The following is a 72,089-nucleotide window of genomic DNA, read 5'->3' on the forward strand; positions in this document are numbered from 1 at the left end:
AATATCAGTACTCAACATGTATGCACCAAATGGCATAACATCCAAATTTCTAAAGGAAAAATTAGTGGACCTCAAGGATGAAATAGAGAGAAAAACTATACTAGTGGGAGACCTGAACCTTCCTCTATCCAAACTAGATAAATTAAACCAAAAAATAAATAAGAAAGAGGTAAGAGAAGTGAATAAAATCTTAGAAAAATTATAGTTAGTAGATATGTGGAGGAAAATAGAGATAAAAAGGAATACAGACACCTTCTTTTCAGCAGCACATGGTACATTCACAAAGATTGACCATGTAATAGGGCATAAAAACATTGGAAACAAGTGCAAAAAAGTAGAAATATTAAATGCAACTTTCTCATATCACAATGTAATGAAAATGGTAATTAGTAAGGGTACATGGAGAGGCAAATCAAAATTTAATTGGAAATTAAACTATATGATTCTCCAGAATCGGTTAGTTAAAGAACAAATCATAGAAACAATTACTAATTCCATTGAAGAAAATGACAATGATGAAACATCCTTCCAAAACCTATGGGATGCAGCCAATGCAGTACTCAGGGGGAAATTTATATCCTTGAGTTCATATATCAACAAATTAGAGAGGGCAGAGGGCAGTAAATTAAGCAAATTAAAAAATTAATTATTAATTTAAATTAATTAAATTTAATTTTAAAAATTTGCCCTGATATTCTAGAACAAGAGGGAAAAGTAGAGAATGAAAGAAATTAAAAATTAAATTAAATTTAAAAATTAAATTAAAAAAACTAGAAAGTGAACAAATTAAAAACCCTTAGATGAAGATAAAATTAGAGATCATAAAAATCAAAGGAGAAATTAATAAAATTGAAAGTCAAAGAACTATTCATTTAATAAATAAGACTAGAAGTTGGTACTTTGAAAAAACAAATAAAATAGACAAAGTACTGGTCAATCTAATTATAAAAAGGAAAGAATTAAACCAAATTGACAGTATCCAAGATGAAAAGGGAAACCTCTCCTCTAATGAAGAGGAAATTAAGGCAATCATTAAAAACTATTATGCCCAATTATATGGCAATAAATATGGCAATCTAAGTGATATGGATGAATATTTAAAAATATATAAATTGCATAGACTAACAGAGGAAGAAATTGACTACCTAAAAACCCCATATCAGAAAAAGAAATGGAACAAGCCATCAAAGAACTCCCTAAAAAAATCCCCAGGTCCAGATGGATTCACAAATGAATTCTATCAAATATTCAAAGAACAACTAATCACAGTATTATACAAACCATTTAACAAAATAAGCAAAGAAGGAGTTCTACCAAATTCCTCTTATGACACAAATAGGGTACCAATTCCAAAGCCAGGCAGGTCAAAAACAGAGAAAGAAAACTACAGACCAATCTCCTTAATGAATATAGATACAAAAATATTAAATAAGATACTAGTAAAAAGACTCCATCAAGTCATCACAAGGGTTATTCACTATGATCAAGTGGGATTGATGGTTCAATATTAGGAAAATCATCCACAAAATTGACCATATCAACAAGCAAACTAACAAAAATCACATGATTATCTCAAGAAACACAGAAAAAAAAAACCTTTGACAAAATACAACAATAATTCTTACTGAAAATACTAGAAAGTATAGGAATAGGAGGGTCTTTCCTAAAAATAATAAACAGTATTTATCGAAAACCATCATCAAGCATCATCTGCAATGGGGATAAACTAGATGCATTCCCAATTAGATCAGGAGTGAAACAAGGATGCCCATTATCACCACTATTATTTAACATTGTACTAGAAACACTAGCAATAGCAATTAGAGAAGAAAAAGAAAATGAGGGTATTAAAATTGGCAATGAGGAGACCAAGCTATCACTCTTTGTGGATGATATGATGGTCTACTTAAAGAATCTTAGAGAATCAACTAAAAAGCTAATGCAAATAAACAACAACTTTAGCATAGTTACAGGATACAAAATAAACCCACATAAGTCATCAGCATTTCTATATATCTCCAACACATCTCAACAGTAAGAATTAGAAAAGGAAATTCCATTTAAAATCACCCTAGACAATATAAAATAAGTCTTAAGAATCTATCTGCTGAGACAAACACAGGAACTATATGAACACAACTACAAAACACTCTCCTCGCAATTAAAAATATATCTAAACTATTGGAAAAACATCGATTGCTCATGGGTAGGATGAGCTAACATAATAAAAATGACAATTCTACCAAAATTAATTTACTTATTTAGTTCCATACCCATTGAACTACCAAAAGCTTTTTTACTGAGTTATAAAAAAAACATAACGAAGTTCATTTGGAAAAACAAAAGATCAATGATATCCAGGGAAATCATGAAAAAAAAAAATACAAAGGAAGGAGGACTTGCAGTCCCAGATCTCAAACTATACTATAAAGCAGTGGTCATCAAAACAATATTGTACTGGCTAAGAGACAGAAAGGAGGTTCAGTGGAACAGACTAGGGGGTAAGTGACCCCAGTGAGACAGTCTATGATAAGCCCAACAATCCCAGCTTTTGGGGGACCAAATTCCAAAATCCACTATTTGATAAAAACTGCTGGGAAAATTGGAATGGGAGAGATTGGGTTTGGATCAACATCTCACAGCCTACACCAAGATAAACTCAGAATGGGTGAATGACTTGAATATAAAGAAGGAAACTATGAGTAAATTAGGTGAACACAGAATAGTATACATGTCAAATCTTTGGGAAAGGAAAGATTTTAAAACCAAGCAAGAGCTAGAAAAAAAATCACAAAATGTAAAATAAATAATTTTGACTACATCAAATTAAAAAGGTTTTGTACAAACAAAACCAATGCAACCAAAATGAGAAGGAAAGCAACAAATTGAGAAACAAACTTCTGACAATGGTCTAATTACTCACATTTATAAAGAGCTAAATCAATTGTACAAAAAATAAAGCCATTCTCCAATTGATAAATGGGCAAGGGACATTAATAGGTAATTTTCAGTCAAAGAAATCAAAACTATTAATAAGCACATGAAAAAGTGTTCTAAATTTCTTATAATTGGAGAGATGCCAATCAAAACAACTCTGAGATATCACTTCACACCTAGCAGATTGGTTAACATGACAGCAAAGGAAAGTAATGAATGCTGGAGGGAATATGACAAAGTTGGGACATTAATGCACTGCTGGTGGAATTATGAATTGATCCAACCATTTTGGAGGGCAATTTGGAACTATGCCCAAAGGGTGCCAAAAGGCTGTCTGCCCTTTGATCCAGCCATAGCACTCCTGTATTTGAATCCCAAAGAGATAATTTGGAAAAAGACTTGTATAAGATTATTCATAGCTGCTCTTTGTGGTGGCAAAATTGGAAAATGAGGGGATGCCCTTCGATTGGGGAATGGCTGAACAAATTAAGGTATATGTTGTTGATGGAATACTATTGTGCTCAAAAGAATAATAAAGTGGAGGAATTCAATGGGAACTGGAACAACCTCCAGGAAGTGATGCAGAGTGAAAGGAGCAGAACCAGGAGAACATTGTACACAGGGACTGATACACTGTGGTACAATCAAATGCAATGGACTTCTCCATTAGTGGCAATGCAGTCATCATGAACAACTGGAGGGATCTATAGGAAAGAACACTATCCACATTCAGAGGAAAAACTGTGGGAGTTGTAATATTTATAGGGAAAGATGGGGAATTGAAAAAAACGGGGAATACGGAAGGTTTGTAGCAGGGAATGGAGGAGCTGAAGGGTGAGAGGGAATAGGACTGCTGGTGAGGCAAAGGAGAGAGATGCCCCCTGCCGAGAGGTTATATTTTAACAAATCAGGGTGTTCAAGAAATGAGCCACTTATGATAGCCTGTGGGGATGTCTTCTTGCTAGATTGTTGCCAAAGTTGCCTCAGAACAAGTAAACACAGTCCATCCTGAGGGACCAGACTTTCCCCAAAATTTGGTCACCCAGCAGTGATCCGATAAGGAATTTTTGTAATTGGATGACTGAACTGAGATTCAGCTCCTTCTATGACCCAGAAAAGATAGCCCACTTATCGGACTGCGATATTCAAATAAGGTAAATTTTAATAACCAGTTCGGATTGGAGAGGTATCAGGGAAAAGGGAAGAGGTAGGTCCCTATATAAGATTGGAGTCTTTCTCTGCTTTGGAGCTGAGGCCAGTCCTCACAGGCTGGTGGAGGGTTTCTCTTATTCCTGTCTATACTATATCTGTGCTTTTTTCTTAATTTCAAAATCATAGCAGTAGACAGCAGGCAACAAGAAAAGTTCTGACCTTAAGAGCTGGTTGGGCCTCTCTTTTCAGGCTGAAGAAAATAAAAGCGTTCTCTCCAGACTGGGAAGGACAAGCTCTTCCCCCTTACCCCACCAAGAAGGAAGTGCTAGTCACAAGACCCACTGCCACTCCCAATTACCCCTTCCCCCACCAACTGTCAGTCTTGTCACTTTTTTCTCTCTCTAATATCCCCACTGTTGCTTGTTCCAACACAGTGGCAGAAAGTCCAGAGCTTGTGTTTGCTTCCTTTCCACAGAGTAGCAACAAAGAAGAAAAACAACTGCTTGATTACATGGATGGAGGGGATATGATTGGGGATGAAGACTCTAAATTAACATCCTAATGCAAACACCAACAACATGGAAATAGGTTTTGATCAAGGACACATGTAATACCCGGTGGACTTGCGCATCAGCTACAGGAAGGGCAGGGGGAGGGAAGGGAGGGAAAGAATATGATTTTTGTAACGAAGGAATAATGTTCCAAATTAACTAAATAAATAACTTACAATGAAAAAAATTTAAGAAATAAAAAAGAAGTGCAGCAAAGAGGTGCTGGGCATGGGTGGAGAGGCAGGCTGGGAAGCTTTGGCTGTTGACTGGACATATGGTCGAATGAGCCAATCAGGGATCCAGCTAGGTGAGTCCAAATCCTGTCAAAAAACACAAGCAAAGTCTTGTCCACTCATTATTAGCAGATCTGGATCTTTCCACACATCTGATAATACATCTTTCCATTTTACTAAAGGTTTTGGAGAGATTTTATCCGAATTCCAATGACTATCCATTGGAGGCAATCCTTCACTGTTGAGGTTTAAATGATTAATTACAAACATGTCCTGAGTTCGAAGGTGGTGGAGAGAGAAATGTGAGAAATAATCGTCCTGTAATTTAGCAATTTGTGCCTTGAGTGTTTGGTGTGCCCTTTCTATGATCACCTGTCCCTGTGGGCTGTAGGGGATTCCTGTGGAGTGAGAAATTTGAAAAGTGGTACAAAGTTTTGCAAAGGCTTTGGAGGTGTATGCAGGTCCATTGTATGTTTTTATTGCTTTTGGCATACTGAGATATGAGAAGCATGTAAATAAATGCTGAGACACATCCTTAAAAAAAAAAAAGCAGTGGCGGTTAACAGTCTCTATCTAGGAGCTGAGTAAAATATTGAAAACAAACTAGATGGGCTAATATATGGGAGTTTATGCATGCTGAAAGGAGTTGAACAGAAAGCCATTTTGTGCCTTAAGGGAACTTCAGCAGAACCCCCTAAAGTAAATAAAAAGACTTTCAGGAACAAGACCTATGCATTACTCTGTTGTCAAATGCACTTTATAAACTGGAACACACTTTCCCTCTGGACATTGTCCACACTTGTAGAAGAGTATAACTAGTTTATTTCTTTGTTAGTTTGTTCATTTAGCTGGGAGAAGCATTATTTATACCAGCTCTTCTTAGTATACCACTGTAATAAATACCTATTTCTATCAGGCACACAGTAAACATTTATTAAGCAACTATTAATTACCATGTATTATACAAAATCAAGCTATATATATATATATGAAACAACTAAATGAAGGAAGATGCTAGATTTGGAGAGATGGATAAGAAAGGCTTCCTGTAAAAGATAGGATTTTAGTTGAGACTTAAACCCAGTAAGTAGTTAATTCATCTTAGTCTAATTATCAGCTGATAATCAATGAAAAGCACACTGGTGGGGGCTCAGGAACTATAGTACTGGAGAAACCACCCTGCAACCCTTCAGATTTACCCCAACTATCCTGAAGGGATAAAGTCAAGCTCTGGGGACATGGCCTGCTAGTATAAGAGGTATTGATTGGGAGATTGAAACCAGAGCCTTTACCATATTTGCATAGATATTATCATAAAACTTATAAAACATTTTATATTTCCACACTATAAATAAATACTAGTTTGGGTTTGTTTGTTTATTTTTACAGATAGAGAAACTGAGGCTTTAATTAGAAGATTTGATAGTCAAATAGATAATGTGTTAGAGCCATAATTCATACCTGTATCAAGTCTCCAAGGTGTAAAAATAATAAGCAATGAATTGATTACGGATATAAACAGATAAGATACTCTGCTTGCTGGACTTACAAAGTATCTTCAGTTTATGTAAGTGAAGTGAAGCTCATAAGTGAACTTCTCTCCAGGGCCAGCCACAAGGAACTACGGAGACTCTTCTATACAGAAATAAACTATTTATTGAGAATATAAGGATATAAAAAGGACAAGAAAGGATTTCTAACTCTAAGGGATTCTACCTCCACCCAAATAAACTCCCTGGTTCCACAAGGAACCACTTCTGTTTCCATAGTCTACACTGATCCTTCCTCATCTGACTAACCCAAATTTTTTCCTCTTCTACAATAAACTAATATTATTATCCTTAAAAGAAATTCATAATTCTTAACTTTTTCTCCAAGTTTTAAAAATAACAAAGTCCACACAGCTGAGTCCCAGCAAGAACCAAATTAGGGCTCTGAGCCTTAGCAGATTCAAAGTCCAAACCAAAGACTGGGTCTTTCTTTGGTCTTCTCAGAGATAAAACAATTTCTGAAACAGCACTAGACAGTCACTAGTGTTTCCCAGATTGGAAAAGGCAATCACTTAGCTCCTTCAGGTTTTTCCCTCCTTTCCTTCTACCTCAGACATTAAGGAGAGAGAAAAGAAGATGTCACCTGCTCCCAGCATTCTGAGAGAGTCCAACTGTCATCCCATCAGAGCAACAGCCATACCCAGAGAGTGAAACTGCCAAAGAAAAACTGTTACACCTCCCACACACACTGTCAACATTTGAAACCAATACCCTGTCTCAGATCTGTTTCGAATTCCCATTCTTTTTCAAGCCAGCTTCTCCTCTTCTTACCTCTAAACTAATGTCATAAGACTTAATTTCTAATATCATCTTTATAAAGGTCAACATTGTTTCCACTATACCATAGTGATTAAGTCTAAGATTAAAAAAAAAACTTTAATACAATTGGTTGTTTAATAATAATATGGTGGGGGTAAGGGGGGACAGCTGGGTGGCTCAGTGGATTGAGAGCCAGGTCTAGAAACAGGAGGTCCTAGGTTCAAATCTGTCTTCAAACACTTCCTAGTTGCGTGTCCCTGGGCAAGTCATTTAACCCACAATGCCTAGCCTTAGAACCAATACACAGGATTAATTCAAAGGTTTAAAAATAAAAATAATATTAAAATAATAACATGCTTGAAGACAGTCATGTGAGGAATAGCAAAACTTTTGTTAATGCATGGGTACTATCAAATCTTTGACTTGACCCACTTTTCTAGACTTAGGTATTAATGTACTCTGGAATCTGTATCAATTTCCAAAAGGAAATCCTTAAACATGCTGAAACATGGCAAGAGAAATGTAACTTCCAAATGTTTTGATCTAGTCTCAGAAATACTAATACATTCTTTCTACTAAGTCCAATTAAATCATAGTTCTTTTTGAGCATTTAATTGTCAAGATTTTAAAAGCCTAGTATCTTATTTCATCATTCAAAATGTACATTATGCAGGCTACTTCTGTTGCCTCTAATATTATTTTGCTCCTAAATAATTATTATTGTTAATTATCTCATTCCTTTTACATTTTTGCTGGTTTCAAGGTAGAAATAACCTTGGTAAGCTGCTATCCTACTATTATTATTTTATATGTAATTTTTTTTATTTTTTTGTAATATTGCACATATGGATGCAGAACTATATTTTGTACTTGTATTAGTACCATAAGGACATAAGTTGTATTAACTTCAGAAGGACAAAGAGAAAACATGTACTTCATTTTCTTCTCTTTGATCTTCTATGACAGTTCTCTAAATTTTAAAGCTTTTATTTCCATTTAATTTTTTTACATATTATTGCATATTATGAGTACTTGACACCTATTTAAAATGTTTTGTTTTTTAGTCATTTCATTCATTTTTTTATTTTATTTATTTATTTATTTGTTTGTTTGTTTATTTTTTTTTTAGTTATTTCAGTCATGCCTGACTTTCATTACCTCATTTGAGATTTTCTGAGTTGGAGTCAAGATGGCAGCATAGAGGCAGCAAAAGTTCAGACTTCTGAAAACCCTTCCTCACCAATTAAAAACCAAATGCTCCTAGGGGACTGAAAATCAAATCTAACAACAGAACAGAGCTAAGGAACCCTCCTGCTGGACTCAATTAAAAGGTATGCCACCCCAAAAGCCTGAATTTGATAACACTCAGGTTTAAAGGGAAGGAAAAAGGAAGGTCCCAGGACCCTTCCACCACCTACAGTACTGAGCCTCCAGCAATGGCTAGAATCTCTGGGCAGGCAAGGGCGCTAGTCTGGGGGGAGTACCTTGCTGGCAAAGCTGTGCCAGGCTCAGGGCTTTGAACACAGGTGGTGGTGAGGCAGCTGGAGGAGAACCTCAGAGAAGGCAGCTCAATTGCAGCTGAGACACTCCATATTGACCCCTCCCCTTCCTGAGGTTTTGGCCTCAGGGCACATCCAGCTCTGCAAAAACAGCTCCTCCCTGACTTAATCTTATTAAGCCTTCAGAGGGCAGGGAAGCTCAAGCTCCAACACCCCTCCCCCACCGACTTCTCTGAGAGTCTTGCTGATCAAGCTCCAAGAGTGAAGACTGAAACCACTGCAGAACACCTTAATAACAAGGTGGGAAGCCCAGCTCCTTTTCAGCTTCTGCTGACAGCTGGGGAAGATCTGACATCAGGGCTTAACCTGACCAATCAGAAAAGCAAAGAAGTCCCTTCAGGACAGAAAAGTCCAAACCCACAAACCAGGCACATAATGAGAGAAGCAAGACTTTAGGCAACTACAAGGAGGAAAGAAGGAGCAAATATGAGCAAACAACAGAAAAAGAAAAAAGAAATTACAATTGACAACTTCTATACAGGCAATGAACAAAAGGTAAATGAAACAGAAGAGGATCAAGGAACACCAAGCAAAAGCACAGAAACTCCAGTGTATTGTACACAAGCTTTGGACAAACTCAAAATAAAATTCAAAACACAATTAAGAGAGGCTGGAGACAACTGGAAAAAGAACTTAAAAAGCAAGATAAGTCATCTGGAAACAGAGGCACTTGAACTAAAAAAAAAAAAAGAGAGAGATTTTCTTGGCAAAGATATTGAAATGGTTTGCTATTTCCTTCTCCAGATCATTTCACAGATGAGGAAACTGAGGCACTTAACAGGATTAAGTGACTTGCCCAGGGTCACAAAACTAGTAAATGTCTAGCTTCAGATTTTGACTCATGAAGGTTGATTGTCCTTATTTCGGAACCAGCACTCTATTCACTGGACCACCTAGATACCTCTTTTAAAATGTTAAATTTTAATTATTACTGATTTTATTTTAAAATATGTATCATTAACTACATCATAGTTATCTCATTATTATTTACATTAAATGTTCTGCAGACTATTACGTAGATGAATAAAATAACTGCTTTTTGTAATTGAATAAAGGAACTTAGATGTAAGATCATCTTCTTGTAATCTCACCAAAAGTATTCTCAGAACAACTCTAGCAGCAGACAAATAAGTAGTCAGAGATGGCATGTCCTCCATCTTTTTCCTTCATTATTCTCATTTTTTTCTTGCTAATTCTATATTTTGAAATCTTTTTGTTCCATTAAATTTGGAAATTGCAGTGTTTTGCATTACAACATCTATTAAAAATGTTGTTCTTAAATATTTTTATATCAATGTTATATCCAGGTGGATACAGAAAATGGTTTTAGTATGTAATTATATTATAGCTCCAGAATAGTTTACTTGTTAGTTAAGTTTTCAAAAATATTTTGGAGTTAATTTTTGTAATATAAGCATTTGTGAAGTCAAGTGGGCCTCATGAAACACTTCAAACAATAAGGCTAGTGGAGGTGAGAGAATTCCAAAGGAACTATTTAAAATCCTAAATGACAATGTTGTTAAAATGTTGCTGTCAATATGCAAGCAAATTTGGAAAACTCAGCAGTGGCCACTGCATTAGAAAACTCAGTTTATTTCCCAATCCTAAAGAACATCAATGCCAAAAAATTTTCAAATTACTGAACTAGCCTCATTTCACATACCAGCTAAGTACACTTAACATTCTACAAGATAGGCTTTAGCAATACATGAACTAAGAATTGCCAGAAGAGGAGGTTGGTTTTTCAAAGAGGCAGAGGAACTAGAGACCAAATTGCCAGCATTTGCTAGATTATGGAGAAAGCAAGGAAGCTCCAGAAAAATATCTACTTTTACTTCAACTACACTAAAGTCTTTGACTATGGGGATCACAATAAAATGTTGCAAGTCCTCAAAGACAAGAGAGTAACAGATTATCTTAACTACCTCCCAAGAATCCCATATGCCGGTCAAGAAGGAACAGTTAGAATTAAGTATAAACAATTGATTGTTTCAGGATTGAGAAAGTAATATGTCAAAGCTGTGTATTGTAATATTATTTCTTTAACTTATATGCTGAATGAATCATAAGAAATGCCAGGCTGGATGAATCAAAAGCCAGAATTAGGGTTGTGGGAGAAATATCAACAGTCTTAAATGTGAAAATGATATCATTTTGTTAGCAGAATGTGAAGAAGAATTAAGAATTCTCTTGATGATGGTGAAAGAAAAGAGTTCAAAAGCTGGCTTGAAGCTTAATATTAAAAAAAAAAAAAAACCTAAGTTCACAGCATCTCATCCCATTGCTTCCTGGCAAATAGAGGTAGAAGAAATGGAAGCAATGCTATATTTTATATTCTGGGGCTCAAAGATCACTGCCAACAGCAAGTGCAGCCATAACATTAAAGGAAATTTGCTTAATGGAAGGAAAGCTAGGACAAATCTGGACAGCATACTAAAAAGGAGAGATGTCATCTTGCTGTATAGTCAAAGCTATGTTTTTTCCAGTAGTAATGACTATGAGAGTTGGAGTATAAGGAAAGCTGAGTGCTACAGAATCTATGATTTCCAATTTTTGAGGCTGGAGACAAGTTTCTTGGACAGCAAGGGACCAAAACGATGCTGAAGCTAAAACTTAAATACTTTGAACACAGTGATAATTCAAGATTCATTGGAAAAGATTGAAGTTCTGAAATATGGAAGGAAGAAAGAGAAAGGGATACAGACAGATATGGTCATGGGAGCAGTGAACATCAGATTGGACAGACTTCAGTTAATAGTAGAGGAAAGAAGTGCTTGGCGTGCTCTGGTCTACAGAGTTATAAAGGATCTGACCTGACTAAACAACAGTATTTTATAAAAGATAAAGAATTTCTGGTATTCTAGTACTGGACTGTGTATCTCTCTCAGTATCCATCAGGTGCTAAATTTTATCAACATGTCAACATATCATACATTGCACAGTCTTCAACACTTGATTGCCTATTCTGAATTTATCAATAAGTCCAGGCCCCAGGGTCATCTTTCTGAAATTCTGGAGGCAATTACATGTTTCTATTCCTATAAACAAATCTGAATGACTTGACCATTCTTTGAAGGTATGGTGTTGTTTTTTTTTTTTAACACATTGTTGAGTTGACATGGCTGTCACCCATTTAGCACCTTTTGATTGCACTCTTGGATCTTTGATGTTGCATGGGGCTCAATCCAGAGGAGACAAATGCAGTGGCATAGACTTGTTGTCAGTCTTTACTATTTTTTGGTGGATCAAGGTTATTTTTTCCAAAATTTTGCTTTTAGAACATCATCTTAGAACATCTATCAATGATATTTTGCCTTTTTGGCAAAGAAGTGTTACTCTTTCTAAACCTGCCTTGTGATGGAATGATAAATACAATAACATTATATTGACACATATTTGAATGTCTTCTAAATCCAATCCTAGATACCAAAAGTACAAGTTAAGATTATTATTGGGTAAGTATTAATTTTTCTAAATGTTTCCTTCCTACTAAAATTTGTTTTCCTGATTTCAGTTAGTCTCAAAATACTCTACCTCAAATTTTCTATGGAATAACCCTATGCTCAGTATATTTTGTTAAAGAATACCAAAATATTTATAGAAATTGCCTTCATCAATTGATTTGATGTTACCACCAAATCTAAGCTAAGAGCTTTTTGTCTCTTCTTTTCCCTAGGGCACACTAAGTATTTTATAGTTATTCAGTCTGAAAGACATTTTATATCATTTGAGAAAGTTTCCACTAAATGAAGGAACTATTTAATGTGCTTTTCAGTGGAGCTATATAACTTGATGTCATTGAAATACATCAAGAGATTAGTATAATGTTTTGGTACAACTCTGCCTTTGTCTTAAAAGCTATGTTTATGTCCATTCAGAAGTAATGATAACAGATTTAATGCTGGATAGAGCCATGGTACGTTTATACTATGTCTCTGAAAGAGTCCATTAGAAAAATTAGAACACTATTAATTGTTCTTGATATTATTGTCAATAGTATATTTTAAATAGAGCCAATTTTTCATGTTATAGTAGGCTGAACTTGACTCAGAAGGGTCCCCTAATAATTTAGATCTAGTATTAGAATGAAATGAGATATTTATAGGTTACTCAGTAGTTAACAAAAGCAGGTTTATTTAGTAATAGCAAAGAGAATATTCAACTAGGATACAGCACTCATTTCAAGTAGATATGGGCCCTGAATGCAGCTATTCACAAAGACTCTCTCTTCTTCCCTATTGCTCATTTCATACTTTTCAGATGTTTTTTGCTGCTATTTCCTCTTTCACTCCAATCTCACATGAATAGGCAATCCTTCTCCTTTCCAAGACAATTCCTCTACATATACAAAGATCCCATTCCTTCATTCCTTTTCCAGCAGAATGCTCTTCTCAATCTCTTATTTATTTTCAATCTCTCTCTCTCTCTCTCTCTCTCTCTCTATATATATATATATATATATATATATATATATATATATATATAAGCTGCTTCTCTGCTGCCTACAAACACGCCAATTTTCTCTACCATCCTTAAAAAAAAATCCCTGCTAACTTTAGTCCCATATTTCTCCTCCCTTCCATGACTAAAATTCTTGATCAAACCATTTATATTTGAAGTCTCTACATCCTTTTTTTCATATTCTCTTTTTATCTATCCTCGGTCTGGCTTCATACTTCATCATTCAACAGAAATTACTCTCAAAAAAAGCTACCAACAGGGGCAGGCTGGGTGGCTGAAGGGATTGAGAGCCAGGCCCAGAGACAGGATGTTCAAATCTTGCTTCAAACACTTCCCAGCTGTGTGACCCTGGGCAAGTCACTTAACCCCCACTGCCTCATTTCATTTCAACAAGTACTTTTCATTAAAACATCATATCATCAGCAAATAGGGATAGTTTTACCTGGAAAAGTCACAAAAGGTACTAATTAAGACAATAATTTCTGCTAAGTTGAGGGCTACAAAGTAAACCCTCAAAAGTCAATAGCATTCTAGCTATGTGATCCTGGGCAAGTCACTTAACCCGAATTACCCAGACCTTACCACTCTTCTGCCTTGGAAATGATACCTAATGCCCATTCCAAGAGAGAGGGTAAAGGCTTTAAAAATCAATAGCATTTCCATGTAATAAAAAGGAAATCTGAGATACACTAATTAAATGGAAGTCCAGAAGCAGAGGTGAGGAGGGAAAGGCATGAGGAACAGTAATGAAAAGTACTTGGGGGAAAGCCCCAAGTTGTACGTGCTGTGACCCCTCATGTCTCCAGTGCACCAAGCTATTGTGGTCCTCACCCCCTTGATGTAGCTCTAAAAATCCAGGGCTGAGATTCTAGTGCCTGTCTCCTTTTGGGTATAAGGGAGGTGGTGATCAAGGTGGTGGTAGTGGTGGTGACTTAACTTACCTGACATGAACTTTTTCCCGCCCTTCCCTCAGGACATCTTGCTGCTTCAGCTAGGCTAGCCTGCCTTGCCCATTGGTGGTTGGTCAGCAATTGATGGTAATGAGTATAGTGGTTTCTGGAAGGGAACCCTTTCTTCACAGGATTTGCTCCTTCTGGATAATATCTGCTTTCTTCAGTAACAGCATGAATTATATACTGCAGTACTTCCAAGATTTATTATTTCACCTCTGTAGGTTCTCCCTTTACTTTAACCAACTCCTTGTCTTGGTATACGGTCTACATGAGATCCTGTGGCTAAAAAAATTCATCAGCTGATGACTGGTACTCTGGTGATGAACCTCATGTGAGCTTGTTCTTCAGAGGATCAATATTAAGGACAGGACTAATAAATCAGCATTCTGATTACTTAGGTTTAATGTTGAAATGAAATGAGGCATCGAATGAGATATTAGCAAGTCATTGAACTGTTAAAAAAAGGGAAATATACTTTTTTCTTACCCCAGCAAAGATATGCATCAAAGGTACATGGTACTTAGCTTCTCTAGAGGTGATCTCCTTCATCTGAACATGGAAATACGTCATATCAGAAAAGCAAGAAATGGTGAATTGAGTGGTCCTCGGCAAGCTACCAAATCTGAGAAGCCATGTAGAAATATGGTTGAGATTGCTTTATGTCCACTGGTAACCAGAAAATTGCATCAAGAGAGGCAAGGATAATCAAATCCCAGAGATAGCTTTATTGTCTTTGGGGGGAAACTAATCTTTGTTGTGGGGAAATGGAAAAACACAAGTCCTGTTACAAATATGCAGCCCATCATGAGATTCAGACTCAGAGCCATAGCTAGGGTAGGACAACCGACTTTTTCCATAATTCACCATAATTCAAAGGGTATAGAAATATAAACCACGTGAGTTCCTTTCATTCTATACTACAGCCACCGGGTTGTGATGTCCCTTGAAGACTAGAATCGCTTTTAAATCCAACTATTAAGTTCATGGGAAAAGACAAGATGAGAGATGGGATGGGTTTTCATAAATTTTGGCAGGTCACTGAAATGGGGCAGTCTAAGTACTAGAAAAGAGGAAAAGTTAAGGAGAAATTAGATTATGTTTAAATCTGGTAATAGAATTAAATCTGTGACATGCCAGAAGGTTAATTCAACAATTTTAACTATTCTGCCATTAAAAAAAAAAACCTTCCTTTTTGTCACACATCAATTATTTGCTTAATGATTTAAAGTTTCTCTGGCTAGTGAAAATAGGATAAGGTATTTTTCAGCTATAGTAATTCATGCAGTAAAAGTCCATCGCTAGAAGCACTGTTAGTATCTACAGATCTCTAAGTACACAGATGAAAGGCAGCATCCTAGCTATCCCCTTGTACTCCTAAAGGAATAGCCCACATTACAATAGCTGTTATAATCCAAAGTATTTCCTATTGTCCTAAAGAAAAAGACATTGGATTAGGAGTCAGAGCACCTAAATTGGATTCCCAACTCTGCCACTTACTCCCTCATCACTCCACTTGTTTTCTAATAAGTTGTTTTGCCTCTCCTTCACTTTTTAATCTAGAAAATGAAGGGTTTGGGCTCCATCTTTATGGTCTTTTCAATCTCTAAATCTAATGATCATAATGATGATGTTGTTGATGACAAATAAACATCAAAGTTGAAGATTTTTCAAAGCATTTCATATATAGTATCTCCCTTGATTTCCCCCCCCCAAAAAAAAATCCCTGGAAAAGAGGTGCTATTTTAACTTCATTTTACAGATGAGAAATCTGCAGCTGAGAGTAGCAAAGTGACTTGCCCCATTTCACACAGTTAATAAGTGTCTGCAGCAGGATTTGAACTCAAGTCTTTCTATTCCATTTCCAGTCCTCAATCTTTCTCTAGTCATGGTACCAGATTCTTTGTTTTGGACTCAGTCGGGCATGTTATGACTTCTTGTTGCACACTGAGATTATGAGTTAGAGGCAAGTTGCCAATTTATGTGAGCAGAGAGAACTTTCTCATCAATAGTGTCACAAGTCAAGACCAACCAGTCAATAAATATTTAATAAGTGAACACTACATTTCAGATTAAGTGTCAAGTGTTGGGCAGTACATAAACATAAATAAAATCCTTTACTAGGCGTTGAGCATACAAAGGATAAACAACAAAATAGACCTTGCCCAAAAAGTTTACATTTTACTGGGGATTGAATATACCGTTAGTCATGCCCAGCTCTCCATGACCCCACTTGGGATTTTCTTGGCAAAGACACTGGCGTGGACTGCCATGGCCTTCTCTAGCTCATTTTAGAGATGAGGCACCTGAGGCAAACAGGGTAAAGTAAGTATCTGAGGCCAGATCTGTACTCAAGAAGCTGAGTCTTCCTGAATCCAGGTCCAGTTGCCTATTCTGCCCCTATTGGATTGTGGGCATTGTGGGAGGAATAATTACAAAAGCTCTCTTATAGGAGCTAGCATGCAAATTTAATCTCAAAGACAACTAAAGAATCAAAGAGATGAAGAGAAAGAGAATTTTAGACATGGACGTCCTGTGCAAAAGCATAAGGCTGAAAAAATGGAAAGACATGGTCTGAGAATAATAAAGAGGTCATTTAGACTGGAATGGAAAGTGAGGAGGGATAATTGTTTTGTGATCAGCCTGGAAAGACAAGGTTGGAGCCAGAATGTGAAAAGGGAAGAATAATAGAGTTGAGTTGTTTTTTTTTATGCTAACAACATTAGGGGAACATTTAATGATGTCTCTCCTACTCATTTCCCATTTCCACCATTTAAAAAAGCAAAGAAAATACCCTTTTCCCTGGGATTAAATATCTATATAGAGAGATTTGAAAAGATTTTTTAAAACAGTTCTCTGCAACTGGTCTATGTCAAAAGCACTATTTTAATATTTTTTCCTTGTTCTAACCACCAAATAATGAAATAGTAACATAAACTCCATTTAAAGTTAAGATGACCCAATAGGAAAGTGTCTTAAATTAAGCAGGAATAGTTCCAAATGGAGCCAGCATGAAGAGATAAGAGTTTATACACCTCCATGGGAGGGTTCACTGAGAATAAAGCTCCTTTTGTTTATATCCCTCTTAAGAGTTCACAGCTGCTCCCTTTATGTCTCTCCATTTGAAATCATCCCCATTCTCCATGGCTCATTTGCTCATTCCCATGCAAGGCTATTACAGTTCCTTGGGAGAGGTCGAAGGTGAATGCTTTTGCTTACCAGGGCTAATCACAGAGAAAACAGACTTCATTAGTTTCTGCTACAATTCCAATTCCATGCCCAGTATCCACAATGGCCGTCATGGCCACCCTCTACATCCGCCTCCAAGCTATTTTCTGTTCTTTACCCCAAACACCAGGCAGTTTTCAATGGCTAATGTCCAGTTCAATGGTAGATAATGCTATAGGCCAAATTTACCCCTTCAGCAATTCTCTGGAGATAGGGAGCAAGCTCATAAAAATATAATTAAGAAGAATATTTTGTCTTTACAAAAAAATTCTTCCTCAAACCCAGGACAGTTACTAATAGTAATGAGATTGGTATTATTTAGGGTTTTTTTTCTGTTGATTACGTGCTTCTGCCTATAACCTCCTTGAAAGTAGGAACCACAATCCTTTCTTTGTATCCCCAGAACTTAGTACAATGCCCAGCACATAGCAGGAACTTAATGAGTATGTGTTAGCTGGTTGATGTATGGTAGCATGATAAATTGCAAAGGACACTGGATTGCAGTCAGAAGAACTTTCCTGACTGTAACTCTGGACCAAGTCTGAGGTTCACCACCCTCCATAAACCAAAACTGGTAACACGTATGACATCAACTCTGCCAAAGTGTTGGAAGGAAAACATGAACTCTGAAGTGCTGGAGAAATGGGAAATTCTCAGTTATTTAACTGTTCCAAAAATTCCAGGAGATCATCTCTGGGCAACTTTCTCTTTTCCAAACTGGACTACTTAAGCCTTTCTCCTCTCAATAGAAACTCTAGGTACAAAAAGAGATGTATGTTGGCAGACATGGCTAATGCATTCATTTGTTTTCTTCTCTACATCGTGGTTACTGCAGACACACAAATGAAGGTAGAGGTGTCAAAGAGTCAGAAGATCATAGATCTATTGCTGAGAAGGACTTTAAAGGCCAACTAGTTTAAATCCTTCATTTTAGAGAAGAAGAACCTAAATTCCAAATTGATCACATAAGTTGCCCAAACTTAGAGTAAGGGGATTTTTAAAAATATATTTTAAAATGAAGGAAAAATATCTCATCCTAAATAAACATTCTATTGATTAAAAGTAGGCTCATGTTCTGAGTCATTCATCCATCTACCATAAAATAAGTCTTATTTGTGCATCATTATCCTCATTGCTCCACTATTTTCAGGAAGTTAAATGAGAGGAAAACCTAGAAACGTGGGAGCTATTTAAAATTTTATTTTGGAAGGAATAAGGAGAAAATACTACTTTTCTCAAGGAATATATGATATTGAGAAAATAAGCAACGTATGGTCTAGGCAATAAAAAGGTCACTGAGGGAAGAAAGGAGTTGCAATGTGAATTCTAATTTTGACAGAAAGTCAAAATTATCCGGCTGCATGTGCACATCAGAGTATTTTAACTTGGTGTATCAAACAGCTGCTGGGATCAGTCCATGCTTGGAGAATTTGGAATTCATTTGGGATCTCGTTGGCCTTCTCATTTGGAAGTTGTGAGATAATTCTATGTAACTGAAGAATTGTTTTTCATTCCAAAGTAGAACACAGGATGCATCAGTGAGTTAAAGCACAGGTTGAAGATTTACAAAACACTTCCATGACAACAGCCCTAAGAGACAGATAATCTATGGACATCTATCAACATTTTACAGATTGGGAAACAGAGGTTTACTCATTTACTCAGCATCTCAGAGCCAGTAAGTGTCAACCTTAAGTGTAACAGAATCACATATGCCCAGGGTTGGAAAGAATTTCAGAGATTATTCAGTCCACCCTGTATGTAAATTAAGTCTTCCTCTACTCATCCAAATTTGATTGAAGTCTTGAGTTGGGTAAAACCCACTGATTTTCAAGGCAGCCCATTCTACTTTTAAATAGCACCATGAGGAAAGTTTCTCATTAAAACAAGCCAGGCAATGAATAAAAAATGTATTAAGCCTCAACAATGTGCCAGACACTGCGCTAGGTGCTACAGTCCCTACTCCTAAGGAGCTCACAGCATACAAATAAATACGTACAAACAAAACTTAAAATAATTATTATTGGGAAAGTATATTCAGATAAGATTCCCCTCTGCCATTTCCACTCATTTAACGTAATTCTACTATCTGGAACCTAGTTTTTGTTGTTCAATCATTTTCAATTGCTCTTGACTCTTGACTGGAGTGTTTTGCCATTTCCTTCTTCAATTCATTTTAGACATTTGGAAACTGAAGTAAATAAGGTTAAGTGATTCGTCCAGGGTCACACCACTAGTATAGATCTGAGGCCAGATTTGAACTCGGGAAGGTGAGTCTTCCTGACTCCCAGCCCCACACTCTCTCCACTGACACTTAGTCACCCTCTGGGGCTCCCATGAACAATTCTAATCTGTCTTTCATTATTATGGAATCATTAATCATCCAATCCCCTCTGTCTTTCCTAGATCTATTTTTCTCTACATTAAACATCTCCGGTTGCTTCCTACTATCATATCTAATCCTTTCACCATCCTGGACACCTTCCACTAGATGCTCTCCAGGCCAGAACCGAAACTGCGTCATCCATACAGAAGAGTGTATAGGATAGAGCACTGGAGTGGGAACCTAGGACACTTGGGTTCAAATCTCACCCCATTCACTCCTTAGTAACTTTGTATCTAAGAGACTGACAAATGCTTTACTGCTTCCCCCTCCCAATTAGTTTAAACTTCCTTTTTTATACTTTCTATTTCCTTATCTGTGCATGTGTTCCCTCCTTTAACAGAACGTTAGTTTCTCAAAGTAACCAAATGTTGTATTTGATTTTTTTCCCTAGTCATTTACTGGCGGGAAATATGCTTCTGACAATGTATGAAATTAAAGGTGTTGGTCGGAATAGAACTACTCACTCCTTTTCTCCTTCTTAAGTTCAAATTTGGCCTCAGATACTTACTAGCTGGGTACCAGTCACTTTACCCTGTTTGCCTCAATTTCCCCATCTGTAAAATGTGCTGGAGAAAGGAATGGCAACCCATTCCAATATATTTGCAATGAAAACCCCAAGTAAATTCACAAAGAGTCCAAAACTACAGAAAATGCTGGAATAACAACAAAATACTATGTTTAATATAAAATCTCTACAGTTCATGTAAGCCTGTAGCCAAGCTTCCTAACAATTTAAAAAGGTTTCTGCCAGGTTTTCTACATAACTAACCATAAGTTCCCTTTCAGCTACCTCTGAGCCAATGAGGGAGTACATACGGATACAAAGAACACTTTGGGCTTACAGATACTAAGTGAAAAGTGACGTAAATAGAAACATTACGGAAACAGAAATAAGTTCTGGACGGATTCTGTCTCACTCTTCCTGGGCGCAAGAGAAGACACAGTGTGACAAACACAAGCAGCTACCGTCAATCCTGCATCAGCAACATATACCCTGAAAGTTACACCGTCACTTTGTCATGGTAGCAGGGGGATGGCAGCTAGGAAGCAGCAATAATAGCAGTGTTGGCCCCTAGGGCCCCTGCCCATCCACTAGAATGAGGCTTCTTTAGTTTGTCTGTCGTTACTCAAGCTTGCTGTTTCATTTTCAACTTTCATGGGATTTCAGGTTTTATAGCTCCCTGGCATATATCTCATATCGAAAGAGGTTTTAAAAAACCCTAGCTTTCTTTGCGAAACATTGTAGTCTCACAATTCCCACAGTCAGGAAATTAGGATCTTCCATCGAACCTCAAACCTTATCCACAAAATAGAGAACAGAGAGAACAACAGACCCATGAAGCGCCTGAGGATACAGACAAAATAATGATCCAGCAAAGGAGACTGGGAACAGTCAGAAGAAAGAGAAGAAACCCAAGGGAGACATGACATTAAACTCAGGGAGGGCAGTCTGCCCAAGAGAAGGGGCTGGTCAATATTATCAAATTTTACAGAAGGAAAAAAAAAAGGAATATTATGGAGCTATGTTGTTTACCACATATCTATGAGCAAAGCTTTATAACTTGTATCTTTAAGTATAAATTTATACTAAAATGGATAAATTTCATTTCAAAGTGCCAAGAGACTTCTATTCTATCGTTATCACCCAGGACTTATATTTGAGCCATGAGGAAGTTTAGTCCAAGATTGTCCAGTTCTAGAAATGTCTTGGTAAATTATTCTAGATCTGCCTAGGAACTGTCAAATGGATATTCCTCAGACATCCCAAACTTGTTTCAAAATAAAACTCGTTTCATTTCCCAACCCTGCCCTCTTCCATATAAGCTAATCTCTATTGAGGACACCAATATATTTCCAGTCACCACACCACTTTTGTCAGTTTTTTTCCTCCAAGACATTTCTTGCATCTCTCATCCAGTCAAGAAGCATTCATTAAACACTTATCCTTTATCGGAGATTATGCTAAAAGCCAAAAATATATAGGACAGCAAAAATATAGTCTCTTGCCTCAGATAACTCATCTCCTAATGGGAAGACTCTATAGAAGCAGCTATATACATGCAAGAGTTATCCAGAATTGATAGGTGTAAACTTTAGAGGAGACAGTGGGAAATAGAGGAGAAAGGTATCTGGGAACTGCCGCTTGTAGAAGTTAGGGTTTGAATGGAAGCTAGTAGATGAAAGTGAAGTAGGATAAAATGGGGGACAAAAGAAGCAGTAGGGGGATGAAGTGTCTATCTCAGGGATCTGTCCCCTCCCCTTATTTTACATGGCCACTACCCTAACTCAAGTTTGCACAGTGGTCACCTAGATTATAAAATTATTCTGTCTAGAATAACAGGTTTCCCTGTCTTCAGTTTCCTTTTCCAGTCCACCTTTCATATAGTCTCCAAGTAGATGTTGCTAAAAAAGCTGTCCAACCATGTCCTTCCCTAGTTGAAGAAGATCCTATTGCTCCTACAGTAATCAAGCAATTGAGTTCCAACTGACAGTTGGTGACAGTTGGTGACTAAAGCTTTTTTTTTTTAATGGGGTTCTGTGAATTCCTGAGGTTCCAGTTGTAGTGAATAAAATGTTTGGTCTTCCAGGATAGAGAGAAAGAAAGAGAGTGGAGACTTCCTTTCTCAAAGCGGGGTTCAGGGAAGACAGCAGATGTTTAGGGTTGGCTCAGAAAGAGCAGAGGGGATTTGAAGATTTTCCCCCTTCTGTCTTTCTTCCTTCCTTAACTATGGCTACTCTCCCATATTTGCTTTTGTCCTTCATGTCCCCTCTCCACTACTAGAGACCAAAAGGTTTCTTCTTTCTTCTCTTGATCCACTCACACTTGGTTCACAGCTTGGAAAAAGATAACTACTTTAATGTCAAATTGACTCAATCAGGATAATACAAAGGAATAACTGGCAGGGAAAAGAATGGAAAAGGAAAGTGGGGGAAAAGGGGGTCCCTTTCTCTATCTAAAACCCTTTTCCCTCCCTCCTTGAGTTTGGAGGGAACTCAGACTTTGGGAGCCTGAGCCCCCTGAGCAGATAGTCAGGTTGGCTGACCCTGGGTTTGGCCCCTTGGCCACAGTTCAGACCCAGGGCAACAGGAGCTGAGGTGAAGTCCAGACAGAGATTCAAAATGCCTTTTCTCGGGTTTTCTCTTTAGTGAGTCTTTTCAATTGGGAAATGTTGGGGGAAGGATATCCAGTCACAAGCAGGAAAAAGTGGGTAACCCTCAGGAGAAAGTCTTATTCAGCCTTCTCTCTTCAGCTTCTCCCGACTGAGAGACCAACTGCTCTTCAGAAGGAACCTTCTCCCTCTCCTCAAGATTCCAACCTCCTTGGGCACCTCCCCCATTGAAGTAATCAGATTCACACACTGCTCAGTCTGGCATTTTTCTTATGTCCAGCCTCTGTCACAGGGGTTGCCTAAAAGGGAAGCTAAGCAAATCACCTGATTTAAGAAGCTGATGGCTTAATCTGCCATTTGCCCAAATGTGGTAAGCAACAAAACCCAGGTTCTCTTGATTCCCAATTATATTGATTTTACCTCTATGTCACAATGTTTATGGATGTTGATTCCTGCTGAATGCCAAGAGAAAAGTGCAACTTCAAATTTGAAAAAGTCTTTAAGTTCTCAGTGAAGTGAGGGTGGGTGAAGAACATAGTAGTTGGTTCATAGATTCCTTGTTAAAACCGGAAGGCACCTTAACAATATTTTAGTCCATTCAAACTCTTGATTTTACATATGAAGGATCATTTGGAGGTCCCGAGAAGTTAAAAGCATGCTGTCCCATCACTTTCTGTTAAATTCCTACCACTTCTATATAGACCAGATTAAAATGCCCTCTGCCTCAGGAAGCTTCCTCAGATATAGTTAGTTATTGGAGCAGCTAGGTGGCACAGAGAATAGAGCACATCCTGAAGTCTGGAGGGCCTGGATTCAAATTTGGCTGGCCTCAGACACTTTTCCCAGCTGTGTGACTCTGGGCGAGTCACTTAACCCATTTGCCTAGCCCTTGCTCTTCTCTTAGAGTTGTTTCTAAAGCAAAAAGTAAGAGTTCAAAAAGAAGGTAGTTCAGCTAAGATCTATCTTTACTAGCTTTGAACCTCCTGTAGGATTTTGTGTTGTATTCTCTCAATCAGTTAACATAAGCAACTACAGCAGAACTGAGAGGCAGAGAGATCTCAGGGTGGATTTGAATCCTGCCTTTGACACAAACTTACTCTTTGACCCTAGGAAATTCAACTAACTTCTCAATCAATGCCCAAGAAATCTCTTTGAGATTCTATGTTGAATACAAATGGACAGTGGAATTTAATAAGGGATGATATTACAGAACTAATCAGTTTTCTGGCAGTTAACATACCTCTGTTTCTGTCATGTTCCTCCTACACTGTGACTTTTAAGGAGATAGGACTGTATCTTACCCAAAATCTGTATTTCATCTAGAATTTGTAAGAGGATACTGCATGCATTAGGCATTTATTAAATGTTTGTTAATTGTGGGTTTCAAAATTAATAATAACTAATATTATATTTTATAAAGTTTTATTAATAATAACTAAAACAAAAGAACTGCCTGACTTAAACCTGGTCACAGGTCCAAGAGAGAGAGAGGGAAGAGTTACAGCCACTTAAATACAATCACACAAAACATGGGGATGCAGGAAAATGGAATTTTGGGAAATACTAAGGGAATTCTGGGGGATGAAGTCCAAAGGCTCAAAATCTCCATTTATACATAATTAAATGAATGAATGAAGTGACCATAATCAACTATGAAGCTTAGGAGCATGTTAGAGCTAGGATCTAAGTCTCCAGACTCAGTCTACAGCTAATTCAATAAATGAGAAGCAACATGATGTCAGGGAGAACTGAGTTCAAATACTTTCTGTGACACATACTGGCAAAATAATCCTGCACAAGTCCCTTAATATGTTCATTCTCTGGGTAACTCTCTAATACTCTGAGATTATAAGGTGCAGGGAAGATTCAGAGATGCAGTAACAAAGGGAATTTCTCCCTCTGGAATTTCCTTTTACTAAGGAAATCATGAACCTATTACTTCCTGTCCCTATATATTTCTAATCAAGTATTCAGAAGAACTATCTATGAGAAGAAATGCCTGAATGAAGACAATCACAATTTAAATAGATATTTTATGGAAAAAATAAAAAAATACTCCTTGCAGGAAATGACTATCTACATCTTCAGCAATAGGACCAACCCATAACCATTCTGATGGATAACTTTTTTGTTCAAACCAATTATCCTTTGTGTTTTCATAGTGGAGAGATCAATAGCAATTTTAATGGGATTTCCAAATTTATCTACTGAGATCATCATACTATTCAATAGACAAGCATCTTGAAAATGGGCTGATTATAGGTATATTTTCCATTTTTTTTGGACTTGAGCTGTGATGGCATTGGTATATTGTTATAATTGTCATTGAGAAGATTTCCTTCATCGATTCATAGTAGTATTTTAGCCTAACAGAACACTTTAAGTCTAGGTCACTTACCAAGGATCATAAAATGAGTATGTACCAGAAGCAAGACTCAAATGTAGATCTTCCTGGCATGAAGCTATTCCATTTAAACAATGTTTAATGCCAATGTTCACTTGTACAAAAGATTAAATTTTGAAACTCTTGTATTATTTTTAAAAATTATTTAATTAATTTAATGCAAAAATAATTTTTAACATTGATTTCTTAAAAATTTGAGTTCCAGATTCTGGGAAGATGGCCGCTAAGATGCAGCAAAAGTCCAGACCTCTCTCAAAACCCTTCCATATCAATCAAAAACAAAGTGCTTCAAGGGGACAGAAAACCAAATCTAACAACAGGACAGAGCTAGAGGACCCTCCTACTGGATTCAACTTAAAAGGTATGCCAAAAAAAAAAAAAACTTAATTCTTGAACTCCTGGGTTCAAGGGAAAGGAAGAAGGAAGGTCCCAGGACCCCTCCCCTACCTACTGTGCTGAGTCTCCAGTGGTCCCTGTATTCTCTGGGCGGGCACTAGTCTAGAAGGAGTGCTTTGATGGCACAGCTGTGCCAGGCTCAGGGTGTTGAATACAGATGGAAGGGAGGCATCTGAAGGAGAAGAGCATAGAAAACAGCCTAGTTGAAGTCAAAACACTCCATCTTGGCACTTCCCCTTTCCTCAAGGTTGTGGCCTCAGAGCATAGGGGCTTAATCTTATCAATAAGGCAGATAAGAAGCCTACAGAGGCCAGGGAAGCTCAGTATCCAAAACCCTTCCCCCAAAGACTGCATTGAGAGCCTTGCTGATTAAGCTCTGAGGGTGAAAGCTGCAACCACTAGAGAATACCCTGATAACAGGGTAGGAAGCCCAACTCCCTTTAGCATCCATACCTTTACATGCACCTTTCAGCTTCTGCTGCCAGCTGGGGAAGATCTGACCTCTGGGTTCATTAATACCATCAGCCTAACCTAGTCAATCAGCATATCAGAGAAGAAGCCCCTTAAGGACAGATTAGCTCCAACCCACAGATCCAACAAATAATCAGAGGAACAAGATTACAATCAATTACAGGGGAGGAAAAAGGAAAAAATATGAGTTAACAATAGAAAAAGAAAAAAGAAATTACAATTGACAGCTTCTATCCAGATAATGAACAAAGACCAAATGGAACAGAGGAGGACCAAGGAACACCAAGCAAAAACACAAAAACTCCAGTGAATTGGACACAGACTTTGGAAGAACTCAAAACACACTTCAAAAAGAAAAAAATTAAGAGAGGCTGAAGACAACTGGGAAAAGAACTTACAAAGCAAAATAAGTCATCTGGAAACAGAAAATGATCTCTTGAAAGCCAGAATTGACCAGTTTGAAAATGAGCAAAGAAGGTGAAAGATGACCTACAAAGAAAATCAGAACAGAAGAAGGATGACCAAAAAGCCAGGGATGAAATTCAGTCTTGCAAAATTAAAATCCAAAAACTCAGCAGCAGGAGTTAGAGAAATTCCCTTTAAAATCAGCTTAAACAATATAAAATATTTAGGAATCTGTCTGCCAAGATAAACACAAGAACTATATGAACACAACTACAAAACACTGTCCACACAATTAAAACTAGGTCTATATAATTGGAAAAACATTAATTGCTCATAGGTAGGATGAGCCAACATAATAAAAATGATTAACCTACCCAAACTTATTTACTTATTTAATGCCATACCTATCAAACTACCAATAAACCTTCTTACTGAATTAGAAAAAAACAATAACAAAGTTCATTTGGAAGAACAAAAGATCAAGAATATCATGGGAAATAATGAAAAAAAAATGAAGGAAGGTAACCTAATAGTACTAGATCTTAAACTGTACTATAAAGCAGTGGTCGTCAAAACAATATTGTACTGGCTAAGAGGCAGAAAGGAGGATCAGTGGAATAGACTTGGGGTAAGGGACCTCAGCAAGATTGTCTATGATAAACCCAAAAATCCCAGCTCTGGGGACAAAAATCCACTATTTGACAAAAACTGCTGGGAAAATTGGAAAACAGTATGGAAGAGGTTAGATCTATATCAACATCTCACACTCTACACCAAGATAAACCCAGCATGGGTGAATGACCTGAACATAAAGAAGGAAACTATAAGTAAATTAGGTGAACACAGACTAGTATACATATCAGATCTTTGGGAAAGGAAAGACTTTAAGACCAAGCAAGAGTTAGAAAATATTACAAAATGTAAAATAAATAATTTTGATTACATTAAATTAAAAAGTGTTTGTACAAACAAAACCAATGCAACCAAAATTAGAAGGGAAGCAACAAATTGGGAAAAAATCTTTACAACAAAAAACTCTGACAAAGGTCTAATTACTCAAATTTATAAGGAGCTAAACCAATTGTACAAAAAATCAAGCCATTCCCAAATTGATAAAGGGCAAGTGACATGAATAGGCAATTTTCAGATAAAGAAATCAAAAACTATTAATAAGCACATGAAAAAGTGTTCTAAATCTCTTATAATGAAAGAAGTGCATTCAAAACAACTCTGAGGTACCACCTCACAAGCTAACATGACAAAAAAGGAAAGTAATAAATGTTGGAGGGGATGTGGCAAGGTTGGGACATTAATGCATTGTGGGTGGAGTTCTGAATTGATCCAAACATTCTGGAGGGCAATTTGGAACTATGCCCAAAGGGTGCTAAAAGATTGTCTGCCCTTTGATCTAGTCATAGCACTTCTGGGTTTGTACCCCAGAGAGATAATAAGAAAAAAGATATGTACGAGAATATTCATAGCTGTGTGGCAAAAAAATGGAAAATGAGGGGATGCCCTTCAATCGGGGAGTGGCTGAACAAATTGTGGCATATGTTGGTGATTGAATAGTATTGTTTTCTGTTTGTTCATTTGTTTTTTTAAACCCTTACCTTCCTTCTTCAGATCAATATTGTGTATTGGTTCCAAGGCAGAAGAGTGGTAAGGGCTAGGCAATGGGGGTTAAGTGACTTGCCCCAGATCACATAGCGAGGAAGTGTCTGAGGCCAGATTTGAACCTAGGACCTCTCGTCTCTAGGCCTGGCTCTCAATCCACTGAGCTACCCAGCTGCCCCCAATGGAATACTATTATGCTCAAAGGAATAATGAACTAGATTAATTCCATCTGAACTGGAATGACCTCCAGAAACTGATGCAGAGTGAGAGGAGCAGAACCAGGAGAACATTATACACAGAGACTGATACATTGTGGCACAATCTAATGTAATGGACTTCTCTACTAGCAGCAATACAATGATTCAGGACAATTCAGAGGGACTTATGAGAAAGAACACTATCCACATCTAGAGAAAGAACTGTGGGAATAGAAACACAGAAGAAAAACAACTGCTTAATCACATGGGTAGATGGGGATATGATTGGGGATATAGACTCTAAAATGATCACCCTAGTGCAAATATCAATAATATAGAAATAGTTCTTGATCAATGACACATGTAAAACCTGGTGGAATTGTGCATTGGCTATGGGAGGGGGTTGGGGAGAGGGAATAGAAAGAACATGAATCTTGTAATCATGGAAAAATATTCTAAATTAATTAATTAAATAAAAATTTCCAAATTAAAAAAAAACTTTGAGTTCCAAATTTTCTCCCTCCATCCATCTCCTTCCCCTCTTCATTGAGAAGGCAACCAAACTGATATGTTACACAACCCTTATGTAATTTTAGAAAACAAGAAAAAAATAAAAATATGAGTAGATTGAAAGCAAATACATGTCTTAACACAATAAATAATGTTTATAAACAAGCAATTCTTTTCAGAATCCAGTTTTCTAATAGAGAAGTGGAGTTAAGAAGAACATAAGAGTCAAAATCATTTCATGATACAAGAACAAAAAATACATTTTCCTACGTCAGGGCCATGAAGGAAAATGAACAGAAAATAACCACAAGACAATTGTTACTTAATTTCAAAACTTAGTAAGTTCAATGAAAAAGGAAATACTTGTTTGACATCATGAAGATATTTCACTTACCAAATTTCCTATTTTTCATTCAGACTCACCCCAAAACTGAAAATGAACTGGAAAAAGAAAAAAAAATGCCAAAGTGAAGGAAGAATAATTTCAGATTTTAACCAGTTGAGTAGTATTATTCTATAATAATGCCTTGTTTTGGCTAGTATTTATTTCTAGGTATTTTATATATACTTAAATTCAAAACCAGATAGTGGTGGCTCAGATGGGCTAGAGCACTCTGTTACACTCATGGCTCCCAATTCAGGGCTCATGAATAAATTATGTTCAAAAATGGAAGAGCCTTTTCTCTAAAATGAGGCATCCATTTTTTTTTCTGGTCATTTCTTATCTTTTTATTTCCTACTCTGGACTTCTGCAGAAAATCACTTATAATAAGGTTAGGGTTTGGTCATATCTATGATTTCCCCCAAAAAAGGTAGAAAATCACTCAGCATACAAGATAGATCAAGTATGATGAATGATTATTCCCTCTGTGCTCCCTACCTCCAAGTGCTTCAAACTCAGAAAAGGTAGTCTGTACTGACAAAGAATTTAAGCATGAAACAGAAATCTATAACTCCTTTTATACTACCCCAGAGGTTGATACATAAAACATCAATCACAGAATATTTATGGCTATACTGAACAGCCATTTCTGCCATTACCTTGGGTCTGAACAACTTTCTCAAATTTCAAATGTTTTGGCGAGTCAGTGAATGGTTAGGAATCACTTTCTTTGAGAAGGTTCTATTTGCCATAAATTCCTCCCACTGCCAGTAGATTCCAACTGGAAGAGAAGGAGCTCTTTCTTGTGTTCGAAAAGTTATGACATTGACTCCAAATCTGGAAACATTCCATCTCGTGATCACGGCTCAGTCACCTATGCTCAGGAGGAGAAGACCAAGAGAAAAGGTAGTCAGATCTATCTAAATCAGATGTTCTTAATCTGGATCTATGGATAGATTTTAGGGAATCTGTGATATTGGTTGGGGGGAAAATTACAACCTTATTTTCCCTTACCTCTAACTGAAATTGAACCTTTCCTTCTGTTATAAATGTAAGCAAAAAACATTCTGAGAAAAAGTTGATAGATTTCACCTGACTGCCTAATGGATCCATCACTGCAAAAAGGTTATAAAATTCTGGTTAGAGGGTTTCTGAAATAATTATTCTGTAATTAGATAGATGATTCATGAAGTCCCTTCTTGCTTTCATTAGAGCTTCTAAACCTTCTCTCTAACCTGAGATTCAAGATTTACATATACACTCATGTGTATATGTATGCATGCATATGTGCATGCATGTCGGCATTCTGTAAACACCAGGGATCATTATGGCAGCTCTTGCTCTTGAACATAAACTCTGGTTTTCTGTAGGTTATGTTCTGTTCTGGAACTATTTTCTCTTTAAACAAAATGTTATTCCAACCTAAGTCTCATCTCTAAGCCTGAATTTCTTTTGTTATATGTATGGAACGCCTTAAAAATAATAATAATAATAATAAGTGATTGTATAGGATGTAATTCTGTTGCTATGAGATTTCTTTAAAATTCTGGGTAGAGGGAGCAGCTGGGTAGGTCAGTGGATTGAGAGCCAGGCCTAGAGACGGGAGGTCCTGGGTTCAAATCTGATCTCAGACACTTCCCAGCTGTGTGACCCTGGGCAAGTCACTTGACCCCCATGGCCTAGCCCTGACCACTCTTCTGCCTTGGAGCCAATACACACCATTGATTCCAAGATGGAAGATAAGGGTCTGAAAATAAGTAAATAAATAAATAAAAATAAAAAATAAATAAAATTCTGGGTAGAAAAAACATGGCAATTTTCAGAAATAAAAGCCATAAAAATGGCAAAGCCTATTCTTGTTTTCAGATGTGAGAAAGAACTCATACCAGTGACTCATCAGTGGCCCTGCCCAGCCTGGCAGATGAATGCTCGTTCGGGGGACAACTGTGCCTAGTGCTTGGGCAGTGAATCCAGGGCCACACTATTGTGGAGATACAAAGCAGAAACTGTTCATCACACATAAGAAACAGAGATGACCTTGGTTTAGCTGAATTGAAACATAATCATGTGCAAATGTCAGTCACTTGACTGCTGGAGAGCAGGCTCCCTAACCTGAGATAGTCCTGACTAGTCTACATTGTACCAACATGGCTGTTCAAGTCTCGGAGCTCGTGCCTGCGTCATCAGAATGAGGTCATTAGGAGGCACTTCAGAAGCTTTTGTGGCATTCAAATCCCGCTGAGGTATCTTCAGTGCTTCAGTTTCCCAGTATCCCTATCATGCTTGTGGGCACTTACCTGTCCCCCAGTGCCAATACTAAGGCTCATCTCCTTTTGTAAAATTGAGATTTGAACTCTGGACTCCATTCCCCAGGAGTCCTTGCGAGCTCCCAGCATGCCCTCTACTCTCACGGAATTCTCGCCTGGGACGAGAACAAGATTTTATTTCAGGGTCTTCCCCATAGGCGGGGCTCTCTTGACTTCCTGTGTCCGCTGGCTGCGTCTCATGATGTGAGTGAAATGTTGGGTGGGCCTCCTGGCCCACCTGGCGCCTGCCTTTTCTTACTTGTATATTCTTAAATTCTCAACCTTTAATAAACCTCATAAAATAGAATACTCCTTGCAGAGAGAAACGGATTTCTACCTGCCCCCGTCTCCCCTAAATTTTCATCTTTACACTTTTAAAATTGAATGAAACTAGTTTTTAAACAACGCTTCCTGGAGCCTTATTTTGAAGGAAATGTAACAACTTTAAACTCCTCTATCAGGCAGTTAAAGCTTTTCCCAACCTGCCCTCTTCCACTTGTCCACCTTCTTCTGTGAGATTTGCCCTCATTCCCTCTTGGATGCAGTCATCTGGCCTGTTGGTTATTCCTCCATCATGCCCCTCCATCGCCCATCTCACCTGAACCTCTTAGAATCCCTCGATTCTTTCAAGACTGAGTTCAATCATAATCTTCCGCAGGAAGCCTTTTCTGGTCTCTCCAGCCACTAGAGGCTCCCCCCCCCCAAGGGAACTTCCCCCTATTTGTTTTCTATCTTCTGTCTGCATAATCAATATAAATATTTACATTGATTGTCTCCCCTATTAAAGCGGAAGCTCCTTGAGAGCAGAGACTGTTTTGGCTTTCTCCATGTCCCCAGGATTTGGCAGAATGCCTGGCACAGTAAATGTTTTCTGACTGATAGAAGCATTTCAGATAGGCAGGTTCTTCCAGGGCCTGCACTCAGCATGACCAGCCTTTGAAATCCCAGGGTCCTGCTTATAATTCACCTACGAGGCATCACTTTGATCTGTTTTCAGACTATCGTTCCACAAAGTGAAGAGAGTATCCTGTTCTCTCCTTTATTGAACCTCCTGTGGATTCAAACCACTTTGATAATATTGAGTAAAAGAATCACTACCCCAAATTGCCACTATCCAGTTTGGTCTGATTTCCCCCTGGCTGACTGATGTTTTCTTTTTAAAACACTCACCTTCCATCTTGGAATCAATACTGTGCCTTGGTTCCAAGGCAGAAGAGTGGTAAGGGCTAGACAATGGGGGTCGAGTGACTTGTCTAGGGTCACACAGCTGGGAAGTGTCTGAGGTCAGATTTGAACCTAGGACCTTCCATCTCTAGGCCTGACTCTCAGTCCACTGAGCCACATGGCTGGCCCCCTGGATGATTGGTATTGGGAGAAAATGATCCTGCTGTTTCAAAAGGCAGTGTGGGATAGTGGTAAGAGCCCTGAACTTGGAGTCAGTAGATATGAGTATAAATCCCTGGCTTCATGGACAGATTAGTCAAACTATCTGAACTTCAGATTGCTCACCTTCAAAATGGGGATAACAATATTTTCACTACCTACATCATAAAATTATTTCACCAGAATGAGTCGATAAATATCGCAACCTGATGAGGGGGAGAACGAGGGGGAAAAAACAATATTTACAAAAGCTACACACAGCATAAATAGGAAATAATCACTAGAGGGAAAGGGGCTAGAAGTGAATGGAATTGGGAAAGGCTTCCTACAAATGGTGGGATTTTAGCTGAGATGTGAAAGTTAGAGGAGCCAAGAAGCAGCTATGAGGAGGGAGAGCATTCCATTCTTGGGGAACAGCCAGTGACAATTGCCAGAGCTGGGAGATGGAGATGCAAGATGGTCACTAGATAGAGGGAAATGGTGGAAGAGGTCTAAAATGTAATCTTCTTCATTGAAGAGGAATGAAAATTGTGGAAGGCAGCCCAACCTCATGGCAGGGCATTTCAGTTGTACAATTATGACCGTGCTAGAGTGATGGCAATGTTAGAGAAGAAAATGTGAGGATGTTACAGAAATAAAATCAATAGACTGTCAATAGTTTGGCTATGGAATAGAGTGGGGCAGGAGGGATAAGGTAAGGAGTAAAGAAAGTCACATATATTTTGAGCCGAAGAGATTGGGAAGATGAACAGGAATAGAAAAGGAAACAGTTGGGAGGAAAGATGATAAGTCCAGTCGTATACATACGGGGCATCCCGGTAATGATACCAAAAAGGTAGATGGAGAGGTGAATCTGCAGCTCAACAGAGAGGTTCAAGTTGGATAAGTCATTCTGAGAATCGGCAACATAAAAATAATCAATGAATCCATGAGAGCTGATGAGATGACCAAGGGGAATAGTATAGAAAGAGGAAGGAAGAGGACCCAAGACAGAGCTTTGTGGCACACTCACATACCTGTACTGAATCCTTTTGAAACCTGAGCAATCATGTATTCAACAATATGTGGTGTAGGACGTTATATAGTCTCAGAAACAAAAGGACTGCCTACAGTACCGAGGAAAACAAATGGGATAGGGAGTTGCAGAGAAAATGTTGGGAGTCTGTAAAGAAATGCTTGGATCAGACTTGGTAGAGACCTTCCACCACTACTACTCAAAGAAATCATGACTTTGAATTCTAAGGAGGAGGTCTAAAAGGAGGGGTTAATGAATAATGAATAAATCTACTGATTTAAAGCAGGGAGGGAACCTTAATCTGCCCTCACTGTCACTGCATCCCCAAGATACAAATGAACTGTGGCACACTGCAATAAAAACATCAATTCTGTAAACACAGATTTAAACAATCTTTTTGAGGAAGTTAGAAGTAGCTTAATACCTTTGATACTTCGCGATACCATTCTTGTGGTGATTACCATGAAATAATCTGTCTGATCCATGCAGCTGTTTAAAAACCAAAGTAACTCAAGAATAATTGTGGAGCGTTAGCATATGTTCAACAATTACATTTAAATGCCATTGTCATAAATTTTGTTTTGTCATTAATTCTATTTAAAAAGTGAAATAATAGTCTTCCATGATGTATAAAACATGAGTTTGGGGGGAAATTCCACAGTAGCAACTGAAATGAACACAGGTAAAGCAAACAGTGACAATTTGAGTACTGACAAAATAGAAATAAAAAGTAAAAATCCCAAATCTAGAAAATATGTATTATCAGAGTTTTCTAGGTGTGGAAAAGAATGACTAATATTTGCCTTCTTTGAATGCTTTGCTGAAGAAAGAAATGTGAGGAAGAGTTCCTCCATCACCTCAGTCAATGTAAGATATTAAACTAAAGCAGCTAAGTGGCACAGGATCAAGTGCCTAGCTTGGAGTCAGGAAGACTCCTCTTCCGATTTCAAATCTAGCCTCAGACACTTACTACCGCTATGAACCTGGACAAGTCATCTAACCCTGTTTGTCCCAGTTCTTCATCTATAAAATGAGCAGGGGAAGGAAATATCAAATCATACCAGTATCTTTGCTGAGAAAAACCCAAATGGAATCATGAAAAGTGAGACACAACTGAGCAAACAAAAATAGTTTATTTGAACATGTTTGAAAAATTAAATTGGACAACGAGTAAACCCCGCAGCCTAGAATCAAGAGGATCTAAGTTCAAATCTGACCTCAGACATTTACTAACTGTGTGACTCTAAGCAAGTCACTTAATTCTGTTTATCTCAGTTTCCCTATCTGTAAAATTAAATGGAGAAGATGGCAGTCCATACCAGTATCTTTGCCAAGAAAATACTATACAGTGTAATAAAGAGTTAAATATGACTGAAGATGAATTAAAAAAAATAATTCTAAAAGATGGGTTTTTGTGACCTCAATACTTTATTATGTAAGGAAGGAAGTAGAGAAATGGTAAGAGAGAAGTTTGCTGGACCCAGCCTCATGCCAGGAACTGATGAAGCTGGATTCTGGAACACTGAGAGGGGATAAAGAGTAAACACCAACGGTGGCTCAGGGCTCTCATTTTTCCTGTCTCTTGGGCTATCTGGACCTGGAACTTTCTCTCTCTGAACCTGAGGAGATGTGGCTTCCTATCCTCTGGAGCTGAAGATCTTTACCTCTGTTGTTCCTGATTGGAGAAAATCCTTCCTTGCTTTAAAATCTTAAGTGTTCCTATATGCTGAAAGTTCCTGTCTGCTCAGAAGATATGACGGGCTAGCCTGTACAAACTGTCTGTGTGGGGAAGGCCAGAAGCCAATGTTGGCCTCACCCAACTAGGGTTGAACTCTGCCATGAAGGATTCACCCTGAAGATACTAGAAGACCTGTTTTATCCTACAAAATATTCTGGGAGGATTAAGTAGAGCCAGGTTAGCCAGTCAGCCCTGGGAATTTAGACACACAGGTTGGGGCCTAGGGAGTGTGGAAGAAAAAGAAGAAATCACCCTGAGGAGATTTTAGTAGGTGGAAGGTTAGTAAGAACTTCATTAGAGCTAGGGAATCCTATTCCTTATCCTCTCCTTCATATTACCTTATTTTCAAAAATAAATCCCTATCCTGTTTTTACAAACCTGTCTGAGAGACTGACAAGAGCACTGGTCCTAGTGAGGCAGATTCACAGGCCCATCTCATTGAGAAGTAGTGAGGACTCAAATCAAACTTGGTGTCTCTACATCATCAATACCATCCCTACTAGGATCAATATTTCAATTAGCAGTAAACAGCTCTCTGACTGAGTCAAGAAAGGAATAGCTTAAGTTATCTGAACAAACAAATTATCCATATCTTTGGATTAAAATTCATTATTTATCTTTAACACTTTTTTTACAAACATCAAGTTCCAAATTCCCTCCCTCCATTCCACCCCTCTCACATCCACTGAGAAGGCAAGTAATGTGATATCAATTATAGATATGAAATCATGTAAAGCATATTTTCATATTAGCCATATCTGGGGGGAAAGCAAGAAAAATTAAATGGGGCCATTATATTTCAAATTCAAATTACACGGAGTTTATCAGTTATCACTCTAGAGATAGCATTTTTTTCATTATTGTGAAAAAGAGAGAGCAGAAAAAAAATGTTTAAGCAAGTGCTATACCTTCCCTTCCTCCCTCTTCCAGTCTCCCTTCCTCCCCTCTTCTTCCCTTTCCCCTTCTTCTTCAGCCTCCTTCTAAGTCACTCAGGGTGAGCTATGATGCTTTAGAGGAAATCTCAAGTAAGGGTTTATTGGGGAAAACAGGAAAGATGGAGGATAAGGTAAGAGGGATAGGGTTTACCCTATTTTCTACAGTGAATTTTAGGTTGAAGGATATTGAGAGAAATGGCAATTCAGTCACTAGCATGAAACAGAGCCAGTCAGAGAGAGATATAGGGACTATTGCCTTTCTTCTTCTGCCTTTAAATCAGCCAGGTCACCTCCAACTTGATTATCCTAAGTCCCAGAGATAAACCCAGCTTCTTCCTTCAAATCATACAGAAAGCCCCAAAGGCTTCAAATCCAATCAAGCAGTTGGCTCTTGCCTCCATTTCCCAGTCACATTCCAAATGGAATTTTCCTTTGATTGACAGATGATCAATCTCCAGCTTCTTGTCTTGTTGCATTTTCTTATAATTTCTCTCTTCTCCACATTATGAGTCCTTTAGAATTGTCTTAGATAACTGAATTGATCAAAGTAGCAAGTCTTTCACAATTGACCATTACAATATTGCTATTGCAATTCACAATGATATCCTCTTCTTCTCACATCTCTTTGCAGTATAACATAAGGGTTTTGCATGCTTTTCTGCAACCGCACCATTATTTCTTATATCACAATAGTATTCTCTCACAATCATATGCCACAACCTGTCAGCCATTCCCCAAATAATAAGCATGTCTTTGATTTACAATTCTTTACTACCACAAATATAGCTCCTATAAATATTTTTGTAAATATAAGTCCTTTTCTTTTACTTTGATCTTTTTGGTATACAGAGCTAGTAGTTGTATTGCTGGGTTAAAAGATATGCATACTTTTATAGCCTTTTGAGCATATTTCCAAATTTGTTTTCCACAATGTTTGGACCAGTTCACTACTTCACCAGCATATTTATTTTCCCTTCATCTCCTTTATTGTTTGTCATTTATGAAAGGTGTAAGGTGGTAACCCAGAGTTATTTTAATTTGCTTTTCTGTGTGATTTAGAACATTATTTTTTCATATGACTATGGATTGCTTTAATTTCTACCAAAACTGCCTCTTTATCTTTTGATCATTTATAAATATAGGAATGGCTTAGTTTTTACAAATTTAACTCAGTTCTATAGTTAGTACGTATTTGAGAAATTTGGTCATTATCCTCAAAATATGCTATAACTTTTTTATATTATTTCATTGTCTGTGGTACCTTTTAACAAAATGTAGTTTCCTTGATTATGTTTTAATTATCGTTTTTGCTTTTGCTTTGTGAAAAATCATGACTACTACCCCTGCTTTTTTTTTAACCTGAGATGAACCATACATATTTGATTCTGCTTCAGTCCTCTATTTTTAATTCTATGTGTCTTTCTCCTTCAAGTATGTCTCTTGTATACAACATATTGTCGAAATCCTATTTCTAATCCCTTCTGCTATCTGCTTCTGTTTTATAGGAGAGTTCTTCCTCACATTCACATGCACAATAATGATTACTAACTGTATATTAATCATCATCTAATTTTCTTCTTTTTCCCTCTCTGCCCTTAAAAGTTTATTTTGCTATATTGCAAGTATAATATGTCCACATAGTAATATAAACTGTAAAAGTCCGAGTCCCTTATAGTCATAAACTCTTCCACACTTGCCTTTTTATGCTTTTCTTGAATCTTGTATTTAATGTCAATTTTTTTTTTAAATTTAGCTCTGGTCTTTTCTTCAGGGATGCTTGAAAGTCCTTTTTTCATTAGATATTCATTTTCCCTTAGAAGAAGTATATTGTTTCATAGGTTAGATTATTCTTGCTTGTAATGAATATCAAATTCCAAGCTCTTCAATCCAACAGGAACTTCTCAATCTCATATGATCCTGGCTGTAGCTCCATGATATTTTAATTGTTTTTTTTTTTCTTGCTGTTTGAAGTATCTTCTCTTTGACCTGGAGAACTTCTGAAATTTAGTTATAATATTCCTGGGAATTTTCATTTTGGGATATGTTTCAGGAGATGTTAGGTTGATTCTTCTGATTTCTATTTTACCATCTAGAACTAAGATATTGCAGTGGTTTTCCTTGATAATGTCTTTAAGTTATTTAGCACTCTTTCTTTGATCAGGGTCTTCAGCAAGTCCAATAAATCTTAAATTAGCTCTCTCCTCTTTATTTTCCATGTCTATTGTTTTTCTGATGAGTCATTTCATCTTTCCTTTTATTATTTTCATTCTTTTAAATGTATTTATCATCTCTTGATTTCCCAGAAAGTCATTAATTTCCACTTGCAAGCACTCCTGCTTTTTAATGAGTTATTTTCTTCAGTGAGATTTTGTGCCTCTTTTTCCATTTAGTCAACTCTGCTTTTTGAGGGTTTCTTTTCTTCAGTGAATATTTCTGACTCCTTTGCCATTAGGCAAATTCTGTTTTTTAAATTGTTATTTTCTTCAATGTTTTTGTGCCTTTTTAAATAAGCTGTTAATTTTCTTCTCATAATTTTCTTGAATAACTCTTTTTTCCCAATTTTTTTTCTCTATGTTTCCTTTACTCTTCTAGGAATTCTTGCTGGCTTGGTCCAATTAGAATTTTTCTTTGAGATTTTTTTGTAGCTGTTTTCATTCTATCGCCTTCTGAATTCATATGTTGGTCTTCCTTGCCACTATAATAGATTTTTATGATTAAATTCTTGGTTGTTGTTATTGCTTACTTGTTTTTTTAACTTATTTCTTGTGTTTGAACTATATGCAAAAATTGGAGTCTGCTCACCTGGGGGTTAGGAGGCAATGTCCCAAGCGTTAGGCAGTGTTTTCAGAGCTAATTCTAAGAGTCTGTAAAGTTTTGGTGCTTCCAAGCTAGTGTGATCCTAAGAGAGGTGTGGGTCACTGTTCTACTGGACCATACTCTGGCCTTTACCAAGGAAGGGCTCCTGGTTCCCTTGGTCCACACATAGTTGTTTTCCTCTCTGTTTTTGTACTTTGACTAGGGACCCTTCTCTCTTATCATTGACCACCTATGCTTGTATTTACCCTAGAACTTTGAGCCAGGACTTTGTATGAACAATAGGAATGACAGTCAGTGCCAGCTGTACCCAGTACTAGTCAAGAGTCCCCTATAATACCTTCTTGAGCATTTGTCCAACAACCTCATTATCTCTATGTTGAGAGCTCCTAAATTTGTTGATGCTTCTCCTGTGGCTATTGTTGCCACTACCTTGATGTTGTAGACTTTTCCTGCCTACCTTTTAAGTATTCTTAGTTTGGCAAATATCTCACCTCTGCTTTTTTTTTTTTAAATGTATTCACCTCTTCTTCTTGTTGGCTCTGCTGCTCCAAAATTTGGTTTGAGGCATTATTTTAAAGTTGTTTATAGGAGGAATGTTAAAAAGAGTTCAAGTGAGTAGCTGCCCCTAATCTGCCATCCTGCCTAAACCCCTACTCTAGATAAATTTTAGAGATCAATTTTAGGAGTTTAGTGGCATTGAAAAACAAATTCTTTTGGTGGGAGAGGAAGAGGGAAATTTTTTCTTCCTTATCCTCTACCTTCATTTTAGCTTTATAATTTGAAGAGAAGTTATTAGAACGATAAAAGACTTCATCATTTGGGTTGAAGGGGTTTATACTTTCTCATATATCCAATTTTTGTATCTCTGAGAGAGCAAACACCCAGTTTATGGATACATTCTTTATAAATAATATTTTTGTTATTACATTTGAATAAATTCCTTTGTTATAAACTAATTAAGTCTCATGGTTGATTTTTCATGGAAAACACACTAGCTTGGTTTCTTGAGCTACAGTCCTAGTCATCCATGTTGTTATCCCAAAAACTTGAGGTAGTAGCCACCATACGATGACTCCATTCACCAGTCAGAATACAAAGAGGGAGAACAGCATAAAGAAATTGTTATACATGAGATCTAATACATTAAAACATCTTGAAAATGCATAGAATACATTATTGGGAAGGTATTATTCCCAGAAAAAAAGTTTTTATGAAGATAAATTTTTTATAAAATGATATCTCACAAAAGCATAATACCTCACAAAAGTATAGAATTTTTTAGCGTTAGAAGGATATTCATTGGTCATCCAGAGAACTAATACCTAGAAGGAAGCCCCATTTCTGACATATGACACAAGAAAACATCTAGCCTCTATGCACACTAAGCTTTTCAAGTTGGTTGGAATTTCCAGTTGCAGTTGTTTTTGTTTTTCTTTAAACCCCTGGTTAAGAAATTAAACTGAAAACTCAAGCAGCTGGAAAAAAAAAAAAAGCTTCTACTGTTGGTTTTCACTTCTTAGTAACTTACTACCTCCATTTAACTTCCTTTCTTTAGACTCAAGAATATCTCCTCACTTCCCTTTTAGCCTTGACCCAAACTCCCAACCATTTCACCAATTTACCCACCAATTCACTCTACCAATTAGCTACACTCTAGGATTGTCTTAACTACCTATACTTATTCTTGCCTTGTCTTGTGAAGTACCTTCTTTTCCTCCTGGAGTCTTTCTCTTCTGACCACACTTCATTGTCTCCTTTATTCTCCTTAATCCTTGATCCTGTTTGTCTTCAACCCTCTCTCACAGAACCTACAAGTGCAGTGGAGCTTATTATTGAGTCGTAATTGAACCCACAAAAATCAAAGCTGATTGTTTCCTGTAGCATTTGCACATGTGTCAAGAATAGAAAATGTCCTACTCTGGTGGAATATGAAATCCAAATGAGAAAATATGTATATATCTCTCAACAATTGCTTTCACTTCTCAGGGAACTTTTCTTTATGGTCCAATAAAGGCATGTAAATACAATTCCAAGGGCAACTTTCAAAGGGCAATTGGTGAACTGACAATGCATCTGGAGGGGCCTGGAGTAGAAAAAAGGGCAACTTGGGAAAAGAAAGAAGCATGGTTATGCTTACTCAGTATATTAAGAATATATTGCTTTCTTTTATGGAACATCCATACACAAACAATGATGTAATATCTTTCCATATTTTAAATAGCCTGATACAAAATATATACAAGGAACAAAATGCTATTCGATCCTGAAAACAATTCAAGTTGTAAAGGTCAACACATATGGAGAAATTCAGAAGGTGGGGGTAAGATCATGAGTACTTTTTTTCAGACAAGTAGAATTTGAGGAACCTATATGATACCCTATTCCAAATTTCCAATAGATAAATGGTGATGAACAAGAGTTCTTCAAGGTTGTACCGGTATTCAGAAAAATATTTTTTAAGAAAATATTCAGAGGACATTTCTAAGATATGGCATGAATTCTCCATGAAGGAGAAGGACAGGAAAAAAGAATAGTTCAGAGCAGGAAGGCATAAATGAGTTGTAGCCTGCATCTACCCAAAATGGAAGGATTATCTACCTGATTAAGAATATGAATGCATGAAAGTACAAAAGCATAGAACTTCCAAAGAAGGGGAAAAATTAGTGTAATATTGAAATATTTACATCAGGGGCTTCTTTGGAAGAATTAAACTCTTAAGAAATAACCTATTTCGTTTCCTTTACCAAAAAGGAAAATTTTAATTATGGCAGATGAAATCAATCAGTTATCACTTTTTTCATATTCTGAGTCTGAAAACACAATTTAAGTCAAGAGCTTATGATACTTTACAATCTTCTTTTTCTCTTCTGTTTTGAAATGCTCTTGGAAAGACTTGAAAGAAAATGACAACATATGGTCCACTAGTTTAAGCAAGGGTCGATAATGGCTGGGGGTAGGGGGTTGAGGGATGAAAGAATAGGATAAATTATTAATGAAAATAATTTACATTTCCTTCTATATTTATCACCTGTTGCCTTGATGAATAATGGGCATGCTACAAAGTAAAATGAAGTTCAAGGCTAAAGGACAATGTGTGACAAAGGAATTACTTGGAAAGAAAAGGACACAAATTAGAACTGTACGGAGGTCCTTACTGTTCCTTTGAAATATGCTTCCCTGGGTAGCAAATCAGATGTATTCACTGACAGTAGGAGCACATTAAAATATATTAAAGTTCCACGCATACCCCCAGCCCTCTTTCTGTCTTTTTTAGTCAAAACACTCCATGGACTCCAGGTCATTCAAAATGGAAATCTGGAATTTCCAGGTCAAGACTTCTAGGAGATGAAGTCTTTTTGTCAGCAATATTGCTTATGTTTGTTTAACAGTTTTAAAGAGCCTTCACTTCCATACAGACACACATACATCATCATCATCATTAACATTTATATTGAGCTTTACAGCTTGTGAAGTGGTTTACAGATGTTCTCTTGTTGAAACTCCCAACAATCCTGGGAGGTAGTTGCTATTATTATCCACATTTTATAGAGGAGGAATCTGAGGCTCAGAGAATGACTCACCCAAGGACACATTGTTAATGAGTTTCAAAGGTGAAAACCAAACCTGGGTGGGCTTTCTCAGTTGCTATTCATCTTTGTAATCATTAAAATCATAACAGATATTAAGGGCAGCTAAGTGGTTCAATGGACTTGAAATCAGGAAGACCTGAATTCAAATCTGACCTCAGAAACTTACTAGCTGTGTCACCTCAGTTTGTTTCAGTATCCTCATCTCTAAAATGGGAGTTTTATAGCCCCTACTTCCCATGGCTATTAATCAAATGGAAGAATATCTGTATAGCACTTAGCACACTGATTGGCATTACATGAATGTTAGCTATTACTTTATTTTTCATTTTTATAGCTCTTTAAGATTTACAAAGAACTTTACATAGATTATCACGTGTGCTCCTCATAGCAACCTCTAAGGGAGAGGGAAGGTTCTATTGTTACCTTCATTTTATACATGTGGCTAACCTTGGGAGTGAGGGTCTGAGGCAGGATTTTAAGCCAGCCAGCCAGGGACCATGGTTTTGGCTTTGTTTTATCTCCAACATATAGCATAGTGCCTGGCACATAATTAACCCTTGATAAATGATTGCTAGTTGAATGATGAAATAAATGATGACTAAAAGACTGAGATCTCTTTCTTTCCAAGTCTAACCCACTCTCCACTGTGCCCATAGTTGACTTGATACTATCTCTGCTAGGGATTTCATCGACTCCCATAGATTCAGTTGTGATAGCTATGTAGATGTCTGCCATATTTAAATATCTGGGCCTCTCTTTCTTCTAAGGTCCATTTCTATATCAGCAACTGAAGAATGGATACATCAAACTGGATGATTCCCCCATAAACACCCTTGCCACCCCAAAACCCACATTTCTTCCAAATGTTTCTATTCCTCGGCAAGGGCATGACCATCCGCCTAGTTACTTAATCTCACAAAGAGCTTTCCCCAAGTCTTAAAATCACTCATCCACTTATCCAATCCATGGGAAAATACTGTCTGTTTTTATGACATTTCTTGAATATCCACACTTCTCGCTACTCCTATAGCTGCGACTCTAGTTCAGACTCTCATCACCTCATTACCTCATGCTGGACTATTGTAATAAGCTCCTAACTGATTTCCAGGATTCAAGTCTCTCCCTATTCCAGTGTATCTCACACTCAGCGGTCAGATCATATTAATTCCTCAAACAAGTTATCTCCAGTGACTACCTATCATCTTGAGGATCACGTATAAAGTCTTTGATTTGGTATATAAATAAAGTCTTCACAGTCTCACTCCATCCCACCTTTTTCACCTTCTTTCATTTTACTCCCTCCAGGCACTCAACCTTCTAGCTAAACTCTCCTATTTGCTCTCCCTCACACATAGCACTCCATTTTCCACCTCCTTATGCCCTCTAACCCTTTCCTCTAGAATGGTCTCTACCCTCACCTTTGCCTCTTGACTTCCTTGGCTCCTTTCAAGACTCCTTAAACACCTCCTTCTTCAACCCTGCCCTTGAGACTTTCTCTCTAAAGTTACCAGCCTTCCACTTTTTATCTATCATAAACATACTATTACATTTGAAATTAAGGTAAACTGAGGCACAAAATTCCAAGCACATTCAATATCTTAGTAAAGTATGAACTTACCCCTAAATAAGATTTCAGTTTCCCTAGCAAAGCTAAGTCTCCAAGGTGGGAAATGGATATTCTTTTTATGGTTTTTAGGGAAGTACAGAACAAAGAACAGGACTTTGTAGGTAGGGAACAAGTTGTAATTAATTAGAAATTGGGCTAGCCACAACCCCACCCCACTTTCCTTTGTGTGACTAAGAAATATTCACTGTTTGAGTCCACCTGCAAAGTTACAAATAGTGTACTAGACTTCTTCGGATAACAAAACAGATGTCCTTCAAGGCAACAGATTTCCTTGACATAAGAATAGAACAGTGATTAACAAGAGAACTGGATTTCTAAACTGAACTTATTACAAGCCAGCTGAATTTCTGAACTAAATTCAGAGACAAAGAGTCACAATTTAGGCAGTTACAGGACAAAATCAATTATAAAAAGGATCAATTTTAAAAGGCACAGAATCAATCTTATTATTTAAATATCGTTTATTAAAATTCTGCTTCTCCATCACTATGTAAGCTCAAGGACAATGACTGGGCAGTGGTTAATTGGATACCTTTACTCAATATCATTAAAAGAGAATCAAAAATCATAGGTCCTCAACCCATATGAAGTCCCCTGCCTCCCCCCCAAAAAAGTCACACAGCCTCTTATAAGCTACTTTGATAGAATGGAAGCACAATTCCCCATTCTATTCTCTGATGTGGACTGTTTCTGAAACCCCAATGACAGAGATTTGAGTGTCTATAAGACTTTTCTTACCTTAATTGCCCTCCCAGTCACTATTAACAATTAAAAATCAAAGGCATCCTCCAGTAGGACCTCTGGAATATACTCTTTTGTTAAATAGGATTCATCCTGTAGGAGCTTTAAAAGTATTTTCTCAAATAATTACCAGATTAATGAGAAAGGCAAAGCATCTCAACTTGCCAGAGAAGGTTTTTTACCTTCTTAGTATAACTGAACACTTCAAGAAGTACCATAGTCAGTACAAGGAAGACTTTGATAGTAACACATAACCTCTGTCCATGACCCAGTTAATCTGAACTGGAATTTAATTGGTCTGTCTACAGAACTACAAAAAAAATAAAAATAGTTGCTTCTTTTGCTCTGTAAAAAAAAAAAAAAATATATATATATATATATATATATATATATATATATATATATATACATATATATCTTATAGCTGGGAAAGAACATCTGGGTTGCTGTGAACAGCTGGCACCACAACAGAGCCTTGTCCTTGTTAAACCATAGAAAACCATCCCCCAACACTCCTTTCCAGCTTTGCAGTTAAGGGGACCTAGAGAAGCCAAAACTATAAAAGTAAACAAGAGAGTCTAATCTTGCAAAATCCCAAAGATATAAATCAGTTCCCCCTCCCAAACTCCCTCCTTGGTTAAATGTTACAAACCTATCAGCTTCTCTCAAGTGTCATGGAAGCATTGACCAAAATAACAGAATAAAGACATAGCAATGGGCCCAGTTTTTTTCTTGGCATGCAGATTTGAATTAGGATTGTTGTTTTTCCTTGATCATGAAGGACAAGTCTGTAGAAGTAAATGATCACGTGTCCTTTCAGAATTACTTGGTGATCTAGACATTAGAAGTAGGAAAGGTCCTATTCTTAAATATTGATAAATAAATACATGGCCAAATATATGTTCAGATTTTAGAATAAAATTAAGTGAGGGAAAATAAGCGAAGGACCCATTTTTATTTCAGTAATTTTGCAAAGTATTCTCTTCCCTATATTATAATCACTTCAGTAGTTCAACAGAATGTGTGGCCATCTGAATAAACAAGAAGCCATATCCATCAATGCAATGAATCTGTAAAGATATTGAGAATCCTAAAATGGAAGAGCAAAGGCAATGATTCTGTGAGTTAAGAAATTTGAAGATGAGGCTCTATGTCTGGCAAATACAAGCCAGACAATTATGGAGAATCCAGTAAAATTTCTGAATAGTAGAGGAGGAGGAGATCAGTATTTACAGAAGGAGTTTCTACTAGGAGATGTCACACTAATCAATTTTAATTTTTTAATTTTTGAAACATTTTTCCATGGTTACCTGACCCTGACACCTTGACTTCCATTTCAAATTGAAGTAATTTTCAAGAGAAGCTGAGACTCCTTGAGATTAGAGACTGTTTGGATTTTGTCTCAGCATCTCCAGTGTCTATCCAGTGTCTTCCTTTAATGGATGTTGACTAACAACAACAATGATAATAACTAGCATTTACATAGCTCTTTAAGGTTTGAGAAGCCCTTTACAACTCATTTTATTCTTACAACAACCCTGTGAAGTAGGTGCTAATCTTAATATCATTTTACACTTAAGGAAACCTAAGTAGGCAGAAGCAAAACGATTTGTCCAGGATCAAACAACTAGTCAGAGTCTGCAGTAAGACTTGAACTCAGGTTTTCCGGACTTTGGGACCAGGGACCAGTGTTCTGTGCACTTTGACATCCTCTAATACCCTCATGAGTTTGTTGAAGTGGGTCATACTTCAAGCTTATCCTTTGGTACCTTATAGTCTTAGATTTAGCTAGTGTCTATACTTCCTTGAGCAACAGAAATTTTGATGACTTAGTAGATGATGTTTCTGCATTGTTACATTTGAAAAATGATCACTATAGTAATGATGAAAATAACTCACACGTATATAGCTTTTGAAAGACTGCAAAACACTTTATACATAATCTCATTTGACCCACACAACAACCCTGTGCTACTATTAACCCCATTTCATAAGGAAACTTGGGCTGAGAGACATTTAAAGTAATCCACTAAGGGTTACACAGATACTTAATGTCTAAGGAAGAATTTGAACTCGGATCTGCCCATCTCCCTAGCTAGCCCTCTTTCTGTTATTCTATCTAGCTGCCATCAGATGATGAAGATAATGATGATGATGTGATACTGCTGTTTCTGCTGTAGTTGATGGTGGTGATGGGATGACAATGCAAGCCCAACTCATCTTTATTGGAGAGATAGAGGAATCCAATAGAATGATATTGAGAGTGATGTGCATTGGAGACTACATGTGATCTGAGACTCCCACATTAGATATAGATGTCTTGAAGAAACTCTACAATTCTGGACAATTAGGATCCAGAGATATAACTGATTAGTTTAGCACTCCAGGCAGTGTGATGAAGCTGTTGCTAAGAATTAAAAAAATAACTGACGTTTCAATGTTTTTGGTTGTCCCTACTTAAAACTATTCTGATGATTAGTCTGATTCTTAAGACAGCAGAGTAAAGCAGCCCTCCTTCATGGTTTGGTACTACCAGAAGGCAAGACATATTGGAAGAGAGCAGAAATACCAAATACCCTAAGAGACAGTATCAATACTTTCCAAGGATCCCCACCCCTTGCTATGTAGGGTTGGTTTGTTCTTTCCCTAAAAGGCAAGAAATTTATCTCTAATACTTGACTGACCCCAGAGGTTAGGGTTCAAGGCACTTCACAGTTGACAGGATTTCCTAAGGACTTCAGATCCTATTACAGTGGCTTCCTGGGGACCTAAAGGAACTTTAAAAATAGAAAGAAAGCGTTTCAGACTTCCCTGATGTCTCATGACTGCCTTAGTCATCACCATACCTGGCTGACCAGATGTATTTTAGGATGGAGACTGGAAGGGCCCAACTACTTCAGCTAAACAGGATATCCTTATTAAGCCTCCTTTCTATGCTATCCATAAGAAGATCTCTTCATATTAAATGTGTAATGGCCTACAAGTGTTTTATTTCATTGGATTCTCAGACCCAGACTAAGAAGGGTTCAATGACTGAGGCCCAGACCAAAAACCCCACCTATTAGAAAGGCATCACTGCAGGTATGACTGGCCACCAAAACAAGAAATACATATATGTGTAGGAAATGGGCTGAATATATGAATATTTTTAATATGTACACCTTGAAGTCATTGGAAATTGTTATAAAAGTTTATAAATTAATATAAACACTATAAATTATATCTAAGTATGAAATTAATGACAGCAATGGTTGTAGAAATAAGATGTATATCCTTAAGACTTTAGAGCTGCATATGTATAGTGTGAAGATAGGTTTAACTCTCCCCTTGTCTATTTTTAGCTAATCCAATAAAAAATTTAAAGCACCCCTACTTTCCATGAAGTATGAGAGTTCACAAGTCACTTAATAGAGTGATGCCTCTATTATCCCCTATTAAATTACCCCCCCTTGGGTAGTGATAAGCAAATTGAAAGACTGCCATTGGTTTCTGTGAAGAGGAGGAGTGACCGGAAGTAATACAAAAAAGAAGGATAAAAGAAGAGACCAGCATAGTCTAGAGGCATTCCTTTCCTGGCTTCTTTTTTTTTTTTTTTAATATATTTTATTTGATCATTTCCAAGCATTATTCGTTAAAGACATAGATCATTTTCTTTTCCTCCCCCCCACCCCCCATAGCCGACGCGTAAGTCCACTGGGCATTAGATGTTTTCTTGATTTGAACCCATTGCTTTGTTGATAGTATTTGCATTAGAGTGTTCATTTAGAGTCTATCCTCAGTCATGTCCCCTCAACCTCTGTATTCAGGCAGTTGCTTTTTCTCGGTGTTTCCACTCCCATAGTTTATCCTTTGCTTATGAATGGTGTTTTTTTTCTCCTGGATCCCTGAAAGTTGTTCAGGGACATTACACCGCCCCTAATGGAGAAGTCCATTACGTTCGATTATACCACAGTGTATTAGTCTCTGTGTACAATGTTCTCCTGGTTCTGCTCCTCTCGCTCTGCATCACTTCCTGGAGGTTGTTCCAGTCTCCATGGAACTTCTCCACTTTATTATTCCTTTGAGCACAATAGTATTCCATCACCAACATATACCACAGTTTGTTCAGCCATTCCCCAATTGATGGGCATCCCCTCGTTTTCCAGTTGTTGGCCACCACAAAGAGCGCAGCTATGAATATTTTTGTACAAGTCTTTGTGTCCATTATCTCTTTGGGGTACAGACCCAGCAGTGCTATGGCTGGGTCAAAGGGTAGATATTCTTTTGTCGCCCTTTGGGCATAGTTCCAAATTGCCCTCCAAAATGGTTGGATCAGTTCACAACTCCACCAGCAATGAATTAATGTCCCTACTTTGCCACATCCCCTCCAGCATTCATTACTTTCCTTTGCTGTTATGTTAGCCAATCTGCTAGGTGTGAGGTGATACCTCAGAGTTGTTTTGATTTGCATCTCTCTGATTATAAGAGATGTAGAACACTTCTTCATGTGCTTGTTAATAGTTTTGATTTCTTTATCTGAGAACTGCCTATCCATTTCCCTTGCCCATTTATCAATTGGAGAATGGCTTGATTTTTTGTACAATTGATTTAGCTCATTATAAATATGAGTAATTAAACCTTTGTCAGAGGTTTCTATGAAGATTTTTTCCCAATTTGTTGTTTCCCTTCTGATTTTAGTTATATTGGTTTTGTTTGTACAAAAGCTTTTTAGTTTGATGTAGTCAAAATTATTTATTTTACATTTTGTGATTCTTTCTATATCTTGCTTGGTTTTAAAGCCTTTCCCCTCCCAAAGGTCTGACATGTATACTATTCTGTGTTTACCCAATTTACTTATGGTTTCCATCTTTATGTTTAAGTCACTCACCCATTTTGAATTTATCTTGGTGTAGGGTGTGAGGTGTTGATCTATTCCTAGTCTCTCCCACACTGTCTTCCAATTTTCCCAGCAGTTTTTATCGAATAGTGGATTTTTGTCCCAAAAGCTGGGATCTTTGGGTTTATCGTATACTGTCTTGCTGAGGTCGTTTTCCCCCAGTCTATTCCACTGATCTTCCTTTCTGTTTCTTAGCCAGTACCAAATTGTTTTGATGACTGCTGCTTTGTAATATAGTTTTAGGTCAGGGACTGCAAGGCCCCCATCATATGTGTTTTTTTTCATTAATTCCCTGGATATCCTTGATCTTTTGTTCTTCCAAATGAACTTTGTTATGGTTTTTTCTAAATCAGTGAAGAAGTATTTTGGTAGTTCAATGGGTATGGCACTAAATAGATAAATAAGTTTGGGTAGGATGGTCATTTTTATTATATTGGCTCGTCCTATCCATGAGCAGTTAATGTTTTTCCAATTGTTCAAGTCTAGTTTTAGTTGTGTGGCGAGTGTTTTGTAGTTGTGTTCATATAGTTCCTGTGTTTGTCTTGGGAGATAGATTCCTAGGTATTTTATTTTGTCTAAGGTGATTTTGAATGGGATTTCTCTTTCTAGTTCTTGCTGCTGAGCTGTGTTGGAGATATATAGAAAAGCTGATGATTTATGTGGGTTTATTTTGTATCCTGCAACTTTGCTAAAGTTGTTGATTATTTCAATTAGCTTTTTGGTTGAATCTCTAGGATTCTTTAAGTAGACCATCATGTCATCCGCAAAGAGTGATAACTTGGTCTCCTCCTTGCCTATTCTGATACCTTCAATTTCTTTATCTTCTCTAATTGCTACTGCTAGTGTTTCTAGTACGATGTCAAATAATAGAGGTGATAATGGGCATCCTTGTTTCACTCCTGATCTTATTGGGAATGCATCTAGTTTATCCCCATTGCAAATGATATTAGCTGATGGTTTTAGATATATACTGTTTATTATTTTTAGGAATGACCCTTCTATTCCTATGCTTTCTAGTGTTTTTAATAGGAATGGGTGTTGTATTTTATCAAAGGCTTTTTCTGCATCTATTGAGATAATCATGTGGTTCTTGCTAGTTTGCTTGTTGATGTGGTCAATTATGTGGATGGTTTTCCTAATGTTGAACCAGCCCTGCATCCCTGGTATGAATCCTACTTGATCATGGTGAATGATCCTTCTGATCACTTGCTGGAGTCTTTTTGCTAGTATCCTATTTAAAATTTTTGCATCTATATTCATTAGGGAGATTGGTCTATAGTTTTCTTTCTCTGTTTTTGACCTGCCTGGTTTTGGAATCAGTACCATGTTTGTGTCGTAAAAGGAGTTTGGTAGAACTCCCTCTTTGCTTATTATGTCAAATAGTTTGTATAGTATTGGGGTCAACTGTTCTCTGAATGTTTGATAGAATTCACAGGTGAATCCATCAGGCCCTGGGGATTTTTTCTTAGGAAGTTCTTTGATGGCTTGATGGATTTCAGTTTCTGATATGGGATTATTTAAGAATTCTATTTCCTCTTCTGTTAGTCTAGGCAGTTTGTATTTTTGTATATATTCATCCATTTCTCCTAAATTGGTGTATTTATTGCCATATAATTGGGCAAAGTAATTTCTAATGATTGCCTTAATTTCCTCCTCATTGGAGGTGCTGTCCCCCTTTTCATCTTTAATGCTGTGAATTTGCTTTTCTTCCTTCCTTTTTTTAATTAGATTGACCAGTACTTTGTCTATTTTGTTTGTTTTTTCAAAGTACCAGCTTCTTGTCTTATTTATTAAATCAATAGTTCTATCACTTTCGATTTTATTAATTTCTCCCTTAATTTTTAGGATTTCTAATTTGGTTTTCTGCTGGGGGTTTTTAATTTGATCGCTTTCGAGTTTTTTCAATTGCATTTCCAATTGATTGATCTCTGCTCTCCCTTGTTTGTTAATATGAGCTTTCAGGGATATGAATTTGCCTCTGATTACCGCTTTGGCTGCATCCCAAAAGGTTTGAAAGGATGTTTCGCCATTGTCATTTTCCTTGATGAAATTATTAATTGTTTCTATGATTTCTTCTTTAGCTAAACGGTTTTGGAGTATCATATTGTTTAATTTCCAATTGGTTTTAGATTTGGTTTTCCATGTACCATTACTAATCATTATTTTTATTGCCTTGTGATCTGAGAAGGCTGCATTCATTATTTCTGCTTTTTTGCATTTGTGTGCTATGTTTCTGTGACCTAATGTATGGTCAATTTTTGTGAATGTGCCATGTGGTGCTGAGAAGAAGGTGTATTCCTTTTTATCCCTATTTATTTTTCTCCATATGTCTATTAATTCTAATTTTTCTAAGATTTCATTCACTTCTTTTACCTCTTTCTTATTTATTTTTTGATTTGATTTATCTAAATTTGATAATGGTTGGTTTAAGTCTCCCACTAGTATGGTTTTATTGTCTATTTCTTCCTTCAATTCTCCTAGTTTCTCCATTAGAAATTTGGGTGCTATATTATTTGGTGCATACATGTTGATTAATGATATTTCCTCATTGTCTAGAGTCCCTTTTAACAAAATATAATTACCTTCCCTATCCCTTTTGATCAGGTCTATTTTTGCATTGGCTTTATCAGATATCATGATTACCACTCCTGCCTTCTTTCTATCAGTTGAGGCCCAGAAGGTCTTACTCCATCCTTTAATTCTGACCTTGTGGGTGTCAACCCGCCTCATGTGTGTTTCTTGAAGACAACATATGGTAGGGTTTTGGATTCTAATCCATTCTGCTATTCGTCTACGTTTTATGGGTGAGTTCATCCCATTCACGTTCAAAGTTATGATTGTCATTTGTGGACTCCCTGGCATTTTGATTGCCTTCCCTAATTCTAACCTTTTCTTCTTCGGCTCTACCTTTTAGTCCAGTGATTTACTTTGAATCAGTCCCCCTTGTCCCCTCCCTTGATGTTTCCCTTTTTAGTCCCTCCCTTTTTGTTCCCTCCCCTTCCCCCCTCTCTTTCCCTCCCTTTTTGTTCTCCCTCTCCCCCTCCCCCCCTTGGTTTTCCCTTCTCCTTACCCTTGTTGGGTAAGATAGAATTCAAGATCCCAATGGATCTGGATGTTTTTCCCTCTCAGAGTTGATTTCCCTGAGATTGAGGTTTAAGTAAACCCCCCCCCCTCTTCCTCTCCTTCTTATAGGAGTTTTCTTCCCCTCCCCTTCCCCTGTGAATCTTTGTGTGAGAACCATTATTCTATTTGGTCTTTCTTTACCCCCTATTTATACATTACATTTTCCCCACATATTAGTATACATAGGTTGATATAAATGTAGTCCTTATAGAAGAGAGTTTGAGTAAAAGAAGATAACATTTTTCCCCTTTCCTTAATATTTACCTTTTCAGGTATTCCTTGCTCTTTGATTTTCGGTATCAAACTTTCCACAGAGCTCTGGTCTTTTCTTTGCAAAAAGTTGGAAGTCTTCTATTTTGTTGAATGCCCATACTTTCCCTTGGAAGTATATAGTCAGTTTTGCTGGGTAGCTGATTCTTGGTTGGAGACCCAGCTCTCTGGCCTTTCTGAAGATCATGTTCCATGCCTTACGATCATTCAGAGTAGAACTTGCAAGGTCTTGGGTGACCCTGATTGGCATTCCTTTATATCTAAATTGTCTTTTTCTGGCTTCCTGTAGGATTTTTTCTTTTGTTTGATAGCTTTGGAATTTGGCAATTACATTCCTGGGAGTTGTCTTTTGGGGGTTTAGTGTAGAAGGTGTTCTGTGAGCTCTGTCAGTGGATGTATTGCCCCCTTGTTCTAGAATCTCTGGGCAATTTTCTTTGATTATATCTTGTATCACCATGTCCAGTTTGGTGTTTATTTCTGGCTTATCTGGGAGTCCAATTATTCTTAAATTATCCCTTCTCCCCCTATTTTCCAGATCTATCACCTTGTCGGTGAGATATTTTATGTTCTCTTCTAATTTCTTGGTATTTTGGCTTTGCTTTATTGATTCTTGCTCTTTTACACGATCATTGTCTTCCAGCTGCCTGATTCTGGCCTTTAAAGCCTGGTTTTCTTTTACAGTTTGGTCAAACTGGTTTTGTAGATGCGTGAATTTCTTTTGCATTATTTCCAACTTTTCCTCCCAGAAGGCTTCCATCTTTTTGGTCATTTCTGATTCAAATTCTTCATAGGTTTGTGGAGAGTTTCCATTTCCTTTGGAAGGTTTTGGAGCATTTTCTTTTATATTATCTTCTGTCTGCTCTGTATTTTGTATTTTGGCTCCATAGAATGTGTCCAAAGTCGCCCCTTTCTTCTTATTTTTCTTGGTATTTTGGGGCTTCTGTGGTTCTGTGGAGTTTGCCATTTCTGAATGTGGAGGATTAGTTTTTCTTGTCTCTTTCTGGTGTTCAGGGGCTTTAGTCCTGGGCAGATAGTTCTATGAGCTTTCCCTGGGTTAAACTGAATATGCCTCACTGGAACTGGAATGGAAGGGTCGGACCACGAGGCCACACTCTCCCCCTGGCTCGATTTCCGGAAGTTGCCTTCAGAATCGCTGGCCGTGAGGCTGTTTCGTCGGCCTGCGGGGGGATGGGCTGCCGCTTCCCCAAGCTCCGAGAGCACAGACTTTCACTGAGACTTGGATAGCAGGATCCAGCCCGTGAGGCTGTCTTGCCCGCCCTGAGGGTTGCTGTTGTTTTGACCAGCTCTCTGCAGTGGAGGCCCCAGGCAGTAACTTTCCCCCGGACCAAAGGGCTCTCTGCAGCGGAAGCCCCAGGCAGTAACTTTCACCCGGACTGGGACTTGGGTAGAAGACCCTGAGGGTTGTTGTTCCTCAGACCCTGCTCTCTGAGCCCGGCGCGGCTGCCGCTTCCGGGAGCCTTGGACTCTGCGCTCCTACCCCTGAGGTCCGAGTGATCTCGGGTTCTGGCTTTTAAGGGGAGCCGTACCTTTTGAACCGGGTCCAGGTCCAGGAGGAGGGTTCCCAGGGTCTGTGCTGTTGATCGTTTTGAATTTCGGCGCCTTAGGAGCTTCTAGTTTGAGATCGGTCGGGAAGGGTTTTCTGGAGATCTGAACTTCAGCTTTCTCTAAGCCGCCATCTTAACCGCCCTTTCCTGGCTTCTGGAAAGATTAGAAGATTGGTTCCAGATATTCCTGGCATTTGGAGTAAGTGGCTAAGATAAATTGTATATCTGTAAATAAATCTCTACTATCAGAGGATGTATATAAATAACATATGTCATATGTAATTGTGTATAAATAACTGACATGTATATATGTAACATAATAATGATCTAATCCAGTAATATAGATAGAAACAAAAGAGTTAAAATACTAACCATTAATAGACAGGGACAAAATAGTTTAGGGTGGAAAAGGAATGCTGTAACTAGAGAGGTAACATAGGGACAGAATAAATCAGGTTTCATTTAGATACAAGTTAATATATATATATATATATATATATATATATATATATATATATATATATACCTATAAATGTTAATGTTATGTTACATTGGAATTAGTATTACATAATGTATAGGATAGTTCAATTTATTTAAGTTAAATTTTATATCGATTGCAATAGGAATGACCTTTGTATTAAGAAATTGCTATATTATAAAAATTTTGTTGGCACATAATCCTAACCCTCTTCCCACAACACAGTCTTAGCATAGGATAGGAACTTAGATTAGCAAATGGACAGGTTAAGATAAGATTTATTATTTTGGGAGGGGGGAGGTTAGATGGGAACAACTAGTAACACAGATAGATTAGTACAGACGTAGAAGGTAAGTAACTGGCATGGGCCAGGGTGGCGCCACTCGAACAACAGAAAATGGAGGATTTGTGACAGAGGGTGGCACATAAGAAAAGCGCCAGGCTGAAGAGTGTATGAAATTGATCACCTTGATGGGGGAGGAGCCCCAGGAGTTGGGAATTTTGAGGAGAAGACTCTGGCTGTTAGAGGAGAGGCTCTCAGTCTTGAGAAGCCAAAGAGAGAAGTTAGAAAAAGACTTTCTCCAGAGGGTTATCCACTTTTCCTTCTGGTGACTGGAAATCCTTCCCCCCAACATTTTCCAATTGAAGGGACTTTCTGAAGAGAAACCTGAGCAGACTTTACCTCAGCTTCTGTTTCCCAGGGAGTTCAGGTTGTCAAGACCTGAGTTCCCCCAAAACTCAAGGAAGGAGGGAAAAGGGTTTAGATAGAGACAGGGACCCCTTTCCCCACTTTCCTTTTCCCATTTCTCCCCTGCCTGTTATTCCTTTCGTATTACCTGATTGAGTTGACATTAAAAGTTATCTGTTCCCCAAGCTGAGTGTGAGTAAACAGATCAAGGGTCTCAAGTAGTGGAGGGGGGGTGGGACAAGAGGGACAAGAGCGATTTGGGGAGAGCAGCTTTAGCTAAGGAGGGAAGGCAGAAGGGGGGAAATCTTCAAACCCCCTCTCCTCTCTCTGAGCCAACTCATTACATCTGTTGTCTCCCCTGCACCCCAATTTGTAAAGGGGGGACCCCACTCTTTCTCCCTCTCAATACTGAAAGTCTTAATTTTTTTAATATAGTAAATGGCTAAGATTCCTGCTTTGGCTTTGAAGGAGGTTGCATTGGTGGAAGCCTGGCTGAAGATACCACCAGGACTTCTGGCTGAGCATTACTAGGAAATCCACATGGAGAGAGTCTTGGGGAAGCCCTGCCAAGGCTGAGCCTCACTTCTCAAGAGAAGGGTTGGTAGGTTTATTAGAATCTGTCTCTTTATCTACAGTTTTCTACTTTCACTCTTTCCACCTCTTTCTAAATAAAGCTGCTAAAAGTCATTTTGACTTAAGCTACAATATTTTTAAATTGGTGACCACAATATTATTTTAGAATTCTCATATTTAGCATAAAACTTAAATTTAAACTCTTACCATAGCTATTCTGGCTCCTAATGTAGACACTGTCCTCCCTTGATCCAGGGATGCTTCTTAGATATGCCTAGGGAAATGGGAACTCCTCATCTAGACCTCCAAAGTTTTCAAGGTTTTTTTCTGGTCAAAAAATGCATAAAGGACAGAGGATGCCAACGTCAAGCCAGTGCTTCCTTTTCCCCTACCCTGAACAACTTAATCTTCTGGGTTCTTAGTTAGAATGGCATTCACTGTTGGCTGGCATCTGTATCTCCCAAGTCCTACACTACCCTATTCCTGATCAAATTTCTTCAGTTGATCTGTTCCTTGTTCTGATCCAGTTCCTTGAATGGAACCTGAAAGGGATTGAAATTTATCAAGGCCTTTTCTTACTTGTTATGCCTTTGAGTTGTTTGAGTCAATTAAGATGCATTCAGTGTGTTTAAGGCATCAGGGAAAAACATTTTAATCCCTTAATTTAGATAGGGTGGAGTAACTAATTGATTATTCAATTGACCTCCTTCCTTATTTAAAACAAATTATTAGGATAACAATATTAAGAACAATTGTGGTAGTTAGATGCTACAGAGGATAGAATTCTGGACCTGGAGTCAAAAAGACTAAAGTTCAATTCTCACTTTTTATTAACTTTTTAACCCTGGGCAAGTCATTTACCCATAGTCTGCCTCGGTTTCCTCATCTGTAAAATAAGGTTAATAATAGCATCTCCATTCCAGGCAGGTCAAATGGTAAGACAAAATAATATCTGTAAACTACTTCATAAATCTTAAAACACTCTCTAAATGCTGGATATTGTTGTTGTCACAAGAGGTAGCATTTTTCAGGGAGAAGATTTAAGCCCATTTGGGTTCTATCTAATATTGAAAACATTGTCAGATAAGGCCAAGATTAGAACTACAACCTTAAAGGGATCACTTATAGAACAGACCCCTGGCCATTCTACCACACAGCCTTTGAGAAATTTTTCTTTAATAATCTTTTAGCAAAAAATAACAAAAGTTAATCAAAATGTTCTCTTTTGCCCTCATTATTAGAGTATATCCTATATTTAGTCTGAGAAAAACTCAAGGAAACAGCTTCCTGTACACGGCTTCTTAATTGATACGTGACCAGGAACAGATGAAAGTATGTTTTCTTAGGCCAGGTGCAACCTGGCCCCAAACGCAAGCTTCAGATCTGGAATGAATGAAGCAAAGAGTCAAAATAAAGCAACACCAAGCAAAGCTCTCATGTTTTACTATATATAAACAAACTCTAGGCAAAGGGATATGAATAAACATTCGGTTAGCATATATATACAGGTGCAGTGAACCAGCCCTCCCCAACCTCACAGAAGGCACCCAGGTCAAGAACAAGAGCTCCCAAAGGGATAAACGGTTCCTCAAATCCAGGGTGCTCCTCCTCCTTGTCCATGCAGATTTGGGTAAGATTCCTTAACAGCAGGCCTTAGCACCTTAGCCTACCTCCATCTGGCTGTCCCCAGTGAAAAGCTAAATATTCCCACCAGGAAGCAACTTCTCCCTTCTCAAGAGGGCTGGGCAGAATGAAGAGTGCCCAAGATGATGGTTTAGGACTTTTCCTAAAAGCATGTTTCTTTTTTTAATTTCATTTTTTTTATGCATTTGAGGAATGTGAACAAACACAAACCTTTCTATACCTAAGGAACAGGGGCATGAAGGAAGCTATATATGACAACATCAATCTGGTAGGTCCAATTACTTAAGTAGAAATCAAATTTAACACAGTAGTGACAAAACTGCCAGAGATTTAGAAGTCTGCTTTTCTGTCCTCCCTCACTATCACTCCCTTTCTTTTTTGTTAAATCCTATCCCTTTCTTTGTGACTTCATGAACCACAGCTATTGATGGGGTTTTCTTGGCAAGGAAACTGGAAAAGTTTGCCATTTCCTTCTCCAATGGATCCTTTTGATGGACAGTCAGAGCTTATATGCCTTGCCCAGGCTAGGATGTATCTGAAGTAAGATGTGAACTCAGGTCTTTCTGACTCCAGGCCAATCCTTTTATCCACTGAGCCACCTTGCTGCCTCCTACATTCACTCTCACCCACCCCCAATATAAAAAGCCTTCCCTTGTAACACACAAGTAACCTAGCAAAAACAAATCCACCCATTGCTTGTGACAAAAAATGGATGTCTCATTCAGCACCTTTAGTCCATCACCAATCTTCCAAGAGATCAAAAGAAAGGCATGTTCTGAAACCAATTGCAGAGAACTGCTTCTGCTCCATACTCCTACCCTCTTGGCATTCAGTAACAGGGTAGTCACAATTTCCTGGAGCAGCTTGCTCCAGATTTTGACAGACACCCCTCATTTGTCAATATTTCCATTTTCCTCTCCTTGCAGGGGATCAACCTCTCTGAAATGGTCACTCTCATGTGCCTCAAAGGCTTGGTCTTCATTCCACATACCATTCTAATGACTTCACATGGTGTGTGTTAATTCTACATTAAAGAATAATAGAACCATTGATTTAGAACTTCAAGGAGCCTAAGATGTCATCTAGTCAATGCCATCATGTTTCAGAGAAGAAGCTGGGACCCAGAGTACTTGGTGCCCAAGGACACAGTAGTAGCAGAGAAGCTTCCTATTTGGTCTCCATCTCTTAAGATTCTTCCACATAGTCTTTCACATAGCTGCCAAAGTAATTTTTCTAAAGTATAGTTCTGATATCTTCACTCCTTCCCCCTGACAAACTTCAGTGGCCACTATGGCCTCTAGACTCAAATATACACTCCTCTATTTATATTACATCCTTTGTTTTGCATTTTGTGACAAGGAAATCACTTTAAAAGACTGATATATATTAATTTAAGGTCGCCAAGGAATTCAGCTATGTAATTCCTAAATGAAAACTCAAGTCAGCAGTCAACCTTTTATGGAGTTTTTAATTACAAACAGGAAGAAGAAAGGTATGAGAGAGAGAGAGAGAGAGAGAGAGAGAGAGAGAGAGAGAGAGAGAGAGAGAGAGAGAAAGGGGAGAGAAGGGAATAGGGCTTAAACACCCCCTCTGTTTGGGCTGGGCCAAAAGACCCAAGCCCTTAGATAGCTGAGGCAAAGAAAGGAGATCAGTCCCTATCACTCACGTGACCAAAATGGAGAAACAGTCTCAGAGGCCTCCACCTCCAGCCTCCTTCAGAGCAAAACTTCTCAGAGCACCACCTCTCAGAGCAAAACCTCTCGAACCTCCTCCTCTCCTCAGCCACGCCATCTTTAAGGAAACCATCCAAGTTCCCTCCCCTCAGTTCTCACATCTACCAATCACTGTCCATGTCTTCCCTGTGCCAATGGTGGCTCTAGCTTAACCCAGGACCACCCAGAGGTCTGCCCCTTTGCACATGTCTGTTGAAGGTCATATTCTCAAATAATTAAATCTTGATCCTTTGCTGCAGCCCTTCCTAAATCCTGTTACTCTAAGTAGGGTGGAAATTGTATTTTCCAAGACGTGGTTCTGTCATTCCAAGTATCTCTATTGTATCAATTCTAAAATCAATAATGACTCAAAGAACTTCCTGTTCTATGCTTAAGCATAGGTCAAAGCCCTTTCCATTGTTCAGCAAAAGGTTTCTGTCCTAAAGCAGTCCCAAGTAGGGAGGAGAAGGATCCTCCCATGCCAAGGGGGTTCTTACTATCAGTAGGAAATTTTTTCCAGTATGAGATTTCCCAATGGGGAAATTTCCAACATTCATAAGTCTAAGAAATTTTAAGGTTTACAATTTAAAACCCCTAAGACCGAGCAGCTAGGTAGTTCAGTGGATTGAAAGTCAGGTCCAGAGATGAGAAGTCCTGGGTTCAAATCTGACCTCAGACACCTTCTAGCTGTGTGACTCTGGCCAAGTCATTTTATCCCTATTGCCTAGCCCTTACCACTCTTCTGCTTTGGAGCCAATACACGGTATTGATTCTAAGACAGAAGGTAAGTTTGATCCAGAAATATCACTACTAGGTTTGTACCCCAAAGAGATATTAAGGAAAAATGCTTGTATAAAAATATACATAGCCAAGCTCTTTGTGGTGGAAAAAATTGGAAAATGAGGGGATGCCCTTCGATTAGGGAATGGCTGAATAAATTGTGGTATCTGATGGGTATAGAATACTATTGTGCTAAAAGGAATAATGAACTGGAGGAATTTTATAAGAACTGGGAGAACTTTAATGAACTGATGCAGAGTGAAATGAGCAGAACCAGGAAAATATTGTATACAGAAAGTAAAACATTGTGGAACAATCCAATGTAATGGATTTTGCTACTAGCAGCATGCATGCAAATGCATACCAATGCAACAAGCCAGGACACTCCTGAAGGACATATGGGAAAGAATGCTATCTATGTGGAGAGAAAGAACTATGGGAGTAGAAATGCAAAAGCAAAACATGACATCGCTTATCACATGTATATATGAGTATGTGATTTGGGGGTTAGGCTTTAATAGCAAAAATGAATAACATGGAAATAGAGATCAAGTTAACTTGGGTCTCAAGATAACAATTGTTCAACCTAGTGGAATGGCTTGTTGGCTCTGGGGGGGGGGGAAGAGAGAAGGGAAAGAAAATGAATCATGGAAGCATGGAAAGATATTTTTAAATTTTTTTTAAATTAAGACAGAAGGTAAGTACTTAAAAAAGACAGTACAAGTGGCATATTCTAAATCAGGAGTTTTAATCTGGGGATCTTTGAATTTCTTCTTAATTTTGATAAATATATTTCAATATAATAGTTTCCTTTTATAAACTTATGTGTTTTAAGTTCTTCCAGATTGATAAAGGAGTGCATGATATGAAAAAATTTAAGAACTATAACTATATTTAGAAGCTTTCCTATTTTCCCCTGACTTTTAGGAACCTCCTTCCCATAACTATATTGAATTTATTATGTATATCCTCAAATGTATACTTACTGTCTCTCCATTACAATGTAAGTGCTTAGAGGGCACAGATATTAACAAGCAATTTTCAGAAGAAATCAGAGCTATCACTAATCACATCAAAAATACTTGATAAAAATACTATTGATTAGAGAAATTAAAACAACTCTGAGATATTGCCCCCCACTTATCAGATTAGCTAACATTACAGAAAAGGAAAGGGGTAGATTCTGGAGGTGATGTGGGAAAAAATGGGACATGTGTACTATTGGTGGAGTTGTGAACAGCTCAGACCATTCTGGACAACGATTTTGTATTGTACCCAAAAAGCTATAAAACTATATGTACTCTTTGACCCAGCAATACTATGTCCTAAGTCTATGTCCTAAAGAGATCATACAAAGAGAGAAAAGGACCTATTTGTACAAAAATATTGGTAGCAGCTCTTTTGTGGTGGCAAAGAATTTGAAATTGAGGAGATGCCCATCATGGAATGGCTGAACAAAATGTCATATGCAATTGTGTTGGAATACTATTTTTCTAAAAGAAATGATGAGAATTATTTCAGAAAAACCTAGGATATCTTATCTGCAAAAGCAAAATCAGCAGGTCCAGGAGAACATTGCACAGTAAGAGCAATATTGCAATGATGATCAACTGGCAAAGACTTTGATTCTCTGAACAAAACAGTGATCTAAGACAGTTCCAAAGGACTCATGCTGAAAAATGTTCTCCACCTCCAAAGAGAGATATCTAAAGAGCTCTTGGTGAAAATTGAGGCATCCTTTTTTGAAAAACGAAATTATTCATGTGTGTTTTCTTATGCAATATGGCTACCATGGAAATATATTTCACATGACTTCACATGTATAATCAACATCATATTGCTTGCCCTCTTAAGGAGTAGACAAGAGGAAGAGAGTTTTTATCTGTAATTGGGGAAATAAAATATTATTAGAAGGGAAAAAAGAAAATTAGCTGGGATCAGGAAACTAGAGCATGATTTGAATCCTGACCTGGGAATGTGTTGTTTATATGAGAGTGGTTGAGTCATTTAATCTTTTTTTTTTTTTAATCTGAAGAGGAAATTCTTCCTCTTCAAGAAAATGGAGAGACTCACACTTCCACTACCTTCCTTTCAAGGTTCATATAAAAAGTATTCTGTAAACTTTAATGTGCTACATAAATCTGTATTGTTATAAAAAGAAAAATGACAGAAAAATCAAGACACAAAAATCTAGCTACATTTTTAATGTGATTTTAATAAACAACAAAGAATGTTTTGGCAACTTTCAGAAACTTTTTTTCTAAATTTTGACTTTGCATCACCCTGCCCCTAATACAATAATTTAATCACAACATTGTAACATCTCTGTGAGAAAAAAATTCCATTAACCTTGCAGTTTTTGCAAAAATGTCATACAGATATGTTTCATAAGACAACCTTCAGAAATTATTTTGTGGCTAAAAATGGAATGTGCTTTCTAGACCTACAGATCAAAAACATAACCTATGAGCTTATGGTTTGTATGATTTATTTAAGGTTGTATTATGGTCCTTCAAGGATCATATTTGTCTGGATAAGAAAAAGGAGAATGAGACTCTTATAAGAACAAAAGTCAAATGATGAAAATTTGTCTCAAGTCAATTCAACAGACACACATTAAGGACATACTATGTTCTGAAATGAAATTTTAATATGGGTAACCACAAATGTAAAGTGATTAGATTACAGTGGTCTCTCATCTGAAGAGTTGAGCCCTAGATATCCTTCTTGGATCATTTCTTACTCCTCCACCTGCTGGCAGCCCCTTATCCTTTTTTGAAAATCAATCATTGCTAGCAAATAACTTGGACTTTATATAATTATAACCAAAAGCAAACCACTTTAATTCAAAGTATGGCCACTTCATTGGTAACATCCCTGCCAACATCCAAGGCAATATATGTCTTCAGCCCCAGGCTCCAATTCCTGCAAATAAGGAAATGGATCTACTTCATATAATTCCTCTGACTCCCACTGGCCGTGCATTCCAGGGATGGAGTTCACACTCACTGCTCAGACCATTCTGATCAGATAGCCAAGAATAATCCATAGCTAGGTTTATAATTTCAGTGTGATCATCACCTACTCACTTTCCTGGCTTCATATATTTAGTACATTATCTAATCTTACCATTTCTACTGCTAAAACACTGCTTCCATCTAGACCCTCTCACTGCTCAGAAAATCAGCCCCTTAGTTCAGCTTTCATCATCTCCCACTTTGATTGCTGCTAAGTCCTCAAAACTGGTCTCCACCCCTAATGGGAAAATAATGAATACTTACTGAATGACTGAATGATGGATTGATGTTTCCCTGTGTCCAGAGTAGGGGGGCAATTGCCTATTGGATCTTAGGTCCAGAAAAGGAATGGCGGCAGGATCAGACTGCTGGTCTCTCCTTCTCTTAACTTTAGGCTGACACACATAGTGACAGCTTTCCCATCTGATCAAGAGGTTCAGATCACGGCGGCCCTGAAGACAACTTAACATGTTCGAAAACTGGTCTTCCTTGGGAAAATGCCAATCAATATTCCCAGTCCATATCCTAAGGGTCAAGTGACCCTCTGCAGAGATAATAAAAATGGATAAATTGATTTTAAAAAATGCCATCTACTTGATGGCAAGAGGCATTTAAGAAGCTTGTTTCAGAAAGTATGGATCATAATCTTGTGGCTACACAGGAAAATACATGCATGGGTTCCAAAAAAAATGCCATACAACATGAGCTTTTGTGAAACCTTCACTGGAGAATGACTACTTCTGGGGAGTGAGGAATGGTTGTCTAAAAGGATAATGAGCTGCTCTTCTTTGTGTCCAGGTTTTCTTTATCAAGGAAAAGGAAGGGAAGGGAAAGGAAGGCAGGGCAGGGCAGGGCAAGGAAGAGCAGAGTAGAGGAAGGCAAGGGAAGGCAAGGGAAGGGAAATATTTATATATCCTAAGAAATAATCAGTGGCAGTGGGTATATAATTACCACAAATATTATTGTCTACTATGAAGGAATTTAATAAATCAACCCAATATGGGAATTTTTCAGATCTTCCATAAGATTCCTAGAAAATGAAAACCTATATATTCTGAAAGCTTTGCAGTTTTAGTATTACAGGGAAAAAAAAACACTGTTAAAGGCCTTTAGTTTAGATGTTAATCTCATATTTTATATTCTTAAAGTTTGGATTTTCACCTAAAAATTAAGTGGGATTTTAAAGCAAAAAGTTCAGAATTAGAATCAGAAAAAAAATCTTTTCTAGACTATCAGCTAGTGAATTCATTGATACATAGTGATTAACTGTGGATTTTTAAGTACTAACAGATATGGTGGTATCAACTAATTGTAAGAATAATAAAGCATTTTACAATCATTTCCTAATTTGATTCTGCCAACAATACTGGGAGGTAGATGCTCATTTTATAGTTGATAAAACTGAGGCAAACAGGATAAGTGGCTTACCCAGGTACACAGGTACCTTTTTTTTGGTTCTGTTGTACTTAATGTCTTTGAACTTCCACCTTACATGGCACCTTAATATAAAAAGATACACTGAAATTGGTACTAGCCCTGATACAAACATATATATGTACATATATGTATATGTATGTATTTATGTATGTATGTATGTATATGTGAGGGGTGGTATTGAGAACAACCATACTATATTTCAGATCCTGAAGCTAGATATTGGGAGCTGAAGGGTTGGGGGAAGTAGGAGAAAATGAGGAATAATTATTTTTAAATCAAATCTAGAGATTATTTTTAATTTAATGTTCAGTTCTCTAAGATGATGGGGAGGCAGTAGAAAGGAATACATTTAAAACCCATGAAAAATACTGGTTAATTTTACAGTAAATATACATGTGTGTGTGAGGAGGAGGAGTAGTAGTAGTAGTAGTAGTAGTAGTAGTAGTAGTAGTAGTAGTAGTAGTAGTAGTAGTCTTGATAGTGTTCTCTTAACATTTTAAGAGTTTGCTTTTTCCCTTTGCTATAATGTCTACATTAGTGAATGTAAAGTTGAAAGTGATTATTATAGCACTCAGTAAGATATTTATTAAACAAGTGGAGATTTCTTTACCTTTTTTTAAGGAAATAACAGCTTTTTATTGTGTTAGGAGGGACGATTTCTGCTTGCCTTTTGCCTGAAAGGTAGATCGCTAAATGGTCCTATTAATTTATGTACAACTCTTGTATTTTTCCTTTTGGAAAGATTTATAAGATGTAGAATGTTTAAACCTATCTGTGAAGATATTTTAATTGAAAAGATGTCCAAAAGTATAAGTCCTATCTAAAAAATCATATTAAATAAAAGAACTCAGACTTTTTAGTCTCACTCTCACCTTGATTGTTATTGTTTCATAGGATGGCGTTGGTGTGAACCTTATTAGCCAAATTTAATTGTAAATTATTAAGAAAATCATCTACATCAAGGGAAATTTATAAAAGCAACATTCAGTCTGTTCTTAGAGAATTCATTTGATGTTTACTCTATATTCACCTGTTTTGAAATTAAAGTGTATGCTTTTGCTCTGACAAGAAAGTATAAGACTGAGTTATAAGTCAATTTGTCAGCCATGCTGTCTTGAATGGAAAAGACTCCTCATCCAACCAAGTTGCAAAATGGTAACAGTAATGCCTGAAAAGGACTATATATTACATGCGATGTCTAACCTACAACCCTTACTCTATTTTTTATTTTTATTTTGTGGGCATCTTTTGTGGGCATTGTGGGTAGATGGGTCAGTTCTTTATTTTCTACTTTGAATATCCAATGAAAAAATATTGTAGGGGGACTAAAAACAATGGATTACACCTGATGACAGAGCACAGGTGAATTTGTTTCTGAATATTTCATTAGGATATTATGATATACCTACAAAGCAACTTGCAGCTCTTCATTGTGATGTAAGAATTTTGTATTATTTGTTCCAAAGAACAAACAAGGAATTAATTACTGATTGTATGTACATCTACGCTGATTATATGTTTATATATATGAATATATCTAATATATATTCATGGATATATATGGCTATACATATATATTTAAAATCTATGTACAGATTTTATATGTGTGTTTATGATTACATGTGGATATATCTTATAGATTTGTAAATCCCCTTGCAAATGTCCAAGTACTATATTAATGATAGCTTTTTATCATCATTGTCCTCATCATCATCATCATTGCCACTGGCCCTCTATTCTTATGAATAGGGTGTCTTTAGAAGCAGAATGGTAGGGTAGAAAGAACAGAACATTTAAAGTCAGGCAGTCTGGGAATAGAACTAGCCCATTACTTATGATCCATATGACTTTAAACACATGACCTCCCATTCTAGAACCTTAGCTTCCTTGTATATAAAACAAGATAGTTGGAACAGCTGAAGTTAGAGGTCCTTTTCCTTTCTAAACTGTAATCCCAACTCTGAATCTAATGATAGACACACTCAACAGGGTATGGGTTTTTAAGCTGGAAAATATGAATTTGTTTTTGGTTTTGAATTTTGATAACTCTTTCAATAGTACTGGGTTCCTTGGCAATCCTAGGTATTTTGTCTTATGCCTTGAAAAGCATAACTCTGAAATGGAGTTCCTAGGCTTCACCAGAATGCCACAGGGATCTATCACACACACACACACACACACACACACACACACACACACACACACACACACACACACACACACAGAGTTAAGAAGCTCTGTCTTAGAAGCTGATATTCTTTCTTAATCTTCTGCCTACAACTCTTCTAGGAGTCTACAGAAAGTGGTAGAGTTGCACGACCAAACACATAAGGTGTGTTCAGACTGCAGAGTTACCAAAGATCACAAAAATAAGTCTTCAGTCAAGTTCTTCTAATGAAATAAACTCTTTACAGAAATAATAATACAGATATTTAACCAATATTCTATAATTATATGAGTTAAATTAACACAAGATTAAAAGGTATAAAATTCCACACAATTATCATTCTTGCTAGACACATCGAATGTAAAAGCATCAGGACTTTGGACCTTGGAATCTCTTGCAAACATTTTATTTATAGATTCAGTATTTCAACAAACTTTTTTAAGTGCCTATTATGTGCCAGGCACTATGCTAAGCACCAGGGATATAAATAAAAAAAAAGACCATCCCTGTCCTCATGAAGCTTACTTAATGAAGCTTTCTTGTGAAGAAAGCCAACAGTCAAAAGGAAGCTGGAAGGGGAAGGGAGATACTAGAACCATCGTGTTGTGGGCAGGAGTGGGGTTCAAACCAAGCAGAGCTGAAGTTAGAATGTATCAAAGGAGATGAAGGAAAGAAATCTTATAAAGATGTTGCTGGTCCTTACCTAAGGGTTCAATAACAAGTTTGTAGCAATAAGAACACTAGAATCCAAGGACTGCTTTCCAACAAGTGTTCTTCCACCTCTGCCTCTGGCTGTACACACCCTTAGAATTATTCACATTGTGAGCAGGTCCTTGGTCTTGTCCAATGCACAGTCGGTCCTCTAAAGCAGTTGACTTGTAGCTTTGATGTTAGAAGGTCTTGGGTAGTCTTGGCTTTGGGGGCTCTAGAAATATCTCTATTTCTGAACTTGCTGCCCCTTTGTCAAAACTATTGTTTCTGCTGGGTCCCACGGATACTCAGTATTAAAAGATTGTGGAAGTTAGCTCTGCTGCTCACTCCAGAGTTCTCTCTAGGGTTTGAAACACTTCACTGGGTACTCATCCCAAGGCTTTCATCTGTCTACATGATAGGCAAGCAAGAACCTTGAGTTTAAGTTTTTAGGAAGGATTTCTTTCTCTCCACAGTTTTTTCTCCTTTGTCACTCCCACTTTTTCTCTGCATTAGTTCCAACAGAGCTGAAACTTCTCTGATGGCCCAGTTGGACAGAACACCCAACATATGTCTACATCAAGATGGTTACAGGCTTGATTGCTTTTGACTTTGAGCCTGCTCTTTACACCCAGTCGCTTATTAATATTTGTGGATTTCTTTCCAACTTCTCACCTGCCAGGTTTCTTTTCATTGTTACTTAAATTTTAAAGGGGCCAAGCCTCTTTGATTTCATAAAACTTCTTAAAACATATTTCAATGACAAAAGAGTGTATTTTTCTTCAGAATGTGGGTATGTGTAAGAAAGAGACGGAGTAAGAGAGATGGAGAAACAGAGAGTGAGAGAGCATATGTGTATGTCAGTGTGATATATTTGCTTTTCTCTGAGCCGTGGCCCCACACTGAATTGCTAAATTTATCTGCACCATCATGAATTTTATCTTGTTGCTCATAAGAGAGAGTTATGACAGAAGCCAATAGCAATATATCACAATTACTACAACAGTCCATCAAAGCACAGTCCTTACCAATGGAAGGTTAATACAATCACTTCTCTAGATGATGAGTTCTTAACCTGGGATCTATTAACTTTTTTTAATGGTAACTATATTTCAGAATAATTGTTTTCCTTTGTATTCCCACATATTTTTATTTCAAACAATTAAAATTATTCTGAAAAGGGATTTATGGGCTTCATGAGACCACCAAAGGGGTCTATGATACACAAAAAAGATGAAGAACCTCTACTCCAGGTCCATATAAATCATTTTTCAAAAGATTGTCCTAAGGATTGTCATGTATTAGAAAGTTTAGACTTACCCTGCTTGGTCCCAGATGGAAGAACTGGGAGCAATCAAAAGAACACTAGCTGTAGCTAAAGTCAGAGAATCTAGGTTCAAATCCTGCCTCTGATACCTGCAATCTGGATGACCTTGGATAATCTCTTAATCTTCTTAGGCTTCAAGGTCCTCATCTATAAATTCAGGAGGTTGTACTAAGTAGCCTTAAGGTTCCCTCCAGCTCTAGAATCAATCTAAGGCGATCAATTTAGGTTTTGTATAAGGAAAAGGGGGAAAACTCCCTAAGAATTAGAGCTATTTAAAAGTGACTGTCTTGGGATGGAGAAAGTTCCCCATCTCTGGGAGGTCTCCAAGCAAAACCTAGACTGCCCTTAGCTAGAAATCTTGGAGAAGTGATTCCCATTGAGGAAAAGATGGACATAGATCCCTTCCAACTCAAAGACACTGTGAGTTTTCATTTCTACTCCATCCATATTATTGTTTCCCAAGATGACACTGTAGATTACTCTAACTCTCCTGGATTTAGGTGTTTTGGACCACAAGAATTGGAGACAGATTATAGAAGCTGCTGATCCTTTGTAATGGCTTTTTCTTCTGTAGACTGAATCCACTCTCCTCATGACACCTTCAGCAAGAGCAAGAACAGAGTATTTCTGTGTCCTATACATTGATGGGAAATCATGCCCTCCCTCCCCACCCCCTGGGTTATGAATACTGGAGTCTTTCAGCCTTCACTGAAACACATGTGCCTTGAGTTTTCACACAATAAATACTTGCATGCCAAGGATATTCGGGCATTAAAAAATATGTGCATTTCTAAAATAGCAATGTAGTTAAGAGAGCAGGGTTTTTCAATAGCTTAGATAGTGGGACCAAAGGAATCTCTAATAACAGAAATCCATAATAAAGGCAAGAACTAGGAAAGGTAGGTGTAGAGTGTTGACTTTGCTTCCTTAATTTACCTTTTATTCTGACTCTAATTCATTTACATGCTAAGAGGCTTCCATGTGGCATAGTGGAGATTTCTGGGCCTACCTAGAATCAGAAAGATAAGAATTCAAATTCAACCTCAGATACTTCCTAGCTTGTGATCTTGGACAAGTCACTTAATCTCTGTCTATCTCAATTTTCTTATCTATCAAATGAGAATAATAATAATAGAGGACCAGTGGCAATGAGGAGGAGGAGGACAATGATGATAAAAAGCTATCATTAATATAGTACTTGGACATTTGCAAGGTGATTTACAAATCTATAAGATATATACATATGTAATCATAAACACACATATAAAAAAAATCAAATAGAAAAAAAAACCATCTTAGCTAAGCAACCCTCTTTTGGGTCTTTGTTAGCTGCAGGCAATACCAGTTAAACAGAGCTCTCAGACTATCCTTATCACCAGCTGGTAGCAAATGTTCCTCCTTGAAAGCCAACTCAATCCAAATTTTCCACCAAAATCAAAATATAATAATGGAATTATAGCAACCCCCAGATATATTCCTACATTCTCAAGGAATTCAGTACCAGACTCACTATTTCCTCTCCTACCCATCTTCTACCTTTATATTAAGGGACTTCAATATCCATATCAATGTTCCCCAAACAACATAACCTCTCAGTTCCTCAGCCTCCTTAAATCTCATGGTCTACCCTTCATTCCTACTCAGCCACACACTAGGGAAATATTCTATTATATAAGATATTCTATTATCCCAGGCATGACGAACAGCCAGAGAAAATGCCAGGAACTCTAATGTTTTCTTGCCAGATTATAACCTTCAATCATTCTATCTTTCACTTGGATTCACACTTCCTAAATTTATTCTTCATCCTGATCAAGGACTCTAAACTCTCCATCCTTAAGTACTTTCTGAATCATGGCACTAGCTTGAAATTCACTTTCCTCTCTTCCCAATCTCAACTCATTAGTCACTTCAAATCTATAGTGCCTTCTGTTCTCAGATTCTTTGCCCCCTTGTCTTATCACAATGCATCTCTTGCCAGACCTTATTCCCAGATTACTTCCGTGATTTGTCTTCTCTGCTCCTGCCCACAGAATGCTGAGTGGAACGGTAGGAAGTCCAAAGTTACATATTCTATGTCCCCTTGAATTGGAAAAAGGCATTAGGGAATCATGTTTTAATCTCTATGTGTCTGGGCTAGTATGTAGTGATTCTAGTTAAGGACTGAAATATAATGGGATACTTGCATATCATATAAAATTAAAGGTTTAATAAATGTAATTTAAAATCTGATTAAAAAAATAAAATGCAGTCAGTAATTTGATATGGCACACTCCACATCCCATCTGATGCAGACACTCAATCAGAAAGAGGTCTCAGTCATTAGAATTCTCCC

Source organism: Monodelphis domestica, chromosome 6 (assembly GCF_027887165.1).
Source record: "Monodelphis domestica isolate mMonDom1 chromosome 6, mMonDom1.pri, whole genome shotgun sequence".
Lineage (NCBI taxonomy): Eukaryota > Metazoa > Chordata > Mammalia > Didelphimorphia > Didelphidae > Monodelphis > Monodelphis domestica.